Source organism: Rhinolophus hipposideros (genome assembly GCF_964194185.1).
Source record: "Rhinolophus hipposideros genome assembly, chromosome: 11".
NCBI lineage: Eukaryota > Metazoa > Chordata > Mammalia > Chiroptera > Rhinolophidae > Rhinolophus > Rhinolophus hipposideros.
In genome coordinates, this window is record NC_138057.1 from 46141560 (window position 1) to 46213648 (window position 72089).

The window sequence follows — 72089 nt, forward strand, 5'->3', positions numbered from 1 at the left end:
AACTTAGAAATTAACAATAATTTCTAAATATCATTCAATATTCATTGTTCAAATTTCCATGATTATCTCATAAATGTTAATTTTTTTAAAGTTTGCTTGCTCAAATAAGGATTGACATAATGTTTCCAATTGTACTTGATTATAATATATCTCAAATACTTTTTATCTATAAGCTTCTCCTTTCTCATATCTCAATCTCTCTCTCTGTCTCTCTTTTTGACTGTTGTATACACTTCTATATAGTTTCCTATTATCTGATTTTCACTGACAGAACCTGTCTGGTGTCATTTAACATGTACCTCTCCTTGGTGTGTCTTACAACTTGGTAGTTAGGTGTACAGGTCTGATCTATTCCAGAACATGTAATCCTGGTTTAGTACTTTTACTTGCTCAAATGTTGACAAAGTTTGATGGAAGGTACCTGAGGTTGTGTTCAGGCACAATCATTCAGTGGTCATACCAAGAATAATTACAAATGTTAGAAGCTAGGTATGGCAGGGTTTGTTTCAGAAGAGCTCATGCCTCCCTGGGTTTCAGTACTCAGTGGTTGCCACGTAGTATTTCCTTTCTTGTTCAATTCACCTAAGAGTACTATCAGGACATTTTTCAGTGAATTTGTAGACACTTAGAATTTTTGATCTGGATACGATTATAGAAATTATAATCTATACTACTATTTATTTTTAAAAGGAAACCGAGGCCAAGAGAGGACACATACGATGACTCGAAATCCCATAGTTACTAAATCCAGACTTGGGCTTCAGGTTTATGACTCGGCTTCTTACTGTATTGTGTGCACTTCTATAGGGCAAAACTACCATTGAGGGTATCCTGCAATTTAATAATCATTCTCCAATGGGAATATTGCTGGTATAACAAGACACAATATTATTCCCTAATAGGTTTGTTTATACAAATTGGATTTATTATCAAAGCTGAAAAAAAAAGTTCTATAAGCAGATATGTATGGCCAAAAGATTTATTTGTTAAAGACTCCTCAGTATCAATGGTATCATTGCATCACGTAGATACTAATTTAACCTTGTGATTTCCTGTGTTTAGAACTAAAGCACAATCTTATGTTTTCACTACCCGTCCCTAGATGGCTTCAGTTTAGAACTTTGAGAGCAGGCTGTTTCTGATGCTAATGCAGGTGATTTGTGCTCAGCCAGTTCATCAACACTAATGAAATATGACTTCAACAAGTGCAAAAAATAATTTCAATTGATTAAATGCTTATTACGTGCCATGCACGGTACCATATTCTTTACACATTCAGTTTAAATTAACACATATGATACCTAAGAACTAGACTGTTGTTGTTATTTTATGCGTGAAGAATTGAGCCTTAAGGAGTTTAGGCAAAGTATCCCAAGTTTACACAGTTAATGAAAACACTGAGATTTAAACAGGGTTGTCTGAATCCAAATCACATGGTATTTTTGCCATGATATGTTACATCTGTGATGGTGGGATTTGCAGTCAAAAGAGAGCTTCTCGGCCTCTAGTGATCTGTGATAAAACTCAGTAAATCCCTTCATCTTCAAACCTCAGGTTTATCATTTCTAAAAATGGATGATAAAAAGAAGTTAAGTTCATCATAAGAGTCAAAGGTCTGATGTGTGTGAATAACACTTTATAAATGGGAATACGTTGTACAAATGCTTGTCATTCTAACTTACCTTGTTATCTCACACCAATGACAATCATTTTCCCTGTGTGTCCACTAGAGAATTAGAGAAAAACGAAAATTTCTATCTCAAAATCTGGATTGACTTCCTACTTCAGTAACCCCTGAGAATACTTGTGAATCTGGTGCAGACGAGTTGTATGGCTTTGCAGTGACATGTGATGAACACGGAGAAGCACCCTCCTGATTCCCGTTTAGAAAATGACTTGTTGGCCAGCTTATGGGAGTGCTGTCAGCAGTCAGCCTCCAGCTCTCAGGCCCTTTGGGAATTTCCCAGTTGCAGAAAGCTGCATCACCCAAGAGTAAATCCTTTTCAGAGGGACCCAAATAAAATGACTGACTGCAGCAAAGATATTAAGGGCCAGTCCTTCAGTCCACACGAGGACACTTTTATGCCATGTACGTTGCAGAGCTTCCCATGGGGTTGGATAAGGTTTTGTGGGCGAGCACGACAGTTTGAGTTCTCTGTTTTCTCAATCCTGCTTTCTTTTCCTTTCTTGCACAGGTATGGTGGATCCCTAACCACACCTAATTAGTATCTAGCATTCTCTTCTGCTTCCACAGAACCTAACCTGTGACACGTTTTTTCAAACATATTTTCTTTTCATGTTTTATTCTAAGGAAACAGACTATAATATGTCTGCCTATTACAAACTTAAAGTTAGTTTCAGATGTAATTCCTTCATACATCTAGTACGGTGCAATGAGTTTGAAAAATAACAGATACCTTCTGATTCAGGTAGGGCATTTTGGGACTACTTTCCTTCGATAACTTGAATAAGAATGTAAACAGGTTTTCCTATTGTCTGCTGCACTGCCTGAATATATCGACATGATACCATCAATAACAATGCTCACAACTTGAGAGCAGGTCATCATTCTATTCTTCCTTCCTTGATAAAAGAGAAAAGGGTCCTTGTTGATAGATTTGATATTTTGTTTGCAGTGGATTGGATTTGACTCTAAGAGTATAGTATTGTGACTGAGAAATGAACAGTGAAGGGTGATGATTTCAAAATACGGTAGAGGAAATAAAGCATAGGAAACCGATAGAATTAGAACTAGGCTAGAACATTTCCGGTGCTTCAAAATGTACCTAAAATCGGGTGAATGGGATTAAAGAGAAAGAACTCGTACAAAATTAGGAAAAGAGATTGGGCTACGAAAGTTTGGTTAGAACGTGTGTATTCTCTTGTTTTCTTTCAGTCCCATAGGCTAATTTAAATCTTCATAAACTTTGTTAGTTTTCTTTAATATAGAAAAAAATATAAGGAAGAAATGGCTTTTCATTTCACCGTCCAGATCCTAGCAAAACGAGAAAATGAAAAAGAATTATAAAAGAGCAATTATAAAAAGCAAAGTTTAAAAGTTCAAAGAGTAAAGATAACCATATTATGGAAAGGAAAAGCTTTTCTTTTCTTTGAGCATCTATCCCTTAAAGAAGCCACTAATAGTAGTTCTTTATTAATCTTTCAAGGAAAGAAAACTCGGTATATATCACTGTGGGTGTTTGTGTACATTTATGTATTTAGCTATCTATGTGTGTCCATGTATGTATAAATATATATATTTTATCCTCTTCTGATTACATTACTCAAAAAAGTTACCCCAAAAGTTAGTGGCTTAAAACAACAATCATTTGATTATCTCTTATGATTCTGTGAATTAGAAATTTGAGTGGGGCTCAGCTAAGTGATTCTTCTCCTCTTTGTGGCATTGGTTGGTTTTCTAGGACATAAATTCATCTGGCAGCTGGTCTGGTCTAGAGTCCCCTCTTACGTGGTAGTTCAGGGATCCCAGGGAGCAAGAGAGAAGCCAGAATAGGCGTAAGGTCAGTATGTGTTCTCTATTAGACAATGCAGTCGTAGACTAGCCCCAATTCAAGAGGAGAGAAAAAAGACTGCACTTCATAATGGCTGGAGTGTCAGAGTGGCCAAGTGATTTTATTTTAACTGAGTATTATGTACATTATGTGCGTATTATATGCATATGTATATGTAGTATGCATATTCATTAATGCATTTATGTATATTGTACAAGAAATGCACACAAAAAGATCAGGTATAATGTCTAGTCAATATTCTTAAAACCAGAGTATGTATGGTGAAAGATAAGCTATCAGAAGTAAAATTTCTCTCTTAAATTTATAAGATACCATAGAACTATAACTTCATATTTTAAAGGATAAGCCTCAACTACTCTTCATGATATTAATTGAATATAGATTTCAGGACTTGAGATTGGACTCTGCTAAAATGTAGCAGCATTTTCTGCTCACAACTATAGAAGACACCTATTAAACTACTTATCCTATTATTCTAGATATAATGATCATTAATCCAAAGCAAACAATACAACAAGAATAAAGGAAAATCTCATGATTGTTTTTAAAGTGTCTTCCCTATTCCGTTTGCTCTTAATTTAGTTGACATGTTGTTACACAATATTTCTACAGTTCCACTCTTGGGAAACTGTAATAAATCATAAACAGTAAATCCTATTGGCAGGATTTTGGCAGTAAGTTAGCATCTCTTAACCACCTATAATGGAATTATGCGAAGTGAGAATGTAAGAGAATGTAAACTCTACATAAAAGTGAATTGAATTTTTTTTCCCTCTCCTGTCAATCTCCTCTAAGGTTTAAGTACTGCCCCTCCTCTCCACTCACTCAGCCCATTCTCAGTGGACTGATGGATACAGGACTGATGGAACCACCTGATGTCAGATCTGGGAACTGTCTCTCCATCATATCCTTTATTTCTTCAGAGAGGAATATGTATTTGTATATACTTGAAAGTTCTCTATTTGTCTGTAACCTCAGTGGCTCGTGTCTTTAATCTCCACAAGCACTACTATGCATATAGTTTTATCTATTCTTTTCTTCTTTCATTCCTTTTCATTGTCTTAGTTCCATCTGTTCCTAATCACAACAAACATACAGAGAGCTTTTATTATTTTAAAGAAAAGTCATATATATTCAAAGAAAGTACACTTTTTAAACTCTGAAGAGCTATATACAAATACAGCACTCCCAAACTGTATGTTACACACTTCATGATTTAATCAGAAAAGTTTGTGTTACTGCCAATACACTTGAAAAATAATGAAGTTACCCTTATTCATTCATTCACTCATCCATCCATTGGTAAATATTTATTGAATGCCTCTTATATGCTGGACTCTGTTTTAGGAACTTGGGGACATAGCAGTGAATAAGACAGACATAGTTCTCCAAAAACTTATATTCTATTGTTCTTTGATGTGCATATAGTTGGATAGTTGAAGAGGGCATTAAAACTTCTTCTTAATCTTTGTTCAGGGCATTTAGGTTCAAATCGACTGTATCAAGCCAGCATTCACAAGGCCACAGATGTCATCATTTGGTTTGATCATGGGTTGGGATGCTATCTAAAGTACAACTCACATGCCTCTGTGTTATCTTCTACTTCCAGAAACTTTTTAGATTTTATATCTTCTAAGTAACTTTTAGGAGACAACTCTGTATGGGTCTCTTGTGTTTATACACATCTTATGAGCAAGGCATTTCCTGTCTTTGCCTCAGGCAGTCTTTTCAAGGATATTTATTCACAGAAGAGCCTTAGTAGATGGAGACAGTGTCTCCCTCAGGAGCAAAAGACAGGCATGCTTACTGTCCAGTCTAATAAAGATGGTATCGCCTCTGGAGTCAAGGGAAGGAATACTTAGTACTCATTCTTAAAAATTTGAGTTCCCCAAGTTCAGGGTTCCTCTCTTATAATGCAACCCTCTGCATAAACAGGTGTCATCTGGCCTTCTTCATGTTACCTTGTGGGAATTGGGGTTCATAGAACGGCTACAAAAATGCTGATGCTTTAGCTATTTCTATTGCTGTGAATTATATTGTCCTTCATCTATGACTGAGGAATCTTATGTTTCTGCTATCTTCCATGAAACTGTGGCAGGATAAATCTTTAGCATGCAAATAGGTAAAGTCTCAGAACCTTCACAGTTCTTGAAGGCACCTTTGCCAAGAAAACCATACTGAAATGAGTGCTATTCCAAAGGTGTTACTAGTAAATGATTATTCATTAGTCCAGAGTTAAATAAAGAATGATGGGATAGGAGTCATATTTCCTACACTTCAGGGCCATATGCCCCACACTTGAGAGTAGAGTCGAGTCAGAGCTGTGAGGACAAAAGTGAAATGTTGATGTTTCCTTCAGCACTAATCTTTTTCTGGAGTGACTATTTTTATATACATTTTAATAAAATATGTTCTCTAACTTGATGCCTTCTTAAACACAAATTATGAAACATGATTCTAGCTTTTTGTAGTGTGCGAGCTCCTCATTAAAAACATAATTTACTGCAGTCCTGGACCGCATAACAACAATTTCGTCAACGACAGACAGCACATACAACAGTGGTCCCATAAGGTCATGAGTGATGTTGTAGCCATCGTAATACCATAGTGCAATGCATTACTCGTGTTTGTGGTGATGCTGGTGTAAACCAACCTACTGCACTGCATAATAAATGACTGTTTTATTTATTTACTGTGCTATAATTTTTATCATTATTCTAGATTGTACTCTTTCTACTTATAAAAAAAAGTTTGCAGTAAAACAGTCTGCCATGTTACACTAGCAGCAGCCTCATCCATCTTGCTTTTACCTCGTCTCTTGATTGTATCATTTTCTCTTGTGCTTGATTTAATCTCATGTTGTTTTGTTCAGCGTGGAATTTAGGCGTACAAAACCCATCGCCAATGTTGTCAGTAAGAGGCCACATCAAATGATTGATCTGGAAATATTAAAAATGATTGAGAACTATGAAGGTAGGAAATCGGTGATGGTTATCAGTGATCCCAAACTTTAGCATACTGCTTACCACCTGGGTTACAGTTAACTCTTTCAGTGACCATCTTCCCCATTAGACTGTTATCTGTTGGAGGCAGAAACCATGCTGTTTATCTTGATATCCCCAGTCAGGCATATCTCCAGTCAGGCATGTCCCAGTCCACCGTAGCTATGATCTTAAAGAACAAGAACAAAGTGACAGAAACTGTTAAAGGATCTTCTTCAATGAAGGCAATGAGACTAACAAAAATTGAGAGGGGCCTATATCAGACATGGAGAAACTTCTAATGACCTAGATTGAAAACCAGACACGGAAGCATATCCCTGTCAGCACTATGATAGTCATTCCAAAGCAAAAAGTTTGTTTGCAATGATGAAAGAAAAGGATGGACCTGACTATAATGTTGAATTTACTGCTAGTTCTGGGTAGTTTAAATGATTCAAGAATCATTATTCATTACATAATATAAAAATGAGTGGTGAGTCTGCAAGTGTTGATGTGCACGCGACTGAAGACTTTTTTGAAACTCTAGATAAGCTGACTGTGAAGGAAAATTACTTGCCAGAGGAAATATTCAATATGGATGAAACCTCCCTATATTGGAAACAGATGCCTGAAAGGACTTTCATCCATAGGAGGCCAAGTCAGTGCCTGGTTTCAAGGATTTTAAGGACAGAATATCAGTCTTGTTTGGGGGCAGTGTTGCAGGCTACAAATTGGAACCCTTTGTGATCTGGCACAGTGAGAACCCCAGGGACTTCATGCATCTCCATAAGCACACATTGCCAGTCAATATACTACAGGAACAGTGAAAAGTCATGGGTGACCCAGCTCTTCTTCCAAGATGCCCTTGTGGATTGTTCTCCCAGCAAAATTGAGAAGTACTGTTTAGAGAATAACATACCTTTCCAGATTTTGCTTATTATTGATAATCCTTAGAGACATCCTTCTTTCATTGGTAATATTCATCCCAATATTAAAGTGGTGTTTCTTGCTGCAAACACAACCTCTTTGCTGCAACTAATGGATCAAGAAATTATAGCAGCTTTTAAGGCCTCCTGCCTGAGGAGGACCTTTGCCCAGGCTATTGCTGCCACTGAGGAAGACATATGCAATTCTGGAAGGATTACAGAATCTATGACAGCACCAAGGACCTTGCTTGGGCTTGGGGTGATGTCACCAGGCGTGTATGAATGGCATCTTCAGGAAGACACTCAAGAGGTTCATCTATGACTTCAGAGGACTGGGCAAGCATGAGGAGGCTGCGAAAGTCAACAAGGCTGTGGTTGAGATGGCAAACAACTTGAACCTGGGTGTGGGTGAAGGTGACCCGGAGGAGCTCCTGGAGGTGGTTCCTGAGGAATTGACTAATGAGGTGTTGTTGCAACTGGAACAGGAACACACAGCTGAAGAAGAGGCAAGAGAATGGGAAACTGCAGGAGAAGAAAAAGAGACCCCTCCCAAAGAAAATTCACAGGGAAGCATTTAGCAGAAGCTTTTGTAGACCTCGACAAGACCCTTAAAAAGGCTGAAAATATGGTTCAGTTCAAATGCTATCTATTCTCTCAGCCCCTCACTAATCCCACCACGTTCCCTCCCCATATTGAACTCTACACACCCAGTCTGACCAACACAATTAAACATCCCCTCTCCACTGCTCGCCTGGCACATAGTCCCCAAACTTTAGAATGCTGCTTACCACCTGGGTTACAGTTAACTATTTCAGTGACCATCTTCATCATTAGACTGTTATCTGTTGGAGGCAGAAACCATGCTGTTTATCTTGATATCCCCAGTGGCATAGGGAGAAGGTTAATAATGTATGCTGAAAGAACAAAGTACTTGAACAGGTTTTCAAGATATCATAAAGATATTGTAAGCAATAGAAGTCATGCCTATGCCCTCCCCTCTACTCCAATGGCACATCAGGGCAAGGGTTACGAGTAGATAGACAGCAGACATCTGGCTTCCCACTTGGATACTGGCTTCCTACCTGACCCAGTTTCTTGGTCAAGGCCATCTCAAAAGTCCCTTTAAAACAAATACAAGGACAACACGTATTAAATTAAAACCTCCTTTTGCCACTTTAATTCTTAGCCAAATTCTGAGTGTGAAGTTGCTTTCAAATGAGAGGTGGCTGTTTATTAATGATCAATAAGCTGTGTTTACAAAATAGGTTGTGGCTACAACACATTTGCACCGTTATGAATAAGCAAACTGCAAAGAGATCAGCAGTGGATCTGAGATTTTGTTTTCATGAGGACCCTCCCCGTGACTTCATGCTTATGGCCAAGTCATGACCGTATCCTAATGTCTATTGAGCCAAGACTAAGGGGCCAGCATCAGCCCCATTAATGAACGCAGCAAGCTCAGGGGAGCTGCTTACAGACCAGGGAGGAGAATGATATCACTTTGCTTTTAATAGACTATTATCATATTATATGTTAGCTATACTTTAATAAAAATCTTTTTTAAATCTTAAAAAAAAAAAATAGACACAGTTCTCAAGTCTTTGAGTTTCCTTTGCAGTCAGTAAAGACAGACCCCAAGTGCAGCAAGAGAAGTTTCTGACTATAATCTTTCAAGAGCTCCCTTCAAACCCAACCCCACCTGAGTCATGTTGACTATGCACATTAGATGGTTACGCAGGGTACAGTTAGTTCCTAATATTTGCAACCCAATTTAGTTTCTCTAAAACTGCTTAAACTATAAAGGGCTTTAAAAATTCACTTGTTTTCCTGCCTGAGGGAGGGGCACTCCTTCTCCTTCTGTAATTACTAGCACACATATCACAACTACATACCAGTGAGAATGGACTTTCCCTGATTTCTAAAGCAACATGTTAAGGTGGAAAGAATGCTTTACTTAGAGAACTAAAGGCTTAGGTCCAAATTCTGAAATTCTGGCTATGTTACGAGGGCTGGCACTGGGGTGAGGTGAGCGAGGGGCCCTGGGAGCAAAATTTTAGGCAGCACTCACTCTCAGGTTCCCCTTGGTCCTGTCCCACCCATTACAACCTCTGTCATTTGTTTTTAATTGAGGGCAAATTCATAAAAAATAAAATTAACCATTTTGAAGTGTACAATTCAGTAGAATTTAGCACTGTCATAATACTGTGCAACCACCACATCTATCTAGCGTCAAACGCTTTCATCGTTCCAAAAATAAAACACATGCTCATTCAGTAGTTATACCCCATTCCTCCCTCCCCACAACCCCTGCCAATCACCAACTGTCTTTCCATCTCTATGGATACAACATGTGTACTTTTGAATAATAGTACTAATAAATAACTTACCTTGTGCCAAGACCCTATTTGAAGAGTTTTATGTGCATTAACTCAATTAATCTGCACAGAAACCCAATGAGGTAGGCATGAATATGCCCGTGAGAATAGCTTATTAGTCTCTAAATATTATTTCTTCAACTTTAAAAGAAGAAAATAGCAACACACTAGTAATAATTTGCTAAGTACATTTGTGTGAGGGGCATGGCTTTAGGCCAGGTATCACAAATAGGATTCATCTCTAACCATTGCAGGGTCTGACTTCCTGTAGAGCCGGGCAGAGGGGTTCTTGAGATGGCTCATGGAAATAGAGTATGACCATCGACTCGTAATGTCTGTCGTGGACAGAGCAATGGGTGGTGTGCCCTAAAGAACAGAGATGTGCCTTCCTTCTTAGGCAAATGAGAAGAAAACAAAACATAAAAAAAGGACAAGTGAAATGCAGACTCTGCCTCAGTCAAGAGCAGGACGGAAGCATCACCCACATGAGTGCAGTGAGACAGGGGAAGCAGTTTGTATAGTGTTAAGAGCAGAGGTATTGGAATTCAAAACAAACAAAATGGAAGTGTTCAAATCTCAAGTCTGTAATTCATAGGTCATTACCTCATAGGTATTGAAAGTTACTTCACCTTTCTTGTTCTTTTGTAGAATGGGTAATAAATCTAACTCACAAAGTTCTGTTGGGAATGGCATGAGATATTATGAGTAAACCACTAAGCATGGTATCTGAGTTATAATAAACCCTTAATAAGTGATAAGGAAATAAAAAATAGATATAATATATTACATATTACATAGAATACATTATATTATATATTATAATATCAATATACTTTATATATGTATATGATATAAATACAAAGAGGAGAGAATGTGTGTGTATATGAGTACATATACAAAAACATGTATATACACATACATACACATTCTCTCTTCTTTATAGGACATAGAATGGACAGGAAGGAGGAATCAAGTCTACCTGCCCGAGGGAGAAGTCAGTAAGACCTTCATAGAAGAGGAAGCCCTTAACATGATACTTGAAAGAATAGACCCACACACCTGCCTGTGTCTGTTATTTTGAGAATTTGGTGACATCATCTGTTTAAGGCATTTAGCACAATGTCTGCAGTTTACAAATGTGAGCAGAATGTAATTGTTTTTGTTGGTTGCTTTATTATTCTATTGTGACCCCCTGAATCAATCCGGGTTCTTGATGGCAAAGAACAGAAACTGCCTCTGGCTAACTTAAGCAGAAGAGAAATGTCTTGGATGAGTCTCAGCGAGCTCAATGAATCAACAGGAAGCAGGCTCAGAGCAGAGGTGGGAATCAGAGAGGCCGGGCAGCTGAGGACATAGGCAGAGCCAGCCCCTCGGAGCACCACCACTGGATATTCAGCACTGCTGCCATCGCCAGGAGTGATTCTCGGTGTTCCTGGGATTTTATACCACTTCCTCAGGATGGAACATTATCCGATTCTAGGTCAACTGTCTTCATCTTAGATGCCAGTGGTCATCAAGAGAAAGTATCTGGCATCTTCAACATCCATCGAAGGAAGCAGTTCTTTTTTTCCTACTAAGATTCACACAGCAGGCCCTGTTTTTGAAATAGAAAGGGAATTTGGTTGTAGGGTATCAAAAAGAAAGTTTCAGTTGTATCTTAAAGAACACTGTTTTGACATAACAGAGAAATTGTACCAGAAATGTAGAAAATCATCATAAACCTCAGAAATTAATCTTAAAATTTAAAATACTTAAAAATGGAGACTTTTAGGTCATCTTTTGGTGTTTCTTGCCAAATACTGCTAGGCAATCAAATACTGTAGGCAGTCAAGATAAAATAGTGAAATAAATATAGTCAATAACTAAATGTGTGATTAGTATAATCAAAAGCACTTCTTCAAATATTTAAAAATTGGTCAAAAATGTTGATTTCTCAGTTTGAACTCATATTCAGGCCAATTTGAAATATGGGAAGATTAGTTTTGCTCTCTTTTTTATCTAATGTGAGTATGAGCCACTGGAAAATACTCAGAGGGGAATGTGGGTTTAGGAGTAGATAACAAAAGCTGGTTGTTAAGAGTTAGTTGATAATGGATTAGCAAGAGATAATTCTGATGCCCCTGAAAGATCTGCTCTGAGATTTCCAGGAACTACACAGACCTTTAGAAAGAAGGCAGAAGCTAGAGACAAGAGAAATCACTTCAGTAGAAAAATTGGCCTCTTACGATTAGCACTAAATATGCCCAACTCTCTCCCATATGAAATAAAACCCTCCCTCCACATCTTCTCCCACAGGTATTGTCCTATTTCTTCCTTTCCCTTGACTGTCCCAAACTTTTTGATAGTTGCTTATATTCATTTTTTCTGCATCCTCACCTACTACTCTTAGCTCACTGCAGTCTACTTCTAGGCCCACCACTCCACTGAAGTGTCACCTGTCAAAGTCACTGACAACTTCCTCATAGCTAAACCTAACAGACACCTTTCCATCTTTGTCTTACTTGGCCTGACAGCAGCTCTGGATGATAACTTTCTCTTGGAAATACTGTCTGTAGTCTGGTGACCAAATTTTTAAAAGGTTCATTACAATGCTTTATTAGAAAGCAGTATTCGCTAAAGGAACCTCAGCCCCCTAAAGAGCACTGATTCTAAGACAGGTGCAGAGAAAATACAAGATGGTCCTGACACATGTTGTATGAGAAAGTAAGAAAATGTTAAAAGAATGATGGAGAATTGTCAAAAGGGCCCAGAAGCCAGTTTAAAGTGACTCCCACTGTCTAAACCTGTGACGATATGAACATCAAAATATTGATTACAGACTATAATTAAAAAATAAAATAGAAAACCATGAGCTCATCTAAATATAAATGAATAAATTAATGAAAAATTTGATGAATACACACACACACACACACACACACAGAGGGTGCCAAAAAAATGTATACGTATTTTAAGAAAGGAAACAACTGTATTAAAATTGTAGTACTCAATATATACGAATAACAAAAGATGAATACTAGTCACGTTTGACTTCAGCAATTACAAGAGGTGCTCAAAGTGGTTACCATCCGCGTCCAGACACTTCTGATTATGGCAAACTACTGCTTGAGCAACGTTGACCAAAGTGTCCACTCATATACATTTTTTTTGGCACCCCCAGTATATATGTACCACTACACAAAATAGTAATAACAAAAAAAAGAGCACTTTACAGTTCTGGCAGACAACACCTTCATCAAATGGTTAAATTGAACAGCATTAGTAATGAGGTTAATAAAAATGATGAAGAATGAAATAAAGTCAGCCTCAGTTGTGTACTATTCCTACCAAAGACATTAACCTAAAAGGAAACATGAGAAAATGTCAAAAAAAACCCACAAATTTAAAGAATACTACAAAATAGCTAGCTTATAATATTTAACACATGAAAGTCAAGCGTCAACTGAAGAATTGTTCCAGACTAAAAGACACTTCTTTTTGTTACACATTTCAATGATATTTTTTTACCATGTGCATTTACTTCCTATTCAAAAAGTTTATTCATTGAATGTTTTAAATAAGTAAATACATGCTTTTAAAAATGTGAACAGTCTGACCCAGAAATAGCGTGATCCATTTCTAGGTATATACTCTAGAGAAGTACTTGAAAGTATGCATAATGAGGCCTGTATTATAGAGAGATGTTCATGGCTGCATTGTCTATACTAATGCAAAGTAGGACACAGATGTGCGGCAATCTGAGAGTGCTGAATATCCTTTTGAAGAAATGCTATATAGTGGTTTAAAGGAATCAGATGCATCCATATGTGCTGTTATAGATAGGTTGACAAAATAGCTGTTGAATAAAAGAAACACACTGCAGACAATGTGTGCAATATGATAACATTTTATGTAAAATCAATAAATAAACTATACATAGTCTGGGTCACTGCACGTCACAGAATGTGTACCAAACAGATAATAGTGATAATGGAGTATTTACCTCCTAGGAGGAAGTGATAAGAGGGAGACTTTATTTTTTGATTTTCTTAATTTTTCAACTATAGTTGACATACAATATTAGTTTCAGGTATATAACATAGTGATTAGACATTTATATACCTTCAGAAGTGATAACCCCAATAAGTCTACTACCCATCTGACACAACTGATACTTATTACAATATTATGGACTATATTTGCTATGCTCTACTTTTACATCCCTATGACTAGTTTTATAACTGCCAATTTGTACTTTTTAATCCCTTTTACATTTTTACCCACTTCTTCAACTCCCCTCTCATCTGGCAACCAACAATTTGTTCTCTGTATTCTGAGTTTGTTTCTGTTTTGTTTTTTCATTTATTTTGTTTTGTAGATTTCACATATAAGTGAGATCACATGGTATTTGTCTTTCTCTATCTGACTTATTTCATTTAGTATAATACCCTCTAGGTCTATCCATGTTGTTACAAATGGAAAGATTTCGTTCTATTTTATGGCTGAGTAATATTTCATTATAAACATATGTACCACATTTTCTTTATCCATTCATCTATCAGTGGACACTTAGGTTGCTGTCATGTCTTAGCAGTTGTAAATAATGCTTCAGTGAAAGTAGAGCTGCATATTTATTTTTGAATTAGTGTTTTAATTTTCTACGGATAAATACCCAGAAGTGGAATTGCTGGGTCATATGGTAATTCTATTTTTAGTTTTTTGAGGAATCTCCATACTGTTTACCACAGTGGACGCACCAGTTTACATTCCTACCAACAGTTCACAAGGATTCCCTTTTCTCCACATTCTTTCCAACATCTGTTTGTTGATTTTTTGGTAATAGTCATTCTAACAGGTGTGAGGTGATACCTCATTATGGTTTTGATTTGTATGTCCCTAATGATTGGTGATGTTGAGCATCTTTTCATATGTCTGTTAGTCATTTATAGGTCTGGGATATTTAATCTTAATGGGAATGTTTTAATTTTGACTCAGATCATGTAAATATATATTACTTAATGCAATTAAAAATTAAATTAAAAAATAAATCCCATGATCTAAAAGATCTCACAGTTTATTAGGGGGGAATGTAGTGGATTGTGAGAACACTAAGATTTCTCTGCCCAGCATATTTGTCCATCTCATCATGGAGTAGATGACATATTACAGGGAAAATGAAGAGGGAGGAGTACAGAATGGCTCTTGTGTCCAGGGGCTACTAATTGATACTGGGAATTAAGAGGAAGAGAAGGTTGAGGGCAGAGAAGATAGTGGGTTACGTCTAGGAGACTGTACATGAGGAATGATTAGCAAGTCATTGGTTTCATTGGCTTGAAACTCAGGACTAGCCCTTCAATAGCTAACCACATGAGGGGATAACTCATCTAAAGAGGATGGAGAAAGAGAAAAGCATTCAGCCCAAGACAAAATCCTGAGTTAAGCAGACATATAGGAAAAGTTATATGCTGTTTGGAATAGCACTGAATAAGCAACTACAATTATGAGCAAACATGATAAGTAAAATATTGAAATTTCAAAAAATTAGAAGCCAGCCAAAGGTCAACAAAAGCAGAATTTAATATTCTACTACTTACAGGATGTTATCGTTAAAAATGCTGTTTATGAAAATTTATAATGACATAAAATTTTATGATAACGTATTGTTTTTCTTTTAAAGTAAATTTCATTTAATCAATGTATAATAGGGATAGCAAAATCTGGAAAGAGATGCATCAAAAAGTTTACAGTAATTGTCTTGAATTTTCTTCTTTCTACTTTTTCGTCTTTCAAATTCACTAAATAATATTCCTAGTAGGAGAAACAGTCACAAAAATGATTCTCTTCCTCTTACTAAACATGGTGATAGTTCTTTATTAACACAGAACCAGGACACTTAGTAGGTCCTCAGTAATAGCATGAACCTAGCAATACCTGCAATTGAAGGCAGTTACCTGCCATTTTCTTATTTATAAAAAGCTGGTTAGCTGGAGAGGTTCATGGGCTGCTGTCCTGGATTTTGCAGGGTGTGACAAAGGGTTCTACTTCTACCCTCTCTGTCCACTGACACTAACGTCTTCGTAGGTTTTTGCCTAGATTCCCAAGAACCATTCCTACTAGATTCACTGATAGGTCCAAGGGAAGTTAAAGCTCTTGCAGGCTCCTCTGAAAACAACAACCAACGAACTGTGAGCATCCTTCTTCTGGTAACTTATCCTATAGAGAATCAGAACTGATGACTTAATTTAGTGTGTAGACTGGGAACTTGACATCTCACTGTCCTTCTCACCTGTGCAGGCACTTCCAAGGCACGGGGTTCTCTGGGGTCTGGAAGGCATGTGTGTTGACTGCAACAAGATGCCCAGCTCTTCCATTAACATTGGCCCTTAACACTAACAGTTTTTACTTGTTCATTCCAGTTCTCAGGGCAAATCCTCTTAGTTCGTATTAGTATCTCTGTACATAATAGATAAGATCTGAGACTTAGTTTATTTGGCCAGGCCAGGCAGCCAGTGCAAAGTGAAGCCTTCACAGCTGTGGATATTGTTGCTATATTTATTACCATGATCACTTTGGTGGAGTTCCTTTTGACGGCCCATCTGTGAAGGGGCCGGTGGCCATCAGGCACAGCACCGCACCCAGACTGCTGAGCATCTTCTGAGGCAGCATGGATTCGTGTGGGGATTGGTGGGGGTGGGTGGTGTTGGCTAAGAAAGTACGAGGCCAGGAAGTTGGGGGTGGAAAAGGCAATTGGAGGGAAGTGTCCTTCAGGTAGAGCAGGGGGGAAGTTTACTTGGGAGTCCAAAAACGTTCATCAGAACCTGTTTTAGAGTTAAATCTCAACTCTAATCTTCCAGAAGTGATGGAAGTATGACCAAGAAGCCTTAGGTTAGATGTCTGGCCTTCTGGTCCTTAAGAAGCAAAACATCCTAGCCTCTCAGGCCATGCCTGTGGCTGTGGCCCTGCCCCTGAACATTGTTGGGCGACTTGGGCACACTGAACTAAGCTCACTGGGTGGAGCCTTCCTGGAGAAATCCCTCCCATTGCTTACACATTCCTCTGGAGGTTTCTGAGCTCTTCTAGGTGTGTCCAGCTGTGATGAGGTAAACACAGTCTTGGTCCTCTGGGAAGGTATATAATTAAGCCAAATATTCCACAGGGTTTGAAAAGTGTTGTGAGTTGGAAAGCAAGGACAGATCTCAGCTTGGGAGGTTAGAAGAAAGCATCCGAGGGAAAACTTTGTGTACAATGGGAAGGAAAGGAAAGAAAGGGTGGTTTTGTTCTTGTTTTGAAGTTTTTATAATGAAAAGTTCCCATCTGATGTCTTCTCATTCCCCTGTGGTGGTTCAGATAACATATAATCAACAAGTAAGGAATGCAGAGAAGTTATATGAAGGTGAAATTGTTTTAAGTACTTAGATAAGAAAAGTGGCTAAAAAAACAATCATATAAGCTCCACCAAGACAGGGGATTTGTATCACTGTGCTCTACCAATGGTATCACTGTGCTCTACCAAGCCTTGACTGGTGTCCAGGACAAGAGGCCAAAGTGAGGTAGTGTTGCGTGGAAGGGATGGCCAGGATGGGGTCATCAGTAGTAATGATGAAGACACTCTTCTCCTCCTTTTGCTTTTCCTTTCCTATACATTCCACTATTATATTTTCATTACACTCTGTCTCCTTTTCCCTCAAGTTCTGAGTGGCTACGTGGTGACCATTCCTACAAGTGAAGGAAAGGTGACCTCTTGGTTTTGCAAGAATGCTATCAAGCTGGCATCCTGAATAGATTTCCCTGAGGAGCAGCTTCCTGTTTTGTGAGGTGCTCTCACAAGTAGGAGGACCTCAGTGCCAAGCTCAAAATGTGCCTTCAGACATATTACCAGCACACTTATAACAGATTCTTCAGCTGGACCCACACACTTCCTAGATCCTGCCCCGGCCAACCCAGAATCCACTATCACAAAACTCATTCATACACACCCTGCTCGATGACTGCCCACCTGTGAGATACTCTGGAATCAGCAAATTTTCTGAATGGAAAGGAATCCACTGCTTTCAGGAAAATATTTGTATCCCTGGTCCTTTTCAGAGCTGCACTTTCTGTCCTCCCTACTGCTCCAGTAAGGGTAGAGGAGGGCAAAAGGGTGAACTGCTACCCATTTTTATTAGAATAAGGTAAAGAGAGAAACATGGTCTATCCAAACTTCATGAGAGAAAGAAGAGGGCTTAAGAGGAAGTGACATATATTCCTCACCAAGAGATCCAGCAGGAAGGTTTCTCTTCACACTAAGCTACGGGCCTAAACACCCCCATCCCCGCTTGCTATTCCAAAGCTTTCTGGAGCCAACAGGGGGGGAATTCTGGCTGTATTATGTCAGAGTACCTCATCCCATTCTACACATGTATATAGTTCAGAATAGTGAGGGAACAAATAAAAAGACAGTTTGAGCCAACTTCTGGACTTTAAGTGTTTTTGTCACTTTGAATAACCCTGAAAATTTTTAAAATTTTTGAAAAACTAAAGTATTCTAAGTACAGGATATCTGAGCAGGGTCAAAGAAAGGACCACAGGATAAAACTGAGAAGGCCACTGTCAGGCTCTTTGCAAAGGACTGGCCACCTTATAGGGAAAAAAAGAGGAAATCTGTAAGAGCTGAATTAACCCCTTCCTTTTCCTAAATACAAGTCAAGTGATACTGAAAGCCCACAACCCCAATGCAGTACACAGAGAACACGAGTATCCATTAGAAGAAACATTTATTGAAAAGGAGTCTGTATTCTGGGCTGTGCTAAGATTGAAACTGAAAAACTGTTCTCATCACAGGATGAGTTATCTTGAAAACTTTGAAGTTTTCTCAACAAGGACACAATGATTTCATAGGGAAATTTTTTTCTCCCTGGAAGTGCTGGGGAAGTGTTTTCTGTTTCAGTTGAAGAGTCAAATCTCAGAACAGTGCCTGTATCAGGGGTGTGGGTGGCCGGAGGGACCTGGAATATGTGATGTATGCAGGTGGGTCTTGGATGGGGCACAGGCACCCCGGACAGTGGGGAAGTGTGTTCACTGTGGCATAATAGCGGTCCTCGAAGGCTACAGTGCCTTTTCTGGGGATGACTGGTTCTCGCTCTGATCCTTTTAACAACTGTAAGACAACTCTGGTCAGCAAAGACGGCTCCTTGGTTGCAGCACCAGGCACTTGCCCATTCCTCTTGCTGTGGGTCTGAGGGAGCCCTGTAGATGGAGGGATGTCTCTTGTCACAATCTACCCGGGCTGGCAGTTCCTTCTGCTGACTAACTCAAGTCTGTACCTCCAGGTCACTTTCTCCTCTAGGATCCTTCCAATGGCTGTCACGAGCTCCTGAGCTTAAGGAGGCCCACAATCCACAGAGAAAGCTCCACCTTTAGATGGGTCTCGCGCTATGCAAAGGTTGACAAAAACTGGACTTTCTGTTGGAGACTTTCCCGATCTTTGAGTTTTTTTCTTGGAATCAATCCACAGAAAAAAATCACCTCATCTATGTTCTGAAATAACTATCAGGAGGAAACTGTTCATTCTGTGACAGAGACAGGGAAGTACTCTCCATTTCTCTGTCCTCACCAGGGTGGCTCTTCTCTCCGGCTTTAGCTGTCTTTCTTCCAGTGTCCTCATTTCCACATTCTCCTTCTTGCCTGGGAGCCTGCAGGTCTCTCTTTGTTTGCAGTTGATGGGAAGCTGTTCTTCTGGCACTTCCATAAGATCTGCTTAGAGACCCAGGGCTCCTGCCTGATCTCCATGAGGACCCCGCCATCCTCCAGTTTGACGTGCAGCACCTGGGAAGGTCCCACATCCCCACTGGAGACGCTGTGGCACTGAGTCAGTGAGGACATGGAAGGCAAACTCTCTGAAGTAAGGGAAATGTCAGCAGGACAGCTTAAGCCTGGCTTTGCTCTCAGCTCTCCAGTTTAAATTTTAACTCACGAAGGACCTGATATTTCATGTCTGATAGTTGAGATTTTTGTGGAAATTACATTTTTGGTGAGGGACATTCATTTGTCAGGGTAGTATCTACTTTACTTATATTCACATTTGTCATTTGGAAGCTTCCCTGCTCCCTGGTGGTCAAGATGTCACAAGATTGTGACTTAAGAGCATGTAACTTCTCGCCTTGAATATCTCCCTGCACATGTTGGACATGCAAAAATGTTCTAAATTCTTCGCCATTGTCATTTGGCCCTCAGTTGTTTCTGCTCGGTCACTCAAACTCAGACATTCTCATCCCTCAGCTTAGGTCCAGCCCCAGCTTGCTTCATGGGCACCTCTGGGTTGCACCTGTTGTCTTGTACAGTTACATTCTGACTCCCTTTGTCTATGGTACTGTGTCAGGAGATGTCTGTCTGCCACTCTGAATTTTCTAGACATCCTCTGCAAGCTTATGGTCCTCAGCATGTGATGGTTTCAGGGCCCCCTGTCTTTCACTGCACACAGATGAAGAAGCCAGAAGAGGACAATCCAGCAAATTCAGAGACTGAATTTGTTGTTCTTGCCTTGTTTCCCTGAAAAGCTTTAGAATGCCCCTCAAGGGGCTTGGGAACCTCAGCTTTGGAGTCTACCCCAGGAACATGGATGGCCGAGGAGGGAAAGTCAAATTGGGGAAGAGGCCATGTTTTGGCTACTCTCAACATATAGAATTTTATGGATTCAAAAACCTTGAGGGCTAGGCCCCACCTCAGATTCACACAAAACCTTATAATATCAGCTTCTAGCACTTGTTGAGTGTTGGGATCAAGAAAAGAAAGTTCTAGGGGTGGCTGGTTAGCTCATTCGTTTGGAGCATGGTGCTGATAACACCAAGGTTGCTGGTATGATCCCCGCATGGGACACTGTGAGCTGCGCCCTCCTTAAAAACAAAACAAAACAAACAAACAAACAAAAGCACAGCTCTAGAATACTAATCTGGCAGTAGACCCTTCCTACTATTGTTTTCCATATTGCTGAGGGAACTCCCAGAAAGATGTGATGTACTGTCCTCGGCCCCCCATGAATGACACGTGATGTCATGCCCACTTAGGGATCTGCCACTACTTCTTGGTGAAATGTAACCTAAGAATGCTTTTCACTTGATCTAGTTTCTGTCCTTCCTTGATGCAGTTAATAATTCATTCCCTAAGTAATTCTTTGAGTTACCCCACAGTTACTTTTTGGGTCTGAGGCAGCCCTCAGACCCTTCTCTGGGTAGCATTCTGAGACCTCTGTGAGCTGTCTTCTGGGCTCTTCTCTAGGATATTCCCAAGATTCATCCTCATGTCCTTGCTTAGCTGAAACGTTTGTGGAAACCTCTCACTGAAACTTTCTGGGAGACTCAATTCAGTCTTGGTTAGATCATTGCTACTCTGGTCCTGAAGCAAAGAGAGTTGTAAGTGAGCACGTCTGCTTTCTGCTGAGATATTTCTGTTCATTTCCACTGAGGAGCCATCAGTGCTGGAGAAAGGAGATTCCTACCGGTGTGCAGGCAGCAGCGTGGGATTATCCTCCTTGGAATGTGGAGCTGCAGTTTCTCCTGGGGTTCACTGGTGATATGAACATGGCCAGGAAGGATAGAAACTGGTATACAGGCATGGGATGACCAGCGGACCAATGGAAGATTGGGAGCTCAAGAGTAAGTGGCCAATTGAGAGTTTTAGAGAACAGGGACTAAACTCCACAAACTTACCTCTTGCTTCTTGAACATGAGCCATTCTAGGTGATGATTTTCAGTCAAGATATGATGGTCTGACTCATTCTTTGATCTATGGACAAATGCTGAGAGTCGGGAATAAAGGTGGGCCAGGGCCTGGACCTGTGTGAAATTTTGGGATGGGGGCCTGATTTGAGGCAGAGGTTGAGGAACTATACTGCATAGGGGAAGGAGATTGAAATGAGAAGGAGGTGAAGATCTTTGATTCTGCATTTGAACTGCCGAGGCATCATAGATTCCATTGAATTAGACAAAGCAAGACTCTAGATGGGAACTCTGAAACCAGGAAAGTAGCCACTAGGGACGCACTGTGTAAAGAAAGAAGACCCCAGAAGAGCTGGTTCTATTTCTGCTGAAAGTTTTCCCCCAAAGTCTTGACATGAAAGAGCTGCTGGCTAATGCGCAGCTGCTCTGATATGTCTTCAGTGTTTTGGGGCCTGTGCTGTCCTCTTCATCACATGGCTGCAGTGAATTCCATGAAGATGTCTGATGGCATTCTCGCCACATATGTTTTAAAAATGGCACCTCCTCCTTTTGTTTCTTCTCTAAATTCTAAAATGCCATTCTTTTTTTTATTTGTCTCTCCAACTGTGCCTGGATGTGAAGGCCAAGGGAAGAATGGCTACTGGCCTCCGTGTGCTGTGTAACAGAGTCTCCTCAGAGAGAGGCCTCTGGGAGAAGAAGAGGGAAACATGTTTTCGCTGAGAATCAGAATGTGACAATGTGTGGAGGAGCATGTTCTTGGCTGCAATTGAAACATTTGAATCGTCAGTGCCTCTGATTATTTGGACATAAGTGGACCATACCAGGACTATCTTGAAATGAATCATGTAGAACAGGCTTCAATGAGATGGAAATTGATTTGCATTGAGTCACAGTGAAAGTGCATTCTGGAGGTGGTGAAATAGAGAGCATTGGTGGTGAATCAGTGGGACTCGCTGGGTGTGATAAACCTGATAAGGAGTTGATATCTTGGGAAAGGGTAGGGTCAAGTGAGACTATGGTATTCGTAAATGAAGTGGCCTCTTTTTGGACAACGATATCTGCTCTTTGAGTGTCATGTGGTGGAAGAGGGGGAAGATATGGGTTTGAGTGGGGAATGTTCCACTGGGAATTTGAATTTCAATGTATCAAAAGGTTCTGGTGGCAAAGAGTGACCCCCTGGTGAAGGTGAAAGAAATCAGCTAAGGGATATTGGATTAGGGGAGGGAATTAGGGGTGTTGGTGGGAAAGGCATAGGCAGACGGTCAGGGATTGAGTATCTTGAGGTGATTACGGAAAAGGCAGGAGACAGACAGAATGATGACTCTGTCCTAGGATCTGTGGAGGCCATAAGGGACACAGAAGAAGTAGCATCTTCCAGGGCCTCCTGGAGCAGCAGCTGATTGACTTTGGCAGTTGTACTATTACACATGTCACAGGAGGGGTCTGGACATGACAGCTGATGAAAGCACATGTATCATGATGCTGGCCTGGGGGCTACAGGAGACAGGAGGTACAAAGCTACAGCCAGGACCAGAGCAACATATAGGACCTTGGAAGGTCTGGCAAAGGTAAAGCCTCACACTGCATACTGTTTTTTCACATCCCCTACTTCCTCAATCTCACAGTGTACACTTTTATCCCTCTCCCACAGACATTCGCATTCGGACTCTGGGGATTTTCCCTCCCATGTCCATCCCAGGCTTCACTAAGGCCCTAGAAATTCATAGACTGGGCTAAAAGAAGGTTATACTTAGAGCAATAAGGGGTAACGTTTAATCACTGTTGCAGAACAGAAAGCACCTTCCTTGCCTCCTCTACTTTGCTCTGCCAAGCTCTCCAATCTGGGAAAGAGCGAGAGTGATGAAGGTAGAAGGAAAGAGATCTTATAGCAGGAGAATGAGAATGTTCCTTAAAGGTTCCCTGCGTATATTGACTTGGGGAGCCCCAACAATTAGTGTACAGTGTCACATGGGCAATACTAGTAATAGGCTCAGACGTATGTTGCTTTATCACAAAGGGCTTTCATATATACTCTTCCATGTGACACACAAAACCACCCTGTGAGCAACATTGCTCAATGGTTATCTCGAGGAGGAGGCTGAGTCCCAGGAAGTCAGAGTACATTTACAAAGTCAGTAGACAGGAGTTCTGACTCTTGACATCTCACATGACCACCTATTGGGCAACACCCATTGCCCAGGTCTGACACTGCTTCATTCCCAGCAACGGCCAAAGCAGGGAACCTGAGAGGTGTCTCAGGGTCTGACTGTGATCCCATGAGCCTCTCCTCTGAGGGCTCTTGTTTTCTGAGAGGTGCTGTATCTAGCAACTAATGTCCTCAGACACCGTGGACTTTAAACCAAATGGAAAGGAGAGGAAGAGTCACAGTTGGAGAGCTCAGGTGGAATAGGCAGAACCTTACTTTTCAGTGTCCCACCTTTCTTTCTCCTTTTGGCTCCGCCCAGACTTGAGAACTCAAAGAAAGTAACGAGTGGTTGGTACTCATTTCTTTCACTCCTCTCCCTAGGAAAATCAAACACTTATAATACAAGATTAATGTGACTCTACTTTAATTAACAGAACAAAATGTTTGGAGATTAAAGAACACAATACCAACACATGGGTCAAAGTATAGGCTGAAAGAAAAAAATAATTTTAAACTAAATGAAAATGAAAAAAACTTAACAAAATTTGTGAGCAGTAACAAAAGCAGTACTTAAAGGGAAATAGATAGCACTAAATGCATCTATTTGGAAAGAATAAGTTACTATCTGAGAGACTCTGGTTTACTTACATGATTATTGATGTTGCTCTGTTTCCAAAATACTGGGAACATGGATTCCTGTTTAGGAGCTCAGTGACAGAAGGAGGAGCCCCATCCCACCCAGGTAGGCAAGAATGGGAATACCTAGAAGGTGAGCTGGAGCTCAGCCATGGTGCAGCGAGGTTCCTCAGACAAAAGAGCTGGTCTGCAGCACCGGAAGTACATTGCTGCATCAGGCAGACTAGCATTCCAGGCCCACACCACAGAGCTGTGGCACAGACACCAAAGGTTCTTGAGAGTTAACGAGGGGACGCCTCAAGGGAGATGAACCCACAACCCTTCCCCCATCCTCCAGCCCAGCAGATCTGTCCATCCCTCCAGGGCCCTTTAGATCCCTCCAGCCTAACATCCATCTCCAACCATTCACCATACCACATATTGATTTACATTAGTGAAGTTTTCTATTTATTCAACATGTTACCCAGATAATACCTGAGACTCTTCTACTGCCTGGTGATCTCCTTTTGGACCCCACACTCTTTGAAAATCAGCTGTGTCTGGCCATTTACACCCACAAGATCTACTCTGTCATCAACTACACCTTCCCTTATACATGATGTATTCTTACTTGTGACAGCCAGAAATATACTTAACTGCAGCCCCACTCCCATATTTCCCCAAAGAATCCATGTTCATTAAGAAGCGTTGGAGTAGCCTGTATCCATGAACAGAAAGCAGGACAGAGGGGGAGGGGGCATGGCACACCCATGCACTGTCAAACAAATTTAAAATTGTTCACAATTATTTTTCTCTCAAGACCTTCATAGGCTATTCAAACCCTCAGGGTTCTCAAATCTAGCCGCCTGCACTCACACAATGTCAAGCCCTGCTGCTCCCTCTTTCTGCTCTCTGCCAAACTCCTTCTCTCCCCACAACATTTTTAATTCTTTGTTTTACAGATCAGTTGTGTGAGCCCACAACCCAAAGGACCAAACTCATTTTGATTTAGGGACTGGGCTTCTCTTTAGCATAACTTCTAATTAGCACAATTGTAGTTATATGTAGCAATAATTTGGGGGTGTTTTGAGTCACACCTATGGTTACTTCTTCCATAAGAAGTTTATGATACTTTTCCCCATCCTACTTCTAACTTCTCACCAAAATTCCTGTTGGCATCTCTATACTATTTGAAATAACAACCTAATTTTTTGGTGGTGTATGTGTATTTGTTTTATCTCCACATGCCCACTAATCATTTAATAGTTGCAAGCCCTACAGTTTCATTATTTACATTCTGATCTGCTGAAGTGAAGTCCTGTGTCCTTTTCTCACTTTCTTTGCCTGCATCCCCTCTCTGAGTCTGATGAATATACCCAATCTTTTCGCTCTCATATGAGGAAGGTTTACCAGTAATGACAGCTCCTTTCTCGGCCTGTCTTCTCCAGCCTCCACAGCTTCTTCATTGTCTCACTCAGTAGGAAGGCACACTTCACGGCCAGCCCCTCTCCCATGTCCGTCCTTGACTTCCAGATTTGTCTCTGTTCAGAAAAATCCCTCCACTTGTCGTTGTATTTCTCGTATTGTATTTTTATAGCAAGTGTCCCTAAGGTCCTTAGGGACCTTTAAAAATATCTTAAAGTCTGAGCCAGATAAGCTCCACCAAAACTTTTTCCAGAAGAGAAGGACTTACAAAAATGGCACTTTGAATATATTCTTCAAAAATGGACTTGTCATAGAAATGAAAGGTTAAGAACTTGATGCAAATTAAAGAAGACACATGAGCGCTAAATGTAATACCAGACTGAATCTTATAATGGCGGTTTTAAAAAAAGCCACAAGGATGTTACTTGATAAATTGACAAAAATAGAACATGAATGGGAGCTTAGTTAAGTTTTATGCCAAATGTTACATTTACTGAAGGAAATAACTACTGTATTTAATAGAATCTTTTTCGTAAGAAATATGCAATGGAATATTCAAGTCAAAACTGCATGATGCATAAACTCAAGTTTTCAAGAATAATTGTATAGGGTTCATATGTACGTATGTATTCATATATAGGGAGAAAAGAGGAAGGGGAGGAGACAGAAACAGAGTCACAAAAAGACTCAGAGAAGACCAGTGGCAAATGCATCAGAATGTTACTTGGTTAATCTGGATAAAGGGTATATGGTTTTACCATGCATGAAACTTTTCCACAAGTTTCATTATTTTCCAATAAATACAGTTTAAAAATGGATCATTCACTGTTTTCCTGAACTTTACCTGACCTTTGAGATTTCTGCCTTTGATTCTCCCAGCTCCTACCACCACCATATCCAGACTCTAGAAATGTGCAATGCAACGTTACGCCGTTGTCTCGGGTTCTGTCCCAGGAAAGAAACTTGGGATTCTGCACATTTGACGAATTCTAACATTGCCTCAGGATTTTACAAATTACTGGAGAAGATTGCCCCCAACAACAACAAAAAAAAAAAAATAGAAATTTTTTAAAAAAATTATACACAATATAAAAAAAAAAAACAGTAATTCTAAGAGGTTTACAGCGTGGAACCCCTAATTCCTTTTTACCTTGTGCAAACAAGTTGTCCATCTTCTGGGTTTTTGTGGTGTGAAGTGATTTCCCAGCACTTCCTCTGCTCTGCTAGTCACTTACCACTCCTGTACTGGACTTCCATCTTTCAAAAGTGTGTTTACATCTTTTGTCCTAGCTTCACCCTTTCTTATCTTAGCCTCTCCCCTTTTTGTCTTGCTCAAGCAGCTAGTCTTTTTAAATCCTTTACTTGTTTTGATAGCTTTATTGAAATAAAGTTCACATACCATACCCCTCACCCAATCAAAGTGTATAATTTTATTACTTTTAGTATATTCACAGACATGGGCACCATCACAGTTTGAAAATATTTTCATGATTTCCTAAAGGAACCCTGTAACCTTTAGCTATCATCTTTCTACCCATCATCTCTCTCCCCACTCTTCCTCTCAGCCCTAAACAACTACTAATCTACTGGCTGTTTCTCTAATTTTCTCTATTTCGGACATTTCATTTGAATGGGATCACATGTGGTCCTTTGTGACTGGATTCATTCACTTAGCATAATGTTTTCAAGGTTCATCCATGTTGTAGCATGTATCAGTATTTTTTATTGCAAAACCTATTACATTATATGGATATTCTATATTTTATTTACCCATTCAGTGGTTGATGGACACTTGGGTTTTTCTACCTTTTGACTCTGTGAATAACACTGCTAAGAATATTTGCTTATAAGTTTTGTGTGGACATGTGCTTTCATTTCTCATGAGTATATACTTACAAGTAGAACTGCTGGGTCGTATGGGAACACTATGTTGACCATTTTAAGGAAGCACCAGAGTGTTTTCCCAAGCGGTTGCACCATTTTTCATTCCTACCAGCAATGTGTGAGGGTTCCACTTTGTCCACATTCTCAGTGACACTTGTTATCTGACTTTTTGATTCTAGCTGTCCTTGTGTGTATGTGGAGAGCATGTGTGGCTTGATCAACTGGTTAACTCAAAACACAATAGTTCATTTCAGATGTTTGACAGGAAAATCATTTCGTGTAAATATTTGAAAAGACATATAGCGATACCAAGTTCTTATCAATATGTATAGCTTTCTACTTCTATACTTTTTACATGTTAGTTTCATTACTGTGTAATTAAGGGACAGCAGTACTGTGCACTGGGTTTTCTATGTAAGATCATTTCTTGGATGGACTTGAGGGGAAAATTCACTCAAATGACTCCTCGGAATTGAGTAAAAGGCAGAATAGCCCTAATTGCAAAAGCCTGTGGAAGCTCAGTGCTTTCTCGTTACCAATGTTGTTTACATGTGTGGTGTATAAATGTGTTCCAAGGGTGATAAATATCAAAGAAATGTGAGGACTTTGACATGGGCACATAGCGTAGGATTGAAAGGTGCATGGCAAGATGATTCAATGGGCTTTTTCACTTTATTGTTGTGTAATAAAATGGGATGCATCACACATACCAGACGATAACTGTGAAAGTTGGGTGAGGGAGCATGGGAAGATATATTCTTCTATCTGCTCTGGTGTTTAAACATTTCTGTGATAAAAAGCTTTAAAAAATAGAAGATGTTGGGTGCCTCAGGAGAGGGAGGGGCAAAAGGCTACCTGGCAAGGGGCATCAGTCCATCAATATCTGAGTTTAGCTATCTCTCAATAAGGAGATTTCAAGAAGTGTCATTCCTTTGAGGTTGGGAAGGAAATCTCTTTCCATAAAGCAGTAAGGAAGAAGGAACGGAGGAATAGGAAAGGGTTTTGATGAACAGTCCCCATCTCATGGCTTTTAGTTCCTCTGTGAACAGTGGTCCAGCCCATCTGCTGTGCAAATGAAGACGGGCTCAGTCTGAGGAAAAGGGAAGGACAGTTGAAGTCAATTTGAGTAGCATCAGAGACAGCATTGACTAAGGAAACAGTGACCTCAGCTCCATTTGTTTTGTTCACATTAGTAAGATTGGATAATTATTTGTGGAATGAGTGAATTATTTCCAGGTGGTGCAGGGGATCAATTTGTCTAGGCTCCAGTAGACTCCATTGTAAGATTTGATCCAATAGTGATCAGTTACTTACATGGAGGAATTTCTGGAAAAGGCAGAGAGATGGGCTTTTTCCAGACAAAAAGGATGAAAGTGTATTGGAAGGGTCCCATTTATAGTGGAGCTTTTGAAATGTTGGTTAACTGATAGAGCATCTAGTCTGCCTTGTTCTATCCACATGGTGGTTAGAGCCCTCCAATGTCTCCCCTCCTCTTCAAGTTCCCTGCTCTGTGCCCCATCTCACCTTATTTCCCTCCCAGTACCTCCACAGAACATGAAGATACAAGTCTGGTAATGAGAGGATTGTGGTGGACATCTGTTTTTATTTATTTTTTTTTAAACACTGAGCATTCACAAGACTTTCTGGAAAAATGTCAAGTGCTCTCTAGAACATTCATCGTATTTTTAACTTGCAGCCTATATAAGTTGAGATGCGTTCCCTCCAGACCTCTATTGTAAGGATGGGTATGTGTGCAGTTTGGGTCAAAAACATCATTCCATAGAATTCCATGGTGAACCCCTAAATATCTGCAATCCTGGTGCGTAGACTAGCTCATCTCAGATTTATAAGCTTCAGGTTTATGGGGGAGATTTTTTTAAGGCTCAACCGTGGTGAACATCAAAGGTGACACCTCCATCCCAATGACTGAAAGGCACACGCTACAGGCAAGATTTTGTATATTTGCATCAAGCATGAATGGAAGGAAGGCATCAAGATCACCTTCCCCAAAGATAGAGAAGCCAGGCCTGATGACATCCCTGCAAATACTCTTTAACTACTCAAACAATAACCCGGTGCCTTTTTGGTATATGGCATCAGTATGCTGTGTGGTGCTCTGATCAGCCTCAAGCAGGGGGGCATGAATCAGACTCAGGAAGCTGGGAGCAAGACAGGGTGCCAGTGTGGAGATGATGACACATAGTCCTTTGTTCCAGCAGCAAGGTCATTCTTTCCCCCCCTTCCTTTCGTCTTACTTTCCCACTCACTCTAAGGCATCGTTTCCTTACTTTCAGCTTTTTATTACACCAGAAGGTAGGTGTGCCAGGTCAACATTCCTACCACTGACAAATGAGTGATTTTTTGCTTGGCAAAAAAATACATATACATATCGGCTGTCAGATCATCAATCTGACAGCTGGAAGAAATACCCAGGGATTGGAACCACTTCCCCAAGATGACTTTCCAGTAGGGAAACCTCAGTGTCAAGTTTAAAGGATGCTTCCCTATCACACTAACATGACCTAAAAGGGAGACTTATAAGCAGCATCTATGCTGTTCCTAGACTCTACCCCAACCAGCCCAGGATCCACGGCAGCAACATCCTCCCCACAAACACACCCATTGAGGGGTCACCCATCTGAGGTCCTCTAATCACTGATTTCTACATAATGATCGAGCCTCTGTTTCTTCTTCTCTGATACTTTCTGAAAATATACCTGTCTTGGACCCTCTTCAGATACAGAAGGCCCGTGTTCCCCACCGCCCTAAAGGGTATAAAGCATCCATGACGGGGAAGGTGTGGGCTGCTATACGTGGTCCTTAGGGCTAAGCTAAGAGGCAGGAGACACAGCCCATCCCCCCAAACTTCATCAGGGACTAAATGGGATTTTGGGGGCACATGATATCTATGTCTCAACTAGAGCTCCAGGGGACTGATCACCTTTTAGAAGCCAAAGAAGGCAATCGGTAAGAGCTGAACTAACTCCTTCCTTTCCCTAAGCACAAGCCCCAAGTTACCCAAAACCCATGTCCCCAACACTGTACACAGAAAACTGTCACATTATTGATGAACCATTTATTAGGGAGAATCAATTCTCTCCACAAGGAAGAAACTAGTTGGGGATAAGAAAATGTTTTCCCTGGAAATTCTAGGGAACAGTTTTGTGTCTCAATAGTAGAGACCCATCTCTGAAAGCACTGCCTTCAGCAGTGGTGAGAGCAGCCTGAGGCCCCTGGGCAGCTTGTCGCCTGTAGCTGTGGCTTGGATGGGGCACAGCCACCCTGTGGGGTCTGGATCAGGGGTGTTGGAGCTGTCTGCGCTTGTCTGTCCTTCTCTCTCATTTGTCTAATACTTGTAGAAATCTTCCCCGGGGCTTGACTAGGCCACAGTCTCCATATAGGGCGCAGATTGGAGGTGCTTCTGATATAAAAATTGCTCCTTAAAAGCGGCAACCTTCTGGCGGGGTTGTCTGTCCTTGTCTCGGATTTGTCTAAGACTTGTAGAGCTCTGGCCAGCAAAGCCAGCAGCTTGTTGACATGACTTTGTCACTTTACAGCAGGGAGCCTCTGGAGTTGAAAGGATGCCCCTGGATGGGCCCTGCATGGGCTGGTACTTGTGCCTTCTGCTGAGGTTGCCCAAACTTCACTGGGAGGGAAGGCACTCTTGAGGGCAGAGCATATCTGTTGCATGCAGATGCCCCAGTTTCTCCTGTGGAAACTTCCCCATGCCTGTCATGACTTTCGGGCCTTCAGTCGGCCCAGTCGAGGCAATTGTACTTTTATCTGGCATTCTTGGTATTTGGAGGCATTTGATGTTCTATTGAAAAATAAAGACTGAGGAGTAGTCACCCAGGACATGGACAGCACAGGGCAAGGACTCGCTGTGCAAAGATGGGAAACCCCAGAAAAGATAGATGTGATTTTCCAGCCAAGAATCCTCCCAGGCCTCAGGATATGAAAGCTGCCGATGGACATGCAGTTCTGTTGGTTTGCCTTTGCTGCTCCAGAAAGGAAGGGCGACAACCAAGTCATGCTTATCAACACCTGACCTACCGTTTTTGTTGAAGAATTGAGGTGGTATTCTGGCTTACATTGTTCAGATTGAGTCAGTGAAACTGGAGTCTGGTGATGGTGAGGCAGGCAGCACTGCTGCTACGTGGTGGTGAGCAAATGAACTGGTGGGGATCATTTTCTGACAAATCAGGTAAGGGGTCGATATATTCGGAAAGGCAAGGGTCAAGAAAGATGGTATTCAGGGTCAAGGAGGCCGCTGGTTGGAGAAGAGGATCCATTCTCGGAATGCCCCGTGATGGGTGGCCAGGGAGTTGAGGTTGAGAATGTTCTGCCAGGATTTTGGATTCCAAGGGATGAAAAGGCTCTGGTGGCAAAGGGTGACCCAGTGGTAAAGCTGAAGGAGAGTCCGGTAAGGGGGTCACTGTATTAGTGGAGAGAATTGGGGGTGACGGTGAGGAAGGCTCAGGCAGAGGGGCTGGTATTGGGTCTCCTGGAGGTAGTGCTGAGAAGGCGGGGGACAGAGGAAACGATGATTCAGTCACAGAATCTGTAGAAGCCAAAGGGGACACAGAGGGTGTGGCATCTTCCAAGGCCTCTGGGAATAGTAGACTATTGATCTCGGCAGTTGCACGATTACACACCTCACAGAAGGGGTCTGGACATAACATTCGACGAAAGCGCATAATATCATAATGCTGGCCCAGTGGACTGAAAGAGACAGGAGGTAGAAGCTGCAGCCAGGACCAGAACAAAGGATGGAGGAACTCATGGCCTTGTGGGGGTGGGGCCACTTGATGCCTGCTGCCCTTCCCATTGCTCCACATCCATGACTTCACAATACACTCAGTAGCACTCACCCCAGGCCTTCGTTCACATCCCCGTTCCTATGGCTTCTCCACCCCATGACCATGGAAGTCTCCACTGAATCCCCGGAATTGCATAGAACATGCCAAAGAGGGATCAGGAAAGAAGGGGAAAGTCTAGTCACCTTTTCAGGATAGAAATCAGCCTCTTTTTCTCCTCTTCTTCCCTCTGGTAATATCTGCAACCTGGGAAACCAGAGGAATGATTTATATGGGATGAAAATAGAACCATAAGTTTCATATAGGAGTCCCTTTATGGGAAACTATTGTGATGTTAGTCTGTGAAAGCCACAAGAATCTGTAGATGAGGTGAAGAGGTAGATGACAATATTAACAAGGTTCCCCCATGTGTCTGTTGCTTCATTTATAAAGTACTTTCACATACGTTATCTCATTTCCTGCTCAAAACCTCTCTGTGAATCAGAGACATCAGTGGTTACCTCAGAGGGGAATATGATCATCCAGGAAGTCAAAGCACTTCCACCAGGTCGGAGGACAGAAGTTCTGAGTCTCCACATCTATTAGGCTCTGTCCATTGCTAAGGTCCATCACTGCTCATGCCCAGGGATGGCAGAGCGTGGGACCTGAGAAGTATACAAGGTCTGACTGCCTTCCCGTGAGCTTCTTCTCTGGGCTCTGTTTACTGAGAGGGACACTATCTATTACAGCTACTAATATCCTCAGAGACCATGGCCCTGGGACCTCATGGAAAAGACAGGGAGCTGAGAAAGTACTCTCAGAAAGCTCTCACCCTTACAGAGCTCAGGTGGAACAGGCACAACTTACCTTTCCGTGTCCCACCCTTCCTTCTCCTTTTGGCTCTGCCCTGATGCTAAGAAAAAGAAGAGAATCATTTCTGTCATTTCTCTCCATAGGAAACTCAGACACTCGTGATACAAGAGTAATATGACTATTTTAATTGCCCAAACATTGCGTTCCTCCCTTTTTCATTTTTTATAGGTTTAAAACTGTCTTCAATGTTCCTTCTTTGAAAAACTCAAAGAAGGATTTTGTCTATGAGGTCCACACTTGGTATTCTCAGTCAGAAGTCCTTTGCTCATGGAGGGTGTAGTATCTGAGGCCAGCAGTCACATCTCTGCTCCCTCCGATAGGACCCTGTAACCTGGGGCAGATCTCAGGCTTCAGCCTCTGCTCAGAAGCTCTCAGAGGCTCAGCACTGCTCTCCGCATCAGCCCAACACAGAGGAAGGCTCCGTGGAGTGATGCCTGACATGGGAATGTGACCCATGATGAAGTGCTGGGGAACTCTGTTCTCCTGCAGAGACCCCAAACTCTCTAAATAATGCAATCCGGGCCAGGAAATCACTGTTTGGGTTTGATCCTGGAATCCTCCCCCACACCCAGATGGCCTGTGAGCCTCCAAGGAAACAGTCCCAGCTGAACCCCTAGTTCTGCCCAGCCTATTCTCCTAGAAGGATGTTCTATCCTCTCAGACTCTTCACCTCAGGTGTTACTCTGAGCCAACCACACTCATTTTAAAAGGTAGGACTAGACTAGAAATGGAAACAATAATAAGGAAAGTCTATTGGGACTGGCTCAGGGTTCCTTACCTTTTGCCTGTTTTCAGTTTCCCAGACTGTTGGTGAAGATGGAATCCCCACCAGGTAGCACAGGAACAGAAGGAGCAACCACAAGACACGTATGCACGTGAGGGTGGGGTTAGCATTTAGGGATGTTGAGAGGAAGCGTAGACAAGATTCACAAAGACTATTCAGAAATGAGAAAACATTCCATAGTGTGAATTCCATTATCTGAATCGCCAAGCTGCCTGAGGCAACTGAGCTGTGAGAGTGCAAACCCTTGACTTTATTGCCAGGCCTGCATCCCAGAGGATTGATGAGTCACAAAGGGTTTTGACACAACAAGCCCCCACCACCAGTCCAGCAGTTCCCTCCACCCCTCTTGGGCCTGTACATCTCTCTGCCCCACCCACCCTCCTATTTTCCAATCCACCTCTCATCATATCATATATTTTCCTTAATGAAATGTTCTGCTTGTGCCACCTGTAACCTAGATATTACCTGGGTCCCCTTTACTGTTTGGAGAGCCTGACTACGGGCTTACCACATCCATTACCTTGAAAGTCTAAGTACTGCCTGCATTGTTTGCTTGTACGCAGACATTTACATACAGGGCCATATATATCTTCAAATCTATCTTTCCTGTAGAATGTTGTGCCTTACAGGAACCTGGATACAGAACTTAAAGTTCCTTTACACTTATTTAATGTTATAAATGTTTAACAGCAAATTTTAGTTGTTTCAGTAAGTTATAAATGAATAATAAAAGTTGAAAACGTCATCCCTCCCAGGAATACATCTCACGTATTTTACATATCTCCCTAGGTTTGTAATAAAGCTTTCCCCAGAGCATTTCAGGCAGCCATCCGGGGCTGGCATTTGGTAGAGTGGGGTCTTCTCCTTACAACCCCATGACGTCTTCCCAGTTGAGGTCCATCACCACACAGAAGTCTGGCCCCAGATTGCAGACTGCACTTGTTTATATCGTCTCCAAGGAGGAGTGTTTTTCTAAAGCTTCACTAGAGTAATTTGCTTCTATTTGAGGAGGCTCGTTAGAGATAAGTCATCAGTGCACAATTCTCTTTTCTAGGGACAGTCTTTAGTGCTCTGTCACTCCCATCCTGATCACTATCCCGGGATGAGCCACGTGAGTGCAGCTCTTTTCAGGATACCAAAAGGCCAAAGAACAGATTCTGGAGCAAAATACTTTAAGCTGCATTGAAAACAGTAGTTGTAAGATGCCCTTCAGCATTCACACAGCAAACTTATATTGTATTCTCCTGTGTAGTATTTCTAGTAGAAATGTTAACAAAATCAGGCATTACCTCTGCCCTCAGGCAGGTCATAGTGCAGCAAGTGATACCTGCACACAACTGCAATAAAGTGATATGGAGTGTAAAAGAAGTAGGAATAAGAGCACACAACACTGATAAAGAAGCAATAGATCGTTCTGCCAGGAGGAAGAGGAGGAAGGGGTCAGGGAAAACTACAGAGCTGGTTTCCACTGAGATGGGAGGTTGTCTTTCCCTTTCCCACTTTTCCTCCTCTTCCTCCTTTTCCTCATCTTCTTCCTTCTTTAGACTATTTTTTTTTTAGTGCAGTTTTAGGTTCACAGCAGCTTTAGCGAAAAGTGCAAAGTTCCCATATTCCCCCTGACGTCCCCACCCCCAACACACACACACACACACAACCGTCCCCATAACCAACATTCCCCACCAGAGTGGGGCACTTGCTACAGTTGCTGATCCTACATGGACACTCAAAGTGCTTAGATTACACTAGGGTCAGCTCTTGGTGTTGTACATTCTTTGGGTTTGGATAGAGTATGATCACATGTATTGACCATTCTAGTGTCATACAGAGAAGTGTCACTGCCCTAAAAATCCTCCGTGCTCTGCCTATTCCATCCTCCCCTCCTCCTCCAATGCCTGAAAACTACTGATCTTTTTTAGTGACTCCAGAATTTTGAATCATATAGCCTTCCCAGATTTGCTTCTTTTAACTATTAACATTCATTTAAGATTCCTCCATGTCTTTTTTTCATGGCTTAATAGCTCATTTCTTTTTAATGCTGAATAATATTCTGGATGTACCACATTTTATTTATCCATTTATCTTGGAAATCTTGGTTGCTTCCCAGTTTTGGCAACTGTGAATAAAGCACCGATAAACTTTTCTTTTTTTAGACTACTTTAGTGAGACATAATTCACGTATCATACACTTCACATGTTGAAAGTATACAATTCAATAGCTTTCAGTGTATTCACAATGTTGTGCACCCATCACTACAATCAATTTTAGAACACGTTCAACACTCAGAAAGAAACTCTGTTCCCTTTCGTAAAACTCTGTTCACTCTTCAATCTTCTTATATCCCAAGTTACCACTATTCTACTTTATCTGTAGTGTGGTGAATTCTGAACATTTCACACAATGGAATCATACAATATGTGGTCTTTTGTATCTGGTCTCTTTGACTTAGCATGTTTTCAAGTTTCTATTCTATGCATATATCAGTACTTTGTTATTTTTTACGGCAAATACTATTTCTTCATGTGGTGATACTACATTTTGTTTATACACTGATCAGTTGAACATTTGGGTGTTTCCACTTTGTAGCTATTATGAATAAACCTGCTCTGAAGATGTGTGTACATGTTTTGGTGCAGATGTAAGTTTTTATTTATTGCTCCTTCATTTTTGCATTTATAAAGTCACACTTGATCAAAACCTGTTGCTTCCTGAGATTTTGGTAGTATAACCATAGTAGCTTCTGTATGAAATGAGATCTTTGAGCTCTAAATGTAGTTTTTATTAACTTTCAAGGTGCATCTATTTGCCCTCCTGCCAACATTCTCAAAATTAGCCCTTGAATCAGCAGGAATGGTGGTGATGCATAACGCTTAACATTTAAAAATAATGAACACCTTATGTGCTCCAGGTTCTATTCTTAGAAAGTCAGAAAACAGTGTGGGTAGAGGAAGTGCAATGTAGCCAGAGGGAACATGAGCAAACGCATAACATACATAAAAGTACATCTCTGGTCAAACTAAAGCGTAGAGTATATACTAAGGATGAGAGTTACAAAAAAACTAGGCTGAAATATAGAAGGGGACTCAATTGTGAAAGACGTTTTAGGACAGTTTAAGAAGCTTTAGAAGAAGCTTCTACTAAGGGCAGTGGGAAGCTAGGGTGTTCATGATCAAAAGAAAGGCACAGTCAGATCTCTGTGTTGGAAACATGACTGGCAAAAGAGAAGATAGTTGAGCGCTCATGGAGAAATATGCAAATTAATCACCATATCACACAGAATGCTCTTCCACATAATAGAAAACCAGATGAATTGTGGCTTAAGCAAAAATTTTAATTTATTGGCTTATATTTCTCTACAATACAGGAGTAGATTCAGCTTCTTACTCGGCATCCCTTGGTTCTGCTTCCTCAGTGTTGACTCATTCTCAAGCCACTGCTCTTGTGCTCCCAGATGGTTTCCTAGAAGGAAAAACAGAATTGCTGTCCCAGTGTTTATTCAGTTGAATGGGACTAGCTCAGGTCATAAGGACACCCCTGGAATAATTACTGGGAACCAGACAATACTATCAGCCTGGTCTCTGTCAGTGCTACTCAAAACTGTGGTCCATAGACTAATGTCCGTAGACTAATGTGGTCCTTAGACTAATGTCCGTAGACTAATGCCTTTTCACATTTTTGTTACCATTTGTAACAATTTATGGATAGAAACTGAGGATGGTTAGAAATTTTATGGCCATTTAACAAAGTAATGAAATCTAATAATAAAACATTGAGGCTTGTATTTTGTATGTTTTTGTTTTGTGTGTCATTTTTCCAGTGATCATTTTTATTGTGTTTTCCACAATATCAGTCCACAGTGGATGGGGGTTTGGGAAAAGAAGCAAACTGGTCCTTCACCTCAGCAAGTTTGAGAAACTGCGGTCTAATGTATGTGCCACACTGTGCAGAATGAAGCATGGGGTAAGTGAGCTTTCCGGAAGCACACAGAGATGTGGGGAGACCTTTCCTTCTCTCCATTAGACAGGGCATTAAGAAACTTCTGCTGTGATCCAGGCACCTAATTTGGAGAGAGGAAGGACACTCCCAGACTTACTTTAGCTCTCCTTTCTTTCTCCTGCTTTCTTCTGTGGTGGCCTGCTCTTCTTATTCAGAGTCCCTGTAAGAATTGACTCTGCTTAAGCTTTGGATATGGCCATTTTAACAGGCTGAACATTACATGGGCATTTGTCTACCCTCCCCATTGCAACTTTTATTACTAGATGCAAAGCATTTGAATGGCTTTCCTAAGCTATTAAGAGAAAAGCAACTTTGAGCTAGACTAACCCAACGTACTTACTAAACTGATTTGAATTGCTTTGTCATGCTCTTGGCACTGAGGTAGCAAAACTCCAGAGCCCTAATAAGAGGTCTGAAAGGAAAAAAAGTTTAAGACAAATTACATGGATCTAAATTTCTCATTAAAAATACATTTTAGAAGATCATTGTAGGTTAACTTGCTAGAGAAATTGTATGGCAAGGAAACGTAGCAGTTTGGCAAGTTGCTGCTTTCAGTTCTCATTTGAAATAAAATGGAATCAATAAACATACAATTAAAAATAAAATTTTTAAAAATGTAATCTAAAAGAGCATTTGATCCTTTTTCTATTTAAAGCTCTGCAATTAAAATTTTCTTGGAGAGCAAACTACCCACAAAGGCCTAATACAGGCACAGGGTTTGAGATTCTTGCTATACTCAGAGCTGGAAGTGGCCTTGGAGAAACCGCTAGTCTGCTTTTCTCATTTTACTAATTGGAAACTGAGGCCAGGGCAGGATTACTTCTTCTTTCCTTAATCCTTTTTTGTGTGTGTTATGTATGTTTTCTTTCAGAATGTGTGGAAACATGGTGATGGCTATTTTAACATAGTTTAGGTACTCAATATGGGACTTTTTTGTTTCCAGGGCCCTGATTTACCTCCCAGTGCAAAGGTAAGTACTCAAAAAGCACCAAATGTGATCTATCTGGTACTGCAATTTTTATCTAATTGAACTTTACAGGTAATTTAGATAGTAATGCTTGTTTTTTGTGTGTGTGAAAATCTAATGTAAATATAGCATATGCCTTCTGTAATAATATAAGCTGAATAATATAAGCTTCAGTGCTCTTTGGTGATCTAAGCTTACTTTAATAAACAACTGTGATATTCCAAGGGAGCAGGGGTAAATGCTCTGGGACATAGATGCCAATGTTCATTGAGTCCAGCAGTGGCCCCCAAATCTGCGTCATTAAAAAAATATCCATACTTGTATATTAGGAGTTTACCTCTTTTTCATATAAACACAATGATTGTCTATACAATACACACACACATACAGTGCAAAACTGACCTATGACAAAACTACCTTTAGTAAATGTTAATATATTTTAGATCACTTTAATCCCCTCTGAGGGTGAGGGAATCACAGGGAAGAAATGGAGCAGAACTAATGTTTGGTGGATACTAATATGAGCCCAAATGTTCACTCATTTTATTGCTTAACACTCTTGTGAGAAAAGAAAAATTTTTGTCATTTTACACATAATAGTACTGAGCTACAGAAAGATAAAATAGCTTGTCCAAGGCCACAGAGCTAAAAGGCAGCTCAGTGAAGATTTGAACTAAGCTTGCTGTGGTCCCAGGCCTGTATCTTCTCTCTACAAAGTGCTGTCCCAGAAAGTACAGTCATTGGGTCTTGATTCCTGACTGTTCTATTCCATTATCATACTAGCAGCAGTCTTTTACCATGTAAAAAAAAAAAAAAAAAAACAACCCAAAACTTACTCACTTAAAAGAGTGAAAATTTTATATGCTCACAATTCTACATCAAGGCTGGACTTCGCTGGGTGGTTCTTCTGTTGATCTTACCAATGGTCTGTCATATGTATTCATTCATCTAGCTGGTATGTCAGCAGGAGTTTAGCTGGGATACTAGATGGCTGGGCTTCTTACCCAAGGCCTCTCCTTCTTATGTGGCTTCTCCTATGGCCTCTCCATGTAGTTCCAGCAGGGTAACAAAATTCTTATAAGATGGATCAGGGTTCCTAAGGGTATAAAAGCTGAACTTGTTAAGGCTTAGACCAAGAACTGATACAGCATCACTCTGCCACCTCCAGTTAATGAAAGTAAGTCAAGGTCCCAGGTCCTGTTCAAAGGGCAAGGACTACAAGAGGACAAGTACTGGGAGATGGAGATCTTTGGGGTCCAGCAAGGGAACAGTGGTCACCATCTTCAGCACGGGCACCACCCACTCTACAGGTTGCTGTTTCTTCTGTTCCTAACACTTTTTCTCTCTTCTCCTGTTTGTTTCTCCACTTTCTCCTACCATTTCTTAGCTTCTCTGCATTGTAAATGGACTTCCTTAGCCAACTACAAATTGAGGATTCCTTTCCTTCACATCAGGTCAACCCTATTCTTCACGTTGTCAGTCTTTGCAGCTGAAGTGTTTGGTTGACAGAGATTCCTTTGTTTTGGTTGTTGTTGTGTTTTGCTTTTACATCTGTGTTCAAAGCCAGATGTTTAGTTTAAAAGAAAATTAGACATCACTGCATCGGTGAGCAACTTATTTGAATATACTTAAATGCTTTGCTCTTATAAAAAAGAAATCTCCAATCTTATACCCTTCTTCAATTTTACCTGCAAGAAGGCAAGATGTCTAGTTCAATAGCCATGTCAACAAATCTAAGTTTGCCATGTGTTACATACTTTAAATTCCTTTAGCGGGACAAAAAGGGAAGAGAGGCTTGCAGGAGTCAGATAATACCTGGCATTATAATTCTTTTTCATGCCAGATTGCTTCTTACAGGTGGCTAAAAAGAGAAAGATTATTTCCACTGAATCATTCTGATCCCTGCTTTCTGCTGTTAGGAGAGATTCAAGAGCACCAAGAATTAGCCAGGGACAGAAGAACCAGCTATTCAGATACCACCAGCATGAGGAGGGCAAAGGAAGTGAGGAAGGAAAAAAAAACACACACACTTATAAAGATCTTTGCAGAGTGAGATTATGGTTTCCTTTTGAAATACTAAGGAGTTAAAATAAAAGTTAAAATAACAGTTGGGAACTTACTCTTTAAGGGTTTCTAAATCCATTTGCTAACAATGTTTATCATTGTTTCTTTTATTCTGCTCCTTGAGGCCAGTCACTGGATCCTTGATTATTGGGTTACATCTCCACCAGACATTTATCTGCAAAAATAAGAGTTAAATTCAATTTGGCAATTTATACATTTAAATTTCACAAGAAAATGAGGAAACTAAAATAAAAAGTCTATGTTATTATTTTAGACTAATTCATTGACTCTAAACTTATCTGTGCTACATAATCACAAACATCAAAAGTTGATTAAAATGTGCATAAATTCATACATAAATGAATTACACATAAATTTATCACAATCTCCATAAGGATTTACACAAAATCCAATTAATGTTCTTTAAAAATGTTGGAGAATGACTAGATTCTTATTTTCTCAGGAAGAAAAAATAGATAAGTTTACCAAAGAAAATTTTGAATTAAGAGTATGAAAAGGACTAGCCACACTAGATATTTAAATGTGTTATCAGGCTATGATAAATGAGACACTACTAAAAGAAGAGATAATATACAGACATAGAAAAGACAAGAAGGTCCAGAAATTGATTTTATTCCATGTAATAATTTTCTAGAAAATAAAAGTGACATCACCACGAAATAATTATTTATTAACTTGTGCAGGAATAACTGGGTAGCAATTTAAGGGAGATAAAATTAATTTAGAACCATCCCTCATGGTGCATAACACCGTAAATCTCAGATACATTAAAAAGTTAAATGTTTTTAATACATCTTTTTCCAAATGCCAACTCAAACAAGGTACTAGATCTGTAAATTGAAGCCAAGGATGCCTTCCTAAGCTTAAAATCCTTTTCAGAAATCATAAAGCTAAAGAACAACTGCTCAGATTACATAAAATTTAAAATTTCTACTTATGAAAAAAAGTAGTATAAACAATTTTTTTAAAAAGGATGACATCATAAAAATGGCAGTGTGAGGTGAGCCTCTTGAAATTCTCCCTGGAATTTACAACAAATTGAACAACTATAACTCCACAAAGGACTCTGCAGAGCTGACAGGCAAGACTCAGAGGCACACTACTGAAATCATCTAAAGGTGGACAAATTGTGCGAGCAGCAGATGAGAGAAGGGAGAACTAGAGAGACGGGGTCGCGAGGGTGCAGCACCTAGCTCAGTACTCTGAGCTTGCTGCATCCCGGAACTACCGCAGCTGTGGGCTAGGGAAGAATTCAGACTGCTAGGGCTCCACTTATGGCCCACAGGACTGAAGGGTCAATATATAACATGGCTGAACCCAACACTCACAGCAGAGATCTTGGAGCAAAAACTGAGGGAAGAAGGCTGAAAACAGTGGTTTAGGCCCTCACTGCCAAGCAGAGAAGGGAAGTCTTAGGCACTGAGCCTAGCCACCACCTCTCTATCCTCTGGAGCTCACCCTGCCCTTACCTGTCCAGTGCTAGACATGGAATAATAGCAGTGTCAGATCAAAAGAACAGAATATTTGCAGTTCTGAGAACTGGGGTTCACAGACACGGATTTGCAGCCCAAGTAGTTCTGGCAAAGGGGAGGGAGCTGTGGAAGCAGGACTGGCTGTGGTGGTGATCGTTGCCATTGCTCTGGCACAACACACCCCGCTCCTGAACCCACCTATCTGGGCGGATCCCTGCAGGAGGAAACAGAGCTGCTGAAGCACAAGGGCTCTGAATCTGTGCAGGAAGAGCTTTGGAACCTCAGAAGCTCACCACATCCCCCCACAAAGGCGGTGCCCTATTAGCCAGGCAAACAGTTCACAGAGGAAAAGCCTGCTTTCCAGGGAATCCCCGCATTGTGTGAGAAGCTAGAATAGTGCAGAGAAAATATAACACTACAGTGTGAGAGAGAATAAAAGGCTACAGTCAGAGAGAAAATAAAACATTCTACCAACACCTACTGGAAAACAAAAGAAAGACCTCTTTCTAGCAACCTATTGCAGAACACACTCCTGTAGATGTCTACGAAGAGAAATAATAAATCATTAATTGCCATAAATCATAAATAACAAAGGTACAAGACAGCTGAGAAAGAAAATGAAGTCTCCAAAAAATGAACTTAAAGACATGCACATATATGACTAAATGACAGAGAATTCAAGAGTGTAGTTCTTAAAAAACTTATGAGATGCAAGAAAACACAGACAGGCAGTTTAATGAACTCAGAAACACAATCAAAGAATAAAATGAACATTTTACCAAAGAGATTGAAATTTCAAAAAAAGAACCAAATAGAATTTCTGGAGGCTAAGAAATCAATAAAAGAAATGAAGAATGAAATAGCCTGCTTAGGTAGTAGAGTTGACCAGATGGAGGAAAGAATCAGTGACATTGAAGATAGAAATCTGGAAATGGCACGGATAAAAGAAGAAAGAGACTTGAGACTTAAAAGAAATAAAGAACTCTACAAGAGCTTTCTGACACCATCAGAAAGAGCAATATAAGAATAATGAGCATACCAGAAGGAGAAGAAAAAACTGGATATATTCAAACAAATAGTCGACAAGAATATTCCAAATTTGTGGAAAGAACTGGATCCTTGAATCCAAGAAGCAAATAGAACACCTAATTACCTCAACCCCAACAGGCCTTCTCCAAGGCCCATTGTATTGAAGCTGTCTAAAATCAACGACAAAGAAAGAATACTCAAGGCAGCCAGGGAAAAGAAGACGGTAACCTACAAAGGAAAGCCCATTAGATTATCATCAGATTTTTCAGCAGAAACTCTACAAGCCAGGAGGGAGTGGAATCCAATATTGAAACTATTGAAAGAGAAAAATTATGAGCCAAGAATAATATATCCAGCAAAGATATACTTTAGATATGAAGGAGGAATAAAGACTTTTCCAGACATAGAGAAGGTGAGGGAATTTTCAAACATACCACCTGCACTACAAGAAACTCTGAAGGATGCTATCCAACCAGCATAAATAGGGATCATTTGTGACAACCAAAACATAAAAGGGGGGAGAGTAAAGGCCTGAAGCGGAATATGGGAATGGAGAAAGTAAGCATGCTAAAGAAAATGGAATACTCTAAATATGAAACTTTCTTTTACATAAACTTAATAGTAACCACTCAAAAAAAGAAAAAAACAACCAGAACTGAAATACATAATGTAATCAAAGAAAAAAACAGAGGGGAACATCGTACAATACCACCACACAGAAATAATAGACAACAACGAAAAGGCAAAGAAACAATGGAGACACAGTCTTACCAGACAACCAAAGATAGAATGATAGGAAATCTTCACATATCAATAAACACCCTAAATGTAAATGGACTGAACTCACCAATAAAAAGGCACAGAGCAGAAGATTGGATCAAAAAACTAAACCCAACCATATGCTGCCTTCAAGAGACACATCTCAGCTACAAGAACAAACATAGACTCAAAGTGAAAGAGTGGAAACTGACACTCCAAGCAAATGGTATACAGAGAAAGTCAGGTGTAGCCATACTGATATCAGATGAAACAGACTTCAGGATAAAAAAGGTAAGACAGATATTACAGACATTATCATCAATATTTATGCTGCCAGTCAGGGAGCACCGAAATATACCAAGCAACTACTAACAGAACTAAAGAGAAAAACTGACCAAAATGCAATTATAGTAGGGGACCTAAATACATCATTGACAGCTATGAATAGATCATCCAAAGAGAAAATAAATAAAGAAATAGCAGCTCTAAATGACACAGTAGATGAAATGGACGTAATTGACATTTATAGAGCACTTCATCATATAACATCAGAATATAATTTTCTTTTTTTAGTGTACATGGAACATTCTCAAGGATAGGCCATATATTGGGACATAAAACTAGCCTCAGAAAATTTAAGAAGACTGAAATCATACCAAGCATATTCTTTGATCACAAGGCTTTGAATTGGATATCAACTGCAAAAAGAAAGCAGGAAAAACCACAAATATGTGAAGATTAAACAACATACATTTAAAGAACGACTGGGTCAAAGAAGAAATAAGAGGAGACATCAAAAGATACATAGAAACAAATGACAATGAAAATACATCCTACCAAAATTTTTGGGATGCAGCGAAAGCAGTTTTTAGAAGAAAATTTATATTATTGCAGGCCTATCTCAAGAAACAAGAAAAATCCCAGATAAATAACCTCACCTTACACCTTCAAGAACTAGAAAAAGAAGATCAAATGAACCCCAAAGTCAGCAGAAAGAAGGAAATAACAAAAACCAGAGCAGAACTAAATGAAATAGAGAACAGAAAGACAATAGAAAAAATTAATGTGACAAACAGCTGGGTCTTTGAAAGATTAATAAAATTGACAAACCCTTTGCCAGACTCAATAAGATAAAAAGAGAAAAGACATTAAAAAACAAAACCAGAAATGAAACAGGAGAAGTTATCACGGATGCCACAGAAATATAAAGGATCATCTAAGAATACTATGAAAGTCTGTATGCCACCAAATTCAATAACCTAGAAAAAATGGACAAGTTCTTAGAAACATATAGCCTTCCTAGGCTGAATCACGGAGTATTGGAAAATCTAAGTACACTGATCATCAGCAAGGAAATTGAATCAGTCATCCGAAACCTTCCCAAAACCTAAAGTCCGGGACCAGATGGATTCACCAGTGAATTCTACCAATCCCTCAAAGATCTACCCGTCCTACTCAAACTCTTCCAAAAAATTGAAAAAGAGACAATACTCCCTAACTCATTTTATAAGGCCAACATTACCCTCATACCAAAAGCTGGTAAGGATAACACAACAAAGAAAACTACAGACTAGTATCTCTAATGAATATAGATGCAAAAATCCTAAACAAAATTCTAGCAAATCAAATGCAACAGTGCATTAAAAAGATTATTCATCACGACCAAGTGGGGATCATCCCAGGGGCACAAGGATGGTTCAACATATGCAAATCCATCAATAAACAAAATAAAAGACAAAAATCATATGATTATATCAATTGATGCAGAAAGAGCGTTTGACAAGTTACAACATCAATTTATGATTAAAACACTTAATAAGATATGTATAGAAAGAAAATACCTCAACATAATAAAGTCCACATATGACAAACCCTCAGCTAATATCATAATTAACGGTGAAAAACCGAAACCCTTTGCTCTACATTCAGAACATTACAGGGCTGTCCCCTATCACCTCTGCTTTTCAACATGGTGTTGGAAATGCTCGCCAGAGCAATCAGGCAAGAGAAAGAAATGAAAGGCATCCAAATTGGGAATGAAGAAGTTAAATTGTTACTCTTTGCAGATGACACGATGCTATATATAGAAAACCCTAAAGACTCCACCAAAAAGCTATTGGAAACAATCAACGAATACAGTGAAGTTGCCAGCTACAAAATCAACCAACGTACTAAAGTCCATTGCATTCCTATATATTAACAATGAAATCTCAGAAAAAGAAATTAAAAAAAAATTCCTTTTGCAATTGCAACAAAAAGAATAAAATACCTAGGAATAAACTTAACCAAGGATGTGAAAGACCTATATGCTGAAAAGTATAAGACATTTTTAAAAGAAATTGAAGAAGACACAAAGAAATGGAAAGACATTCTGTGCTCATGGATTAGAAGAATCAAAATAGTTAAAATTACCATATTACCCAAAGCAATATACGTATTTCATGCAATCCCCATCAAAATCCCAATGGCATTTTTTTAAAGAAACAGAACAAAAAAACATCAGATTTGTATGGAACCACAAAAGACCCTGAATAGCCAAAGCAATCCTAAGAAACAAGAACAATGCTGGAGGTATCACACTCCTTGACTTTAGCTTGTACTACAGGGCTACTATAATCAAAACAGCATGGTATTGGTAGAAAAACAGACACATAGACCAATGGAATAGAATTGAGAACCCAGAAATAAACCCACATAAATATGGACAGATAATTTTTGACAAAGAAGCTAAAAACATACAATGGAGGAAAGACAGCCTCTTCAATAAATGGTGCTGGGAGAATTGGATAGCCACGTGCAAAAGAATGAAAATGGACTGCTATCTGTCACCATGTACCAAAATTAATTCAAAATGGATCAAAGACCTAAGCCTAAGACCTGAAACAATAAACTGCATAGAAGAAAACACAGGTACTAAACTTATGGACCTTGGTTTCAAAGAGCATTTTATGAATTTGACTCAAAAGGCAATGGAAGTGAAAGCTAAAATAAACAAATGGGACTATATGAAACTTAAAAGCTTCTGCACAGCAAAAGAAACCATCGACAAAATAAAGAGGCAACCAACTGAATGGGAGAAGATTTTTGCAAACAGTGCCTCCGATAAGGGGCTAATATCCAAAATACACAAGGAACTCATACAACTCAACAACAAAAAAGCAAGCAACCCAATTGAAAAACGGGCAGAGGACCTGAAGAGACATTTCTCCAAAGAGGACATACAAATGGCAAATAGACATAAAAAAATGCTCAACATCCCTAATCATCAGAAAAATGCAAATAAACACCACAATGAGATATCACCTCGCCCCAATTAGAATGGCTATCATCAAGACAAATAGTAACAAGTGTTGGAGAGGCTGTGGAGAAAAAGGAATCCTCATACATTGTTGGTGGGATTGCAGACTGGTGCAGCCATTATGGAAGAAAGTGTGGAGCTTCTTCAAAAAATTAAGAATAGAATTACCATATGACCCAGCAATCCCTCTCGTGGATATCTACCCAAAAAATCTGAAAACATTTATCCATAAAGACAAGTGTACTCCAATGTTCATTGGAGCTTTATTTAAGGTTGCCAAGACATGGAAACAACCCAAATGTCCTTCAACAGATGAATGGATAAAGAAGTAGTGGTATATATACACAACGGAATACTATTCGGTGGTAAAAAAAAGATGAAGTAGTACCATTTGTGACAACATGGATGGATCTTGAGATTATAATGCTAAGCAAAATAAGTCAGACAGAAAAAGCAGAGAACCATATGATTTTACTGATATGTGGTATATAAAACTGAAAACACAAAAGGACAAGACAAACAAATGAAGGAACAAAAACTCATAGACAATAGTTTAGGGTTACCAGAGGGTCAGGGGAGGGGCTCTAGAGGAGGGTAAACGGGGTCTAATATATGGCGATGGAAAGAGAACTGACTCTGGGTGGTGAACACCCAATATGAGACATAGGTAATGTATTACAGAATTGTACACCTGAAATCTATGTAACTTTACTAACAATTGTCACCCCAATAAACTTTAATTTAAAAAATAAAAAAAAAATGAAAAGAAATTGTGAAGGCGAGCAATAGCCATCTACTGTAGTAGGTACTTAGTAATCATAATAATAATAATAATAATAATAATTAACATGTCCAATAAGAACATAGTTCCTTTCTGGAATTTAAATAGTTAATTGATTGGCATGTTGAGTGGCAGGGGACACTACTAGTCTCCTACTTTGTTTCAATGTTTACACAGGATCAACTTGTGCTGGGGTGATCCTACCACAGTTGTGCGGCTGTCCTGAAGTGGCTTCCAGGGGAGAACATGGAATTTTCCTTTATGCTTTTTGATAAAAACATCCCATATTTCTGGAGATAGATAAGACTTCTGCTAACAAATGGAGTAGATGGCCTTAAGGTCCTTCCTGCCCATTCAGGGGCATGAGTATTACCATCATATTATCAATTAATGTGTGAAATTTTTCATCTGTGTTTTCCCATGACAACTTTTTATATTCAGTCATAACATTTTAATTCAAACTTGTTTTCTTTTATCAAATAGATTATCTAAGGAATCATGCAAAAGTTTCAGTTCTATAAGGTTGTGCATTTAATAAAACTGTTTAAATAAAAAATACAAATAAACTCCTTTGAAAGTTCATGCTAAAAATAAATAAATAAATAAATAAATAAATAAATAAATAAATAAAAATAAATAAAATGAAAACAGCAGCCAACTGGGAAAATTGCATTTAAAAATATGGCAAAAAAGTTCTCCTCCTTAGAAAATGCATTATTTTATTACTATAGCAAGAGACAACATTTTCACATTTATTATTTGTTTTATGAATTTTTTGTGTCCCGGCCTTTGTCCAGGGCAACAGAATTAATCTTCCTAAAACTGCATTTCCTTATGACATTTCCTTGTCACAAGAATAGAGCAATTCTCTGTCACTTCCCATTCTCTAATCGTCGTCATTTCAGTACACCCTTCATACACTCACCATACCATACAACATCTGCATCCAATATTCATTTAATAATTTTCTTTAACTCACTTCTGTTTTACATAAATAAATTTACCGTTTTTTAACTAATAATTTCTGTGAAATCAGTTTTATTTAAGTGAAAGTTTAAAATATAACACAAATCCATCTGCCACTGAAAATTACCTATGCTTACTGTGATGGTTAATTTTGATATGTCACCTTGGTTAGGCTATGGTGCCCAGCTATTTGGTCAAATACCAGTCAAAATTTCAGTTATAGTTTTTGTTAGATGTGATTACCAGTACACTTTGAGTAAAGTAGATGACCCTTCATAATGTGTGTGGGCCCTGTCCAATCAGTTGAAGGACTTGAGAGAAGTCTCTCTCTCTTTCTCTCTCTCTCTCTCTCTCTCTCTCTCTGTGTGTGTGTGTGTGTGTGTGTGAACACATCCTATCCTATTGGTTATTTCTCTGGAGAACCCTGACTAATAGCCTGACCAGGCTTTGGGAACGCTGATTTCCTGATCACATTCAAATATCCTGGCTTGGATGCCAATGTCCACCTTAATCTTCCTCCTCCCTCTTATTCCAAGTTCATTTCATGTGACTTTCCTATCACACTCTGCTTTACTCCATCTGGTTGCCTCACACCTTTGTTTGTGCTCTGCGCTCTACTGAGAATGCCTCAGTTGCTGGGCCCCCCCTCTTCCTGACTTTAAGGTCAAGATCAATTACTTCATGAGGAGCTAAGGAAGAAATGGAAGGTAAAATAAGATTATCACATTTAGAAATACATAAAACCAGCTTTGGATAGTGAGGTTTCATCTCATGTGCCAGTTCTGACTAATTGGTGGCAGCCACTTGGGACATTTTAAGAAGGATTCTGAGACTGTCTGCAAGAATACAGTGATCTATTAGTGATGTCTGACAGTAGAAGGGGGAGAAAGGGTCAGAGTGGTAATAAACTTCATACATATTTGCTACCTCTGGCTTGGTTATTAAGGAAACTAGCCAGAATGTTTTCCTGAGTCCTTCCCAATATCTACTCAAAGAAGGTATTAGATCTGTGAATGTATTTAAAACATTAATTTACATTCCAGTCATTTCCCAGTTTTACATATGTAGGGAAAGTCAACCAAGAGCATTCAAAGAGAGTAGAAAGAGTACAGAGAACAGGCTACATTTGCTTCCCCGAAGCCTCCTTTCTCATGTAATACCAAATGTCAGAGCAGAATTTGCCTATTGGGATGAGTGAGTGGGGAATACAAACAGCCCAGTATGTGCACTTTAGCTACCCCCTGGCTAAGCATTCCAGCACTGACTGGGACATCCTTATAAAGAGTTTTCGGAAATCTTAGGTAAGAAAATTTCCTAGGGCAGAAAAATCACATTGGTGCTTCCCTCACATCCCTGCTTTCCTATCCCTAGATGCTGGAATGAGAACAGTAGCAACCCTTTGCAGCACACCAAGATCAGAGTTTGTCCTGTTGGTACAGATTTTCGTTAAAATCAACCCAAAATTGTCCCGATAAAAATATCACCCTGTGCCTGGTTTTCAATGGTTCTTTCCCATATTCTTTAACATTGGCTGTGGCAGAGCATGATTATTTATACAGACAAATCGGGCTACTTTCCTTCATTCTGAATTTGAGCATTTTTTTTCCAACAAGACAGTGTGATAGAAACTGAAGATACAAAGTGAAACCATATTTTGCTGTTCTTTCAAGGAGGTCCTGGCTTAATTGATAATCAAAGAATAAGTAGAATCATATCTTACACTAGGGTTGGCAAACTTTTTCTATAAAAGGTCAGATAGTAAATATTTACAGCTCTGTAGGCTATGTTTTCTGTTGCAACCACTTAACTCTACTGTTGTAGCACAAAAGCCACACAGACAGTACTTAAATAGATGGGCGTGGCTGTGTTCCAATAAAAATGTATTCCTAGAGAAAAGCTGCTGGCCAGATTTAGCCTGTAGTTTCATAATCTCTGATTTAGATTCTATTAGACAAATTAGGACCTGAGATGAGCATCTCTCAGAGGAAGATGTAAAACAAAAGGGTGGATCACTCTTTGTTTAGTGTGGTTGCTTGAATAATCAGAACTTTGTTTCATGGTGATAATTTTTAATTTATTAAAACTCCCAATAGGATCTATGGGATCTTGTGTGAAAATGTGAGGAAATAAAGCAGTTACATTTAATAACAGAATGGCTTTATTCATTTAAAAATATTCTTAATAAAAGATTTGTCATAGTCACAATTCATTCAATGAGGAACAATTGCAGATTATGAAAATGATGTGATAGAAATCCACAGAGCAGAGTGGAGAAAGCACTAGGGAGAAATAAGAAAAATCTCATAGAATGTCTGCAGTAGAAATGTGCTCCTGTCAGGCCTACAGGTCTTAATTTTCCAAACCAACATGGAATGTTCTGGAAAAAAGCACCCTTACCCCAAAACCTCAACAAACGCTTTCTTTCTCATTCATATCCCCTCCAGCAACTAGAAATTTATTAAGCAGAGGGGCAAATAATGAAGTTGGAAACTGATGAAGGATCAGAAAGCCCTATTATAATACTAAGTACACAGATGTTCTAATGAAATCCTGGCCTGACAAAAATGACTTGTTACTGAAAAGTTGATTTGAGAAGTCCACTGAAACACATGGCTTTGAATAGACAGTGCCACCAGTTCAGCTTGTATGACCAAGCAACTTACCTCCCAAAGTTCATTGCACTGTCCCTCATGATATCATTAAATTTCAGGGTCCTAAAGATTAGGGAGAAATACTCCCTGTCTTATGGTCAAACCAGAGTCCAGACAGATTCAGCTACATTCAGTACCACAATCATTGCCATCACTCACAAAATGACTTGCATGTCTATAGATGCCAACAGAAATAAAACCGAAAAACTGGCCACCTGGCAAACTTCACTTCCACATCACCAATGCCCCTGCTCTATATCTAATATGTGCGCACATATTTCCTTTATACATGAACCCCTATCAGAACACCCCAAAGACCTCAATTGATAAATACCAATATTTCTCTTACTCTCAATTAGGTATTTACATTTTCAAAGAGGACTCTTAAAGACCAAAGGGTTTTAAAGGCCATAGTAATGATTCTGTAACAGTAAGATTTCAAGCATCGTGAGTGATAAAATAACTTTATTGGACAAGAGACACAGGTTCTTCTGAAACTAACCCTGACTGTTAGCTTCCCAAACACTTATGAAATACTTTCTGTCAATGAAAATAGTAGTGGATAACTGTCCACTCACCATGATAAAAACGTTTCTCACAACTTTAACACCAACTGTTACGTCATTATAAGTATCCAATAGATTTAGTTAACTAAGTTTCTCTCTTACATATGTTTACGTAAAACCTCACTGTCAAGAATCTTAAGTCAAACAAGAAGCACAATCTCTTAGTCACCTATTCTATTTATTGTGTACCTGCTGGGAACACTAAGAAATGTAAGACATGGTTCCTACACTGAAGAAGTTGCATGGTCAAAGCAAAAATAAATAGTAAAGCAATTGGTCATCATTTGGCCAATAGAAATCCCCACAAAAATGCAATAACACATTCAACAAAAATCACAGTGTTTCACTGGTTTCCCACTCATTTAGGACAAAGATAAAACTTCTTAACGGGGCCTATGAAAACTCCTGTGCTGTAGGTGACAGATAGCCGTTCCTCTGGCCGTAAGTCCACTTGCTCTCTCTGCTCCAGACACACTACACATCTTCAGTCCCTGTGCTTACCATACCTCCTCCCGCACCAAGGTCTTTGGAGAGACTTTTGCCTGAGACTGAAAGGCTCCTCAGTCCCCTCGCTCCCTAGATAATTCCTTTGCATGATCAGCACTCAGGTCAGGTGTGACCCAAGCCCCCACTATGTGCTTTCATTGCCCTCTTGTGCTCATCCGCCTTGGTATTTTCTGCTGTAGTGAATCTTTTATTCATTAAGTAATTATTGTATTCCTACATTTCTCTCTACTAAAAGCTCCATGAGGCAAGGATCATGTATTTTCTTTGCTTAGCGCTGAATTTCTAATGCTTAGCATATAATAGGGGTTCAGCAGACATTTGTCTGAATAAATGGGTAATTGAATGAATGAAGGAAGGAAGGAAGATCTGGACTTACATAAAAAAATAAGTAAAAATTAATGTATTTTTAATTGATAATAATCATTTAATATATAGCTATTAAAAGTTTAAAGTTCACCCACAAATATTCATGAAATTCCTACTATGTGCCTGGCACTCTGCTGCGCACTGGAATATAGAGATGAAGACATTGTCTCTCTCCATGCTGCCTACTAAGGGAGACAGATGCGTAAACAAACAACACAACATAACCTACATTATACATAAGAGAATCCAAAGTGCTGTGAGAACACAAAGGCAAGAATTAACTCTGCCCGAGGAAGCTGAAGAAGACTTCTAAGTGATGTTTGAACTCTTGATGAAGAAATAGAGTACAGGGGGCAAAATGGTGAAAGAAGACATTTAATGCAGAAAATCGACTGTGAAAAACATCAAAAGATTTGAAGCACTTGGTATAGGCATGGAAGAGCAAATAGTTCGGTACCACTGTGACTGAAAATGTGTGGAAAGGGAATGACCCGAAATGGGATGGACATTGTAGACTGAGGTGCACTGATGAGGACATGGTAAATCTGTAATAAGAACAACACACCCAAGTGGGACTGAATGACAGTTAGTGAGAGGTACAGAATAAAGGTTTGGGACAGTAATAAGAAAGAGAAATGCCTTCATGGGAATGATGGGGGATATTTGGGAATCCGGGACTCCCCTTCTCTGATCACCTTTCAATATCATACTTTGTAGGACAGACAGTGTTCCCCACACGTACCTCACAACATTAATCACATGGCTGTTAAAATATTTGTTGCAGGGACATACCCAACCCGCCTGCATCAGAATCCCCGAAGGAGAAGCCTGGAAATCTGAATGTTTAACCAACTCCCTAGGTAACCCTCATTATCAGGGAAGCTTGAGAAACATTTTTAAAGGAACTCCCTCCCATTCCCCCTTCAGGCAAGGCTCACCATCCTTTTCCCCGGCACTATCTGAATCCCAGCTCTGCCAGTTATGGGGAAATTAATCTGTCTGCATTTCAGTTTTCTCATCAGTAAAGGGATGATGATAATAGTATTATAGGTAGGTCATGATGATTAAATGGGATACTGCATTTACAGTCGTCCTCCCTTATCTGTGGTTTTGATTTCCTCAGTCTCAGTTAATTAGTCTGAAAATATTCAATGAAAAACTCCAGAAATAAACAATCCATAAGTTTTAAATTGCACGCTGTTCTGAGTAGCGTGATGAAATCTTGTGCTGTCCTGTTCTGTCCTACCCATGATGTGAATCATCCAGTGTGTGCCCGCTGTACATGTTCCCTGCCTGTGAGTCACTTAATAGGCATCTCAGTTATCAGATCGATCGACTGTCACAGTATCTCAGTGCTTGTGTTCAACTAACCTTATTTTACTAAATAATGGCCCCAAAGCACTAGCGTAGTGATGCTGGCAATTTGGACTTGCCGAAGAGAAGCCATGAAGTGTGTGCATTCGTAGGAAAAAAAACAGTATATATAAGGTTCGGTACTATGAGCAGTTTAGGCATGTACTGGGGGTCTTGGAACAGTATCCCCTGCAGACCAGGGGTGACTACTTGTACAGTGCTTGGTGTCATCCTGGTTTATAGTAAACACGCAGTAGATGTTAAAATTACTCTTCATACCTGGTAAACCTACTAACAAAAATTTTAATTGTAAAATTATAATTTTGTAGCGTATTATTGTATATAAAGGATAGTCCCTCCACTTATATGTCAGTATGCTGGGACAAGGTGCGCAGATGGAAGGCAATGAGACTGGTGCGTCTGAACAGTTTGCAGGCTTGAGCTGATGTGTGTGCTTGGGTCTCAGCTTTTAACAAAAAGTTTTCACGTGTGGAAAAATTAATTAATTAAATTGAAAATAGAAAAACACTTATACAATAATTGTATAAAGAAAGGAAATATTTCTGTACAGCTGTACAAACGTGCTTGTGTTTTAAGCTAAGTGTTAGTACAAGAGTTGAAAAGTTAAAAAACTTTACAAAGTAAAAACATTACAGTAAGCTAAGGTTAATTTATTATTGAGGAAAGAAAAACACTTTTTACAAATTACTGTAGCCTAAGTGCACAGCATTTACAAATACTGCAGCAGTGTACAGTGATGTCCAAAACCTTCATGTTCACTCCCCACTCACTCACTGACTCACCCAGAGCAACTTCCAGTTCTGCAAGCTCCAATCATGGTAAGTGTCCTACATAGGTATACCTTTGTTTAATTTTTTATATCACATTTTTACTTTACCTTTGCTATGGTTAGATATGTTTAGATACACAAATACTTACCATTGTGTTACAATTGCCTACAACATTCAGTACTGTAACATGCAGTACAGGCTTCTAGCCCAGGGGCACTAGACTATCCCGTACAGCCTCGCTGTGGAGTGGACTATATATACCATCTAGATTTGTGTAAATGCACTCTATGATGTTTGCACAATGATGAAATTGCCTGCAAAACATTTTTCAGAACTATCCCCATCGTTAAGCAGCCCATGACTGTATACTAAACTAAAGCTGTGCTCTTGCTGCTTTTTGGATGCCTCAATGAGTTGACAACTAACTCTGCTGTCTCCTTCCTAAATGTTGGGGAGCCACCCACTAGAATGCAGCTTTGTTCTCTTGCTACTTCTAATCTGCAGACTCATGTTTTCAGATTGGGAAACTGAATTTCACACAAACTCTGGGCTCCATTCTAACACGAAGAAAAGGGCAGCCTCTCCTGCATAGTAAATTGCACCAGCTTGGCAAAAGTTTGGCAGCTTCCTGGGATTTACACACTGTGGGCTGTGTCTTACAGATAGATGCAGTAAATGTGATGTGTTATCTTTTTCATTTTCTACATGTCTATCTCTCTTTTACACTTTTTAAAAATTGTCTGAGTTTAATTTATTAATCAATCATAGAGTGAACCACTTTTCTGTGTATCCTCTGATGTCTGTGTTGCAATGGGTATGAAAATAATGCATTAATCACTAATTTACTTATTTTCTAAATGATCATACCCCTGATTTCTTTAGACAGTGCTAATTTTAAAATGTTTCACTATTTATTTTATTAATGACAATTGTTTTATATTAGTATATTGTATTTGTTTTATATAACATAGGACATACTATATGCTTTATAAAACATGCATTTATTTGTATACTATATAAAATTATTAGATATAATATAGGTAACATTTTTACCATATATAAAATATATAACTAAAGATAATATGTATATATTTATACAAATTCATATAATTATCAATATAAAAAACAAATACATATAAATATTTGCCTAGGTAGATTGCTAGATGGATAGGAAAGTAGGTTTTATATAATATAGGATATACTATATATTTTATAAAACATTCATTTATTTATATACTATATGAAGTCATTTATATACTATATGTCATTTGGTGACAAATTAACCTCCAAATTTCAATAGCTTAAATTCCAAAGATTTATTTGTTGTTCACACTCAATGTCTCTAACATGATTGGTGAGGGATCCTGTTCTACATAGTTGCTTGGGGTTCCAGGTTAAGCCATTATGTGATGCTGCCATCTCAACAGGTGGCTTTCAGGGTGTCCAGTGAAAGAGAAGACAGTATGGAGAACTCACACTTTCTCTTAATTGCCTCTGACCAGACATGGCATATGGAATTTCCATTCAAACCATTGGTCAAATCTAGTCACATGGCCTTCTCTTAACTGCAGAAGGGACTGGAAAATACAGGGAAGTCCCTAGACTATTTGGTGAGCATTACTACATCTGCCACAGTAGTAACTAACAGAGCTGGGTGAGCAGTAGAGTACTTTACACTCCTACCATTGGCATAGCAAGGGTGCGTATGTTTCCTATGGCATTGTAGTAAGTAGCTCAGCTTGAGCTTTCTTCCTGTAGTTATCCCAGGAGAAAAGCCCACAGACAAGGTGACCCCAGAAGCAAGGAGGCCATGTATTACTGCTGTGGTGGGAGCTTAAAGGAGTAAAAATGGGATTATGCAATGGGGAGGACCTCCTAGAACTAACAGATGTGCCTCCCCTAAGAGCCAGCATTTCAACACCTAACACATGGATGGTTTTGAGGCCAGGCAGTATTAGTCAGAAACACAGGGGCAAATGCCAGAAATGGACATCACTGTACACTGCTGCAGTCTTTGTAAATGCTGTACACTTAGGCTACAGTAATTTGTAAAAAATGTTTTTCTTTCCTCAATAATAAATTAACCTTAGCTTACTGTAATGTTTTTACTTTGTAAAGTTTTTTAACTTTTCAACTTTTGTACTAATACTTAGCTTAAAACAGAAAAGAATTGCCAGAAAAGAATTGCCATCACACACCCAGCTAACGAATAGGCCCTTGTCCTTGCTCCCTTATTCTTTCTCTTGGCACCTGATATGAGTCAAGTTAGGCTTTGAAAATGGAGGAGAATAGATGACTCCAGAATAAAAACCATTTTCCTGCCAATCCTAGCTCCAAAATGGGGGTATGAGAGGAGCAAAAGAGAAAATACATGTTGTGTGCACGCACACATGCTTTGGTGTCCTAGAGCTAAACTTCATTGGCAATGGGGAAAGAAACTTTGAAAGAACTTTGGGAAAGAACTTTGAATCAGATAGGAGATTGGAGTTTTAAACTGGACCAGACAGGATTCATGTCATGGTCACCTGAAAAGACGGGTGCCCCCCCCTCAAAATTTAGTTGTGATATTGAGTGATGACACCAAACACACACACCAAAAAGGAATGAAAAGACTTATTACTTACATAATTGAGGTCTTTGGAGAGAACAGGGAATGTCCTTTAAGCAGGTTCAAAACTGTTTGGGAGAGCCAAAATAGGAGATTGGCCTCAGTTTTTCTTGTGGTTTGGGAGTGGGGCTGCGTAAGAGTTTGCCCACATGTGTGCAGGTAGGGGCTTGTGTGATTTGAATCTCTCTTCCCAGTGCCAAAGGAGGAAACACCAGGCTGTCTTATCAGCTAACCTAGATGTGGGGCACAAGGGACCAGTGAAGGTAAGAGTTAAAAGTTGTCAGCATCAAACATCAAAAATAACATAGAGGCAGAATCCTCATTGTGACTCACTAACTGAAAGTGATGGGATATTGTGGAATCTCCCCAAAGCATTCATTGCTTGAGGTTCGAGGAAAGGTGACATTTTGCAATGGAAAGATGAGAGAGCTCTTGTTAAGTTCCCTCTATGGCAGAATGGCCTCTGAAACAGGTTGAGACACAAAGGGCTGACTCTCAGTTCTCCTTGCAGACTTAATCCATAGGTCAATCCATGCCCTTGTTACTCTTGTTACTTAAGTGAGTTCACAAAGTTGAAGAGATTCTAAAAGGTGTTTTGGTTTTATTAAAGGTCTATTCAGTAGTATACCACCCTATTAGTGTCTATCTGACCACACAAAGACAGGAAAGTCCAGTCCATAGGACTTGGGTATAAGGCCTCGACTGATTGACTCGAGTGAGGTCCTCCCACTAATGCATCAGATGTGATGCAGTAATGGGGCTTTCAGAGTGTTAGCATATTAGGCCAGAGGGTTAGAGGTGAAAGGCATCCAGGTGTTTGCAAATGCACTGTGAACCAACGGCACAAATGTCGGTATGTATTAGTGTCTTCCAATAATTATTTAACATTTAATTAGCCATGTAAAATAGTTCAAAGGCTCACAGTGGAGTTACTTTAAAATGGAAACCTAGGTTAGGAGAGAGGAGACACTTTGAACTGGAAACAAACATGAATGTTATGAAATAAAATATGTCTTCTCTTTTCCATAGTGTTTAAAGGTTACTCCTCATAACCTTAATTTAAGGCCTCCAGGTTTTTGAATTAAACTGAAGTTGCATAAAAGCACCGTGTTAAAGCAGGGATTACATCCCCCCTTCTCCTTTCATGTTATGTATATTGCTATAAATCCTGACTTCATTTAGGACTATTTCCCCAAATCTGCTAATAGTTGGAATTACCTGGAACCTGTGTTAAAAATATGGCTTTCTAAGCCTCACCCTAGACTTACTATATACTTACTAGTACATCAGAATATTCAGCAAGAAACTTTATGGATATATATTTTTCACAAGTGACCCCCCTTCAGATGATTCTGACAGCAGCCAATATCTGATACCCCTTCAACATGTAGCATGGTGTCAACTCTATATTGGACTAATAAAGTCTACCATCAGCTGAAGAAAACCTGGGGCAGTGTGGCAGAAAAAAGGCAGTTTTGAGAACGTATGAATTGCCTTTCCTCTTTGGTCTCATAACGTCCTGTCTATACCACCATTAAGGCACAGTTCACACACGATTGCCTCTTCAGAAAAATGACTTCCCTAAGACTGAGCTTCTTGAACAAGTGTTTTCTAAGTTAGAGCTTCGGCAATTAGGACAGGGATTATTTGTTGAGTTAATGTAAGAATTTATGAATGAATTTATGCATGAATACACAAATGCATGAATGTGACAATTACATTCATTAAAGGAGTTCAAAATAACTATGAAACAGGCAGATAACAGAAAGTCAGTACCTAGTTATATTTCAAAGAGAGCTTATTTGACCATTATTCACAAAGAGTTACTTACACACCCAACACCATAAAAATCTGAGCTCTAAGCTTATGTATAATGAAAGGGCAGTAAAACTCTCTCAAGGTCTTTGGTAAAAAGCAGCTGCTAAAAATTCTTAACAGGGAGAACATCTTAAGAAAGAAGAGGTAAAATGTGCCCATATATATAACCTAAAATCATGTATGTGTCATGCAAGAAGAAAGCTTTATAAGTAGGAACTTGTTAAACATTTTTACTACATACTTTTTACTCATTTATTACCTTAAGTTCTTGCCTGGCATTGCCACGTTTCTCTTTGTTGAAGAATTTTATGCATGTCTGTCTATCTATTTGTATAAACATCTATGTTTATGCAGATTTTTTTTATTCTATCTAGTATCTAACATACTGCACTGCACACAGTGGTACTTAATAAAGATTATTTGAGCGTGAAGATTTAATTACTGGAAAATGGCAGTTGAATATTTAATAGAAGATGACATCTTTGCATTTAAATGTGCACTCGTTTTTAAAATGTTAACCAGAAATAGTTGGGGGGAAACCTTAAAGAATGAGCTATCATGTTTCTGGGTTATGTCGGCAATAATTCTCTACTATATTAGTTCTTTCAAAGGTGAATGGTTTTTTATTATAATATAACCTTAACTTGCCATCTGTTATGAAAGTGTATGAAGCTTAAACGTAGGATTTTCAGCTTCACAAACTCTCTGGCAATTATGAACTCTAACTGACTTCATAATTAAGTCTAGACAAGGTTAACAATCACCTGCCATTCTGTTAACGTTATCGTTCATCTGTGAACCTTGCAAATTCTTATAAGTCACTGTGATATTTTCTTTGAAAAACAAACATTCTTATAACCTTTCAAGTAGTGAAAAATCCTATGACAAATCAGGAAGACCCTTGAGGCTTAAGAGGCACCTTCAAAACCATCTAATCCAACTCTCTGTCTACTTCAGGAACAGAATCTCACACTGAAGAACAAAAAGTAAGGAACTTTTTCAACATCAACTCTGCCTGGGGTAGAGCTGATGTTAGAACTCCTCTCTTTCTAATCCAGAATTCTTGGCAGTGTTCTATACAAGTTCAAGGAGAAGACATTTTTATAAACAAAGATGAAATTTACCATGGTAAAGTATTCAGGAGCTGTGCTTTTATGAGACAATATTCTTGAGATTTTGCTGCTCGATGACTCTTACACAGTCAGATAATTGACAGAAACTTGCTGCTGGGGGCAGCATCTGCTCTTCCTATACAAGACCTGCTGAGTGTTTTTCTCGGTAGACTATGCACTTTGGTTACGGGATACGCAGTCAATATCTTATGAACTCTGTGTTCATATATAGTTCTCAAACTATAGCTTACTTTTCACATAGTTCTCAGTAATGACCAGAAATTTAATAATAATCACAGGTGTTTGCCTCTGATATGAACAACATTCCCTAAGGTTATAGGCCTACTACTATTAAGAAGGAAGCCTTTCTTAGTTTAGCCCAACTCAGCGCAGAGGCACTCCCCAAATATCTCTCTCTCTCTCTCTCTCTCTCTCTCTCTCTCTCTCTCTCTCTCTCTCTCTCTCAGTAGAGGCTCAACAAGTAAGAGGTGGATGAAGCATTCTAACACAGGAATGTTTGACCTCAGACTCTGTGCTCTTCGCCATCATTCTGCACTGCATCCATATGACTACTCCTCCATCCTCAACGGGTCAGCCTCAGCTAATGGCCTGCACCTTCTGCAGCCTGGTGCATGCAATTCAAGGTCCTTGCTCAAATGCACACATTGTAGGCTCTCTGATCCTGTCCCTGTCATATACCGTGGGGGACACAGAAATCCGCTTGTCATGAATATTCAACATTCTGTGGACCTTAAAGATTATTTTCCCCTTGAATGAAAGCCTTCTGGAATCATTTTCATAGTCACCAGCATCTCTGTTCCTCTACAGTATGTCCTTTCATGCTGAAAAGCACCCTTTACCACTTAGACCTGCCCTTTCCCAAATGCATTCCAATTTAGAGAGAACGTATCTAAACAATCACAGGTCATAAATGAGTAAGTTTTTACTCTGGTGCATTCAACATAATAAAAATTATTCTCAGAGGAGGATAATCAATTTAAAATATGCAATTTTGGGACATACACCACTGACTCTCCTATTGAGCTGTTCTTTCCAACATAGTCAAATATGTCCTTTCAAAGAGCAGGGCTTCCCATTGCAATGAGAGCATATGAGGTCTAGAATAATAATAAAAAGAAAGCCACCCAGTTGTGCAGCCTTTCATTCTTTCATTAGGTCATTGTGTCCTCCTTTCAGTCTTTCAGAAGAAGAAAAATATTATTCCTCATGGCAACATCTAAAAAACTTACATTGGGACCATTTAGAAAGGAATTCTAGAATGAAAAGTTATATATATATATATATATATATATATATATATATATATATATATATGTACTTGCAAGATAATTCTGAAGAGGTCTTTCACTGAAAAGATTTAAGGGTAGAAATAATTTTAGGCTTAAGGTTTGCAAGAGACAAATTGTCATTTATCACTCCTTCCTGCCTAGCCCCTTCTCCTTACCCTCCTTTCTTTCTGTTCTTATTCATTCCTCTTATTCATTGTTTTATCATTCATTCCTTTCTTTTGCAGACTTTTATTGTGTATCTTCTATATTCTAGTATCTAATGAGATGAGGGGTACACCCCTGCCATCACATGGGACTACAAGTGGATTACACATGGCATTACAGGATAGAAAGGGAGAGAAGGGCGGGGGGAGGGGAGCTTCAGAGCAAAGATTCTCAACCACAGCTGCAATTAGAATCACCTGGGAACTTAAAAACAAAAACAATGAAAGAGAAAAACCAATGCTAAGGATGCACCGCAGAACAACTGAATCAGAATTTCTGAAGAACGGTGGCTCAGTGTTTATTTCAGTTTCGGAACCACTGCTTTTGTTCAGTATTTCAAACTCACCTGTGTTTCCTGCAGGTAGCCTAATATAGCCCCTGGCAGTAAGGGGCAGATCAAGAGAAACTAGCAACACAAATGTCAGTTGGCTTTCCTAAAATAAACATGGCAAAATAGCTTTTGTTCCCCTGCCAGCTTACATTTTAGTAATTACAAAACAATCTACTGACCTTTAGAATTGCAATTTATAGAATCCTGGGGCTGGCTAACTTCTGCTATGGTGGCTATTGTCTAGATGAGAAAGCAAGGCTCACCTGACATCTCTTAACCTGGGAAGCCCACTTGCTTTCCAGAACCCCAACTTTTGCTTCATGAACTTCAAGTTGTAAGGAGTGAGCTTCATAGGGAAAAGCATGTATTGGAAACTTAAGGGAACAGTGACTTTCCCTTCCATGGGTAACAGTACTTCAGGTTATCAGATGTTCAAAAAGTACTTGCACAGCAAAGAGTATCCAGCCCATTTTATGGAGGAGGATATTGAAGCAGAGTTTAAGTAACTCACAAAACTCCCACTGTTCTGGTCTAAGGCTTCCTAAAACTCAGCTCTCCAGGTTTCATGTCCCTGTTTCTGTTCCATGATTTCTAGTTATGGAACAAACCATGTTTTTAATAAACAAGTATCAATCATGAAAATAGAGAAGACAGTCTCTCCATTAAGAAGAAAAACCATATTTATTTATTCATTTACCCATATATATTGGAGTAGGGACACTACTAATAATAGTTCCTTGAACGGAAGACAGAGTGTAAGCTAAGAGGGCAAAAGGCATGAATTTGGACTCAAGGAAGAAGAATAATTGCTTGGCATGCAAAAAGAGAGAGAAAGAGATGGAGAGGAGAAGGAGAGGGAGAGGGAGGGAGGGACGGAGGGAGGGAAAGAGTGAAGGAGGGAAGGAGGGAAGGAGAGAGAGAGAGAGAGAGAGAGAGAGAGAGAGAGAGAGAGAGAGAGAGAGAGAAAGAGAAAGAGAGAGAGAAAGAAAGAAAGAAAGAAAGAAAGAAAGAAAGAAAGAAAGAAAGAAAGAAAGAAAGAAAGAAAGAAAGAGAAAGAAAGGAAGAGGAGGGAGGAGGGGAGAGAGAGAGAGAGAGAGAGAAAGAAAGGGAAAGAAAGAAAAAGGGGGATGGTAATAGTAGGTAGTTTTGCAGACGGTCAACAACCCCAAGGTGCTTTTGTGAATCAACATTGGTTGTGAAAATGACCATGGGTTTCAAATCATAACATGGGAAGTGCCAGCACAGTAGAGCCATGTTTGCAAATGAAACACAAGTAGAGGCAAGTAGATGCCATTCCTTACAGACACATGAGGTGTTAACTGAGAAGGTCTGTGCTTCATTCAGTAATAGAAATAGTTGGGTATAGTTGAGCTAGCAACAAGACTACGAAATGTCCTTCCTGTTTTGGGATGTGAATGTGATGGGAATCAGATGAGAGGAAGGAAGGAGATGTCATAGAGTGGCTGGTGTGCAGAACCATCTCTTGCCTTTTATAAACTTATAGGGCTAGTCTTTGTTTTGTTTTGTTTTTAACTTTTTAGTACTTCTTTTTATTTTAATAAATTGTATTGGGGAATACTGGGGGCAACCTTGTTCTTAAAAGCTCGTTCTCTAATCAACTGAGCCATCTGGCCGCCCCTCAGGAAGCTCAGCTGCAGCTCTTTGTCTTCAATCTAGTTGTGGAGGGCACAGCTCACTCGCCCATGTGGGTATCGAACCAGCAACCCTGTAGTTCAGAGCTCACACTCTAACCACCTGAGCCATCCGGCCACCCTATAGTGCTAGTTTTTGTGAAGTTAGTTTTGTTCTTGATTGTGCAGATAGTTACAGGAGAAGAGATAGGTAAGCACTGGAGAAAGATGTCACTAATGCGATTTTTATGTCCCAACTGGAGGACACTCTATTTAAAGGTCTTGGCTCTTTCCAGCGTGAATTGGGTTACTTCTATGGCATGTAAGATAAAATAATCCAGAAGAATTTGGTGTTGAACTATGTCAATCTATGTAACGTCTTACCGAGGCTATAAAACAAGACTATATTTCAACTGGCACAAATGGAGTATTACATCATCAGAATGGGTATTCCTACTGTTAATCAACTGGGAATCGACCCCTACTGAGCCAGAAATATGGCCTAGAATAAACGTTTAGTCTTGAAAAAGAAAGATACCTCTCCCCCCGCCCCAGACTGCCATGGATGGTCTTGGACTTCAAAGCCTAGGTACTCAAAATATTCCTGGTGAAATGGGTGAAGTGATCTCCACAGGGTGGGAGAAATATATAGGCTAGAAAGGAAGTGACCCTTTGGATGAACCAGAATATTTCCTTGCCATCATCCTGCTATTTAATTAAATCACTTAAAATCTTACACTTGGGTCTTAAGGACACTGGGGAGAACTAAGGAAAGAACTTGCTTCATGCATGGGACAGAGAAGTCAAACGGAGGTGTGCCATCCTCCTTCTAAACACAGCGTGGTAGTAGCAGAAACAGACACTCTTAAGGGATGCCTATACCCAATGGAGTGCTGGTCCTGTCACAACGGGACAGTGTGAGAGCAGAAATAGAAGATATGAGCCAAAGGATATGAGGGCCATGATTTTAAATATCAAGGAAGCAGCAATGGGAACTCTCAGAAAGAATTGGTAAGTGTCCTGCAGGGACTCTGGTTCTTCTCCCTGCACAAGAACGCAGGATATAGCAAGGCCAAAACCAACAGAGCCATCGACTGGGGAGTCATACCACTATATTCTCGCTGGCGGCTGGGTTGGAGACTTAGGAAGCAGGAGCCACACGATCTGCAATCCGCCGTCCGCTTCTCTGCCAACGAACCAATCCCCTTGCCAGCGTAGCCACGGCAGTTATATCAGTGGCTAACGGCTAACTGGTAACAGCTGATGGCCAACTAGTCAGAGCTGATGGCCATCTACTACCGAAGCCAGCACCTCTCCACGTGAGGTCGAGAGCCTGGAAACTGCTCCCTGGGACTCTGTCCCCACACTAGGCAATATGCAAATGGAGTTCTGAGTAATTATAAATTGGAGTATAAATGGAAATATAACTTCAGTTACAGCCAACCAGTGAAGTTTGTACCCTGACTGGCAAATATTCTTATGAGATGATCCAGGAACCAAGCAAGTATTCTAAATAAACTGCCAAACATTATCATATGTTTTTCTTACAAGCCAGGCATGCTAATGAAAATTGCTAACAAACCTGTATTACATGTTTTTTATGTGCCACATACAGTGCTAACACTTTAAAATTCTTAGGATAACATTTTGAGTTTCATATCACAAGCCTCTCTTTGTCAATGAGGAACCTGCAGCTTTAAAAGGTTAAATAAATTGCCCAAGATCAACAGCTAGTAAGTGGTGGAGCCGGGAATCAAACAGAGATCACTTGTTCCAAAGCCTGAACTCTTGACCACCATGCTATGCTGTCCGTTAAGAACCAAACATAAAGGTATGGGGATGATGAGAACGGAAGGAGAAAGAAGGATGGAACTAATATAATACAATTCCACAATTTTAGAACATATCTTCAGTATAATCACTTTTTAGGGAAAAGAAATAAAATATTTAAAGCACGACCATCGTAAGATAGCCTCGGCTTTCAGAAATATTACAGTGAGAAAATGAGTATCATAGAATATGGGAAATATGGTATATTGAGTACTTCCCATAATGATGCTTCAAGATGTAAAGGACTTGCTCAAAGTTAAATAACTGGTCAGTAATAGCACTGGAATTTAAACCCATAACTGCTTAAGTATTAAATCAGTATTTAGAGGGTACAAAGCCTTCATTCCTATTTTTTTCTTCTAAGACAGGATCCCATGACTCTACACTTGAAAGAATGTTCTTAGATGTCATTTCCATAATTGCTACTCCTGAAAGCAAAGCAACTCTCGTAGGTAAGAGTTCTACAATCACATTCAGACTTTTTGGATGCATTAGAGAAAATGATAATGGCTTCTGCAATTTACCTAGTAACCACCACTTTCAAGAGCTTTCCTTTAGAGCCAAGTCACTTATGTGATTTTCAGCCAGTTTACTTTGGAACCTAACACTGAGGTTGTTCAAGGCATCATACGAAGAGTTATTACTATTTCGTACCTAGAAAAGATATAAATAAATTTCACTGTGCTAGCTTCTCTCTATGTATGATAGTCTTCATGCAAACACATTTGGAAACTATAATAAATGTTTTTGGAAATATTAATTTAAACTGATATTTATTATCCTTATGGTTAAGAGTTAAATGTAACTTCCTAAAAGTTTCCTGCATGTCATGAAGGCATAGCTTAACTACAGGGAGTATTTGCTTCATTGAGTAACAGAATCTGGAAAATTGAAATGCCATGGAAGAGAGTTATATAGAAAGTCCAAATGATTGTTGCAAAATGACTATAGCATCATAATATACACAGACAAATGTGTGTGTCTACATGTATGTGGATGTAAACACATATGTATGTGGAGGGATCATTTGAACTTCAAAAGAGATAAACAGATATAAAAATATCCCTAGATAAATACATTCACACATTATCATGGGCATAAACACATGTACTCCTATGTATACATACGCATACATATGCACCCATCACAAAGACGAGTTCTGAAAAATTGACTGTAAAATTATATTTTTATTTAAATTGAATTTAACTTGAGCCATTGTGGGGACAAAACCCCAGAAAGCAGTTTCCAGGCTCTCGGCCTCACATAGAAAGGTGCTGGCTCAGGTAGTAGATGGCCATCAGCTGTGGCTAGTTGGCCGTCAGCTGTAACCCATAAGCCATTGGCCACTAATATAACTGGTGTGGCTATGCTAGCAGAAAAAAAATGGGGGCTAGCAAGAGTGCATTGCAGAGAGGCGGATGCCGCTGGTGAGAATATAGTGGTATGACTCCCCTATCTATGGCTCTGTGGGTGTTCCTGTTTGGCCTCGCAGTGTCCTGCGTTTTTATGTGGGGACTGGGAGAAGAGACCCCACCTGATACCTTGCACGACAGCCATTATTAATTGAACTACTTTTTTTTTCAAAAAATGTTTTTCTTGCTCTCTTTTGTTCCATTTAAAAAATTGTTTAAATTTCGTTTTTCTTTTAAATTGAGGCAGAATTAACAAACCACTTTTTTTAAAGTTAAGCATTCTCAGGCAATTTATATGACTTACAAAATACCTAGAAGTGTATGTTAAGTCTTCCCAAAGCATTATATTTTAAATGTGTACATGTATTACATTTGTTTCATCCATGCAATGACTCAACAAATATTTCCTTAGCACCTACTGTGCACCTAGCACTCTGCCAGGTGCTGGAGAAGCTGTGTGTGTGTGTGTGTGTGTGTGTGTGTGTGTGTGTGTGTGTGTGTGTGTACAGAATTATACACACAGAATTAAGGTATGAATTTATAACTAGAAACTTATTGAAATAATAAAAATTCTTTGGTCTCCCAGTAGTCTGTTGGTCCTTGGGAAACAATTAACTACATATGGAACTGAGCTCTCCTGGGCACTATTAGTAACACAGTCTATCCTTAATCTCACTCTTTTAGTCTAGACCAGACATTTACACTTGATTCCCAAATGTGAATTCAAGCCCATAGCCAGATAGTCCAATACGTATTAATTTTAAAATCCACTCTGCAACTTCGAATTCAAGAATAGATTGAGAATATTATTCCAAGCAGAAAAAACAAAAACAAATGCACGTTCAGATCTTTAAACCTTTTACTACTATACGTAGGCTGCAGAAAAAAACGAAGGATAGATGCGTTATAGATACCTGATGAGCATTTCAATGTAGTTTAGCAATCACTTCTCTGTGAGTCCAGGACTGTATACTTTTGAAAATCCTTCAACAGTTAAGTAATACCAAGAAATTGGCCCCCTCAAGCAATAAATTACTTTGAAATTCACCACAACACAACAACAAACTGGCTGTCAAGTTTGGCAACCATTTAAAAAGAGGTGGGCCTCCTCTCTGAACTCTGAATGGAAACATTATTTTTCCTCCACTAGAAGCCATCATCACTCTTTCACCATAAGGAAGGTCACACCATCTTTCACAAAAGATTTGCCTGCTTGTAATTACTGCCTGCAGCGTACAGACAAACGCAATCTTTTAAAATGCTAACTGTGTTATACTTATACCCAAGGGATCCTGGGTAGAAATGTAAGGCGGCCTCACCAGTTTGTCTTAGTGAAACCTTCCAGTGCTGATTGAAAACAGCTGAACTAAATCAACAGTTACCTTGAGCCAGGGGCCTTTGGAGAGCAATTAGAGTCAAGGCTTGGGTTTTGAACCCAATATGCTCTGTCAGTCTCAATGATTTGTGTTTGTTGTACTCAGTCTCATTTCCTGCATGAAATATGAGGCTGTATAAAGAGGGAAAATTCCCAAGATTAAAAAATATTTGACCTCAGTGCATTTGTGAGCATAGCAGTACACATGTCTAAATGACCATTTGGGTTTGTAGTACAAAGTTCTATTGATGTTGGCAGCCCGAGCTTCCCAGTCTCAAAGCCACATGAATGGTTTCGAGTTTCAGCCAAAAAATGTTTTCCACATGCTTTAGTGTGGGCCAATTTACACAGTAGATTTTGTGGAGACTGTGGCCAAGTGCTTCATAAAGGGCTGCCTTCTCTGGGATCAGGGAAACCACAACAGACACATTGCTAATGCAATCTAATTATCTGCTTGAATATTTTTCCAGATGTATCCAATGTCTAAAAATAATGCAATAAAAAAGGTATTATTTGGCTCCCTCGACTGAAACAGTGGCATAAAGAACCTGTTTGTCTAGAGGGAAAGTTACGACCTTGTACTTCTATGACTGCATTTAAATCAAACAAAACAGTACCTGCAGTGGGGGCCATGCTTTCTTTTTAAATGAGTCTTCCAAACTGAGTCCTTCGTCTAAGAGATCATCCCTTCACATAAAGGGGTGACCCTCTCAGTTATAAGTTAATTCCTCTCATTCGTGGTTTCCTAATTTGATTGAGGTTGGTTAGTGTAATTCATGACAAAGAGAGCCCATGTTTTTTCTACTAAATTCATTGTATGCTCACACAACCAACGGGACAGCCGACCATTTCCTTCCTGTCAGGGGAAAAAAAATCTTTTGACTAGTAAGTTGAGATTTTTACTCTGTCCCCATAGAAAAACTGGCTGTCCTAAAGGCCTTAATGTTTCCTTTTTGTTTTCCTCTGGCAGAATTTATTTTTGTATAGCAAGGCCCATGCTTCAGCCAGCTGAGTTTCCTTTGTGTCATTTGGATCTCAGCTAGTCCAGCAGATACATGATGTTATGCCAGGTTATTGTTCAAACTGTTGGCAATGATGCTTATTCCTAACACATCCAACTGCCTAGGAGAACACAAGCGCATTCAGTAGGAATTTGTTAACTAAATTGAGAGGTCAGTTTTATCAACCTGTGTCTCTACACATACTTTTAACAAAGACTTTAGAATGAACTACAAAATTCCAAATAAATCACCAAAGCTACGTAAAGTGGGCACGTGAGCTCATACACACACACGCACACACACACACACACACGCACACACACACATTTCCCAAGAACTTGAAAATCTTATGAAAAATTTTCATCTTTGTTTTTTTTTTTCAATTTTCCTTCCTAGCAGCAAGCGTGGAGGTGGGGGTGGGGTGGGGATTGCATTCTGCATTACACCTTTCAGGAAGTAAATCAGAGGCAAGATATTACCTTCTCAGTTTTAACTGGTCTCCATCACAGCCACACAACCACTGTGCCAGCTCCTCTAATTCCCATACTGCACCACTGGCGTGAGCAGAGACACCCGACATGGAGAAACATTTAAATAGTTATGTGCTGAAGTTGTGGCTTAAACAAAGAAAAAGAAAGCGGACTGCCAAGAACTTCTGTGAGTTAATGATGAGCGAGTGAGTACCCCCAGGCTGATTCATTCGGTTCTCCTTAATTGAGCTATTCTCCTTGCAATGAGAGCTCTTACTGATTGATTTGACTCTATTGTTTCTTGTGAAATCTTGAAACCCTATCCTCATTCACTCCACTATTGTTTTTTTTTTTCCATAGGCTAGGATATGGTTTCTAAATCTGTTCATCATTCCCTAAAAGATGTCCCTAGAGAATGATGTCACATGGGTTTTCCAATTAGAAAAATTAAGCAGTTTCATTTCTCGGGCAATCCGGTTCCATTATATGACCCCCCGCCCCTCCCCCACCCCCCCACACACAATAGCAATGCACATAATCCTGTTACCATGTATCAGCAGGGGCAGACAAGACATGCAATAAGATGCTAGTCACTTTGGCAAATAGAGAATATTTTATTTAAAAGAGGATTGTGTTTCAAATGTCTATTTATAATTTACTTGTTTGGAATTCAGTTTATGATCTCTTGTTGAAGAAATGTTATAAATGGGAAATAGTCTCTCACAAAGACTTTTTAACCCATAATGAAACCCATAATTTATGTAAAGTATTGTATTAAGATAAAAAGTCATGGTGTTCTTAGATGCAAACCCTTCTCCCATTTCTATCAGAGCCTGGGGGCATGAGACCAAAGAGTTAAGGAATTAAGAAGGAAAATAAAGTTTCTTTTTGCATTACTGGTAGGGTTATCCAAGCAACATTTTCCAAGAGACAAAGTGAGTTTGGCACTCTATTCCAGAAACTTTCATTTGTAATATTTCTTTCACTTTCTCACAATCATCTGTCAGGTCCTATTAGTTTCATGATTCTCTTGACTTTTTTTTTATTGTGAAGCACTCCTTTCCTGTTGTCTCAAGTGTAGAAGCAATTGCAATTATGTACTACCCTTCACTCACCTTAATCAAAATACCTCGGTATCATCAGAAGGAATGCCTAGTGATCAAAATAGTTTGCACTGAGGTATGAATAACCTCACAAGCATCTCAGACTATCTGCATTTAAGGAAGCATGCAAATTAATCCTAAATAATCTTTAATTTATTCACTTTAGGTAATGTGATAAAATTGAAAAAAATAAAAAACTTGAGGAAAACAAAATTTGGTGTCTGGATCTCACCCATAGGCAGGCCTATCCAGCTTGCAGCTCTGCTCTGGAAGTGTTCTGACTGATCAC